This window comes from Pseudophryne corroboree, chromosome 2, assembly GCF_028390025.1.
Source record: "Pseudophryne corroboree isolate aPseCor3 chromosome 2, aPseCor3.hap2, whole genome shotgun sequence".
NCBI classification, from domain to species: domain Eukaryota; kingdom Metazoa; phylum Chordata; class Amphibia; order Anura; family Myobatrachidae; genus Pseudophryne; species Pseudophryne corroboree.
This window is the reverse complement of record NC_086445.1, coordinates 176591102-176663190: the sequence shown is the minus strand read 5'-3', so window position 1 is coordinate 176663190 and position 72089 is coordinate 176591102. Positions and strand designations below refer to the sequence as shown.

The 72089-nt window shown below is 46.2% G+C and overlaps 1 protein-coding gene across 1 annotated transcript; it reads left to right on the top strand.

The window, feature by feature from the left end:
* The first annotated feature begins 11720 nt into the window (after positions 1–11720).
* On the top strand, positions 11721–64923 carry LOC135006668 (aquaporin-2-like). Its single transcript, XM_063952040.1, has 4 exons — positions 11721–12089; positions 27331–27495; positions 31790–31870; positions 64100–64923. Exons 1-4 carry the CDS (start codon positions 11721–11723, stop codon positions 64313–64315), a joined length of 831 nt encoding a protein of 276 aa, XP_063808110.1. The 3' UTR covers positions 64316–64923.
* Positions 64924–72089: the final 7166 nt, after the last annotated feature.

The window sequence follows — 72089 nt, the reverse complement described above, 5'->3', positions numbered from 1 at the left end:
TGGGCGGCGGTATAGCGTTTGCACGGCTGCTAAAAACTGCTAGCGAGCGATCAACTTGGAATGACCCCCACAGTTTGTTGATACTTATTCCACAGTTTTGAAATTCCTCCTTTGGTTATATTGCCACCTACTGTTCTTATAATTTTTATAATTTTAAGTGTTACCTTTTTCATGTAAAGTAATTAATTTGTATCTCCTTTCTTTCTAGGTGACCAGTCAACTCTTTTTACTTTGCATGTCATACTAAATAAGTTACACAGCTTACTTCAGGAAATTAAAGTAAAAAAAAAAAAATATGGCTATCAAAACAGCGATCAACTTAGTGATAATCAAACAAGTAAATAAGATGTTTTACTATCAATTCTGGCAGCAACAAATGTGAGGTTTCTCATGCTAACACCTTACTGGATCCATTTTGTGGCATCGCAACAGCTGATTGGCTCTCAGAACAATCACTCCTACAGTATTGGTCAGTTTTGAGTTAAAGAATTCCCCTCATTACAGATAAAATCTCCCTATCTTTATTTAGCTATAACTTTTTATGTAATAAAGATAATTCTTTGCAGTGAACCGCATTATATTGTGTATAAAATTATCTTTCCAGTGATAGATACCTTCATAGGATTTTCTTTCAAAATAATGCAGTTATATGCAATTAAACCCTAAAAACACACGTTTTACAAAAGGTTTCCACAATTTTGGCCACTACTGTATATCTGCTGATCAATTGATCTGCAGATATATCTAGAGATGAGCGCCTGAAATTTTTCGGGTTTTGTGTTTTGGTTTTGGGTTCGGTTCCGCGGCCGTGTTTTGGGTTCGAACGCGTTTTGGCAAAACCTCACCGAATTTTTTTTGTCGGATTCGGGTGTGTTTTGGATTCGGGTGTTTTTTTCAAAAAACACTAAAAAACAGCTTAAATCATAGAATTTGGGGGTCATTTTGATCCCAAAGTATTATTAACCTCAAAAACCATAATTTACACTCATTTTCAGTCTATTCTGAATACCTCACACCTCACAATATTATTTTTAGTCCTAAAATTTGCACCGAGGTCGCTGTGTGAGTAAGATAAGCGACCCTAGTGGCCGACACAAACACCGGGCCCATCTAGGAGTGGCACTGCAGTGTCACGCAGGATGTCCCTTCCAAAAAACCCTCCCCAAACAGCACATGACGCAAAGAAAAAAAGAGGCGCAATGAGGTAGCTGTGTGAGTAAGATTAGCGACCCTAGTGGCCGACACAAACACCGGGCCCATCTAGGAGTGGCACTGCAGTGTCACGCAGGATGTCCCTTCCAAAAAACCCTCCCCAAACAGCACATGACGCAAAGAAAAAAAGAGGCGCAATGAGGTAGCTGACTGTGTGAGTAAGATTAGCGACCCTAGTGGCCGACACAAACACCGGGCCCATCTAGGAGTGGCACTGCAGTGTCACGCAGGATGTCCCTTCCAAAAAACCCTCCCCAATCAGCACATGATGCAAAGAAAAAGAAAAGAAAAAAGAGGTGCAAGATGGAATTGTCCTTGGGCCCTCCCACCCACCCTTATGTTGTATAAACAAAACAGGACATGCACACTTTAACCAACCCATCATTTCAGTGACAGGGTCTGCCACACGACTGTGACTGATATGACGGGTTGGTTTGGACCCCCCCCAAAAAAGAAGCAATTAATCTCTCCTTGCACAAACTGGCTCTACAGAGGCAAGATGTCCACCTCATCTTCACCCTCCGATATATCACCGTGTACATCCCCCTCCTCACAGATTATCAATTCGTCCCCACTGGAATCCACCATCTCAGCTCCCTGTGTACTTTGTGGAGGCAATTGCTGCTGGTCAATGTCTCCGCGGAGGAATTGATTATAATTCATTTTAATGAACATCATCTTCTCCACATTTTCTGGATGTAACCTCGTACGCCGATTGCTGACAAGGTGAGCGGCGGCACTAAACACTCTTTCGGAGTACACACTTGTGGGAGGGCAACTTAGGTAGAATAAAGCCAGTTTGTGCAAGGGCCTCCAAATTGCCTCTTTTTCCTGCCAGTATAAGTACGGACTGTGTGACGTGCCTACTTGGATGCGGTCACTCATATAATCCTCCACCATTCTATCAATGTTGAGAGAATCATATGCAGTGACAGTAGACGACATGTCCGTAATCGTTGTCAGGTCCTTCAGTCCGGACCAGATGTCAGCATCAGCAGTCGCTCCAGACTGCCCTGCATCACCGCCAGCGGGTGGGCTCGGAATTCTGAGCCTTTTCCTCGCACCCCCAGTTGCGGGAGAATGTGAAGGAGGAGATGTTGACAGGTCGCGTTCCGCTTGACTTGACAATTTTGTCACCAGCAGGTCTTTCAACCCCAGCAGACCTGTGTCTGCCGGAAAGAGAGATCCAAGGTAGGCTTTAAATCTAGGATCGAGCACGGTGGCCAAAATGTAGTGCTCTGATTTCAACAGATTGACCACCCGTGAATCCTTGTTAAGCGAATTAAGGGCTGCATCCACAAGTCCCACATGCCTAGCGGAATCGCTCCCTTTTAGCTCCTTCTTCAATGCCTCCTGCTTCTTCTGCAAAAGCCTGATGAGGGGAATGACCTGACTCAGGCTGGCAGTGTCTGAACTGACTTCACGTGTGGCAAGTTCAAAGGGCATCAGAACCTTGCACAACGTTGAAATCATTCTCCACTGCACTTGAGACAGGTGCATTCCACCTACTATATCGTGCTCAATTGTATAGGCTTGAATGGCCTTTTGCTGCTCCTCCAACCTCTGAAGCATATAGAGGGTTGAATTCCACCTCGTTACCACTTCTTGCTTCAGATGATGGCAGGGCAGGTTCAGTAGTTTTTGGTGGTGCTCCAGTCTTCTGTACGTGGTGCCTGTACGCCGAAAGTGTCCCGCAATTCTTCTGGCCACCGACAGCATCTCTTGCACGCCCCTGTCGTTTTTAAAAAAAATCTGCACCACCAAATTCAAGGTATGTGCAAAACATGGGACGTGCTGGAATTTGCCCATATTTAATGCACACACAATATTGCTGGCGTTGTCCGATGCCACAAATCCACAGGAGAGTCCAATTGGGGTAAGCCATTCCGCGATGATCTTCCTCAGTTGCCGTAAGAGGTTTTCAGCTGTGTGCGTATTCTGGAAACCGGTGATACAAAGCGTAGCCTGCCTAGGAAAGAGTTGGCGTTTGCGAGATGCTGCTACTGGTGCCGCCGCTGCTGTTCTTGCGGCGGGAGTCCATACATCTACCCAGTGGGCTGTCACAGTCATATAGTCCTGACCCTGCCCTGCTCCACTTGTCCACATGTCCGTGGATAAGTGGACATTGGGTACAACTGCATTTTTTAGGACACTGGTGAGTCTTTTTCTGACGTCCGTGTACATTCTCGGTATCGCCTGCCTAGAGAAGTGGAACCTAGATGGTATTTGGTAACGGGGGCACACTGCCTCAATAAATTGTCTAGTTCCCTGTGAACTAACGGCGGATACCGGACGCACGTCTAACACCAACATAGTTGTCAAGGACTCAGTTATCCGCTTTGCAGTAGGATGACTGCTGTGATATTTCATCTTCCTCGCAAAGGACTGTTGAACAGTCAATTGCTTACTGGAAGTAGTACAAGTGGGCTTACGACTTCCCCTCTGGGATGACCATCGACTCCCAGCGGCAACAACAGCAGCGCCAGCAGCAGTAGGCGTTACACGCAAGGATGCATCGGAGGAATCCCAGGCAGGAGAGGACTCGTCAGAATTGCCAGTGACATGGCCTGCAGGACTATTGGCATTCCTGGGGAAGGAGGAAATTGACACTGAGGGAGTTGGTGGGGTGGTTTGCGTGAGCTTGGTTACAAGAGGAAGGGATTTACTGGTCAGTGGACTGCTTCCGCTGTCACCCAAAGTTTTTGAACTTGTCACTGACTTATTATGAATGCGCTGCAGGTGACGTATAAGGGAGGATGTTCCGAGGTGGTTAACGTCCTTACCCCTACTTATTACAGCTTGACAAAGGGAACACACGGCTTGACACCTGTTGTCCGCATTTCTGGTGAAATACCTCCACACCGAAGAGCTGATTTTTTGGGTATTTTCACCTGGCATGTCAACGGCCATATTCCTCCCACGGACAACAGGTGTCTCCCCGGGTGCCTGACTTAAACAAACCACCTCACCATCAGAATCCTCCTGGTCAATTTCCTCCCCAGCGCCAGCAACACCCATATCCTCCTCATCCTGGTGTACTTCAACACTGACATCTTCAATCTGACTATCAGGAACTGGACTGCGGGTGCTCCTTCCAGCACTTGCAGGGGGCGTGCAAATGGTGGAAGGCGCATGCTCTTCACGTCCAGTGTTGGGAAGGTCAGGCATCGCAACCGACACAATTGGACTCTCCTTGTGGATTTGGGATTTCAAAGAACGCACAGTTCTTTGCGGTGCTTTTGCCAGCTTGAGTCTTTTCAGTTTTCTAGCGAGAGGCTGAGTGCTTCCATCCTCATGTGAAGCTGAACCACTAGCCATGAACATAGGCCAGGGCCTCAGCCGTTCCTTGCCACTCCGTGTGGTAAATGGCATATTGGCAAGTTTACGCTTCTCCTCCGACAATTTTATTTTAGGTTTTGGAGTCCTTTTTTTACTGATATTTGGTGTTTTGGTTTTGACATGCTCTGTACTATGCCATTGGGCATCGGCCTTGGCAGACGACGTTGCTGGCATTTCATCGTCTCGGCCATGACTAGCGGCAGCAGCTTCAGCACGAGGTGGAAGTGGATCTTGATCTTTCCCTAATTTTGGAACCTCAACATTTTTGTTCTCCATATTTTAATAGGCACAACTAAAAGGCACCTCAGGTAAACAATGGAGATGGATGGATTGGATACTAGTATACAATTATGGACGGGCTGCCGAGTGCCGACACAGAGGTAGCCACAGCCGTGAACTACCGCACTGTACTGTGTCTGCTGCTAATATATAGACTGGTTGATAAAGAGATAGTATACTCGTAACTAGTATGTATGTATAAAGAAAGAAAAAAAAACCACGGTTAGGTGGTATATACAATTATGGACGGGCTGCCGAGTGCCGACACAGAGGTAGCCACAGCCGTGAACTACCGCACTGTACTGTGTCTGCTGCTAATATATAGACTGGTTGATAAAGAGATAGTATACTCGTAACTAGTATGTATGTATAAAGAAAGAAAAAAAAACCACGGTTAGGTGGTATATACAATTATGGACGGGCTGCCGAGTGCCGACACAGAGGTAGCCACAGCCGTGAACTACCGCACTGTACTGTGTCTGCTGCTAATATATAGACTGGTTGATAAAGAGATAGTATACTCGTAACTAGTATGTATGTATAAAGAAAGAAAAAAAAACCACGGTTAGGTGGTATATACAATTATGGACGGGCTGCCGAGTGCCGACACAGAGGTAGCCACAGCCGTGAACTACCGCACTGTACTGTGTCTGCTGCTAATATATAGACTGGTTGATAAAGAGATAGTATACTCGTAACTAGTATGTATGTATAAAGAAAGAAAAAAAAAACCACGGTTAGGTGGTATATACAATTATGGACGGGCTGCCGAGTGCCGACACAGAGGTAGCCACAGCCGTGAACTACCGCACTGTACTGTGTCTGCTGCTAATATATAGACTGGTTGATAAAGAGATAGTATACTCGTAACTAGTATGTATGTATAAAGAAAGAAAAAAAAACCACGGTTAGGTGGTATATACAATTATGGACGGGCTGCCGAGTGCCGACACAGAGGTAGCCACAGCAGTGAACTACCGCACTGTACTGTGTCTGCTGCTAATATAGACTGGTTGATAAAGAGATAGTATACTCGTAACTAGTATGTATGTATAAAGAAAGAAAAAAAAACCACGGTTAGGTGGTATATACAATTATGGACGGGCTGCCGAGTGCCGACACAGAGGTAGCCACAGCCGTGAACTACCGCACTGTACTGTGTCTGCTGCTAATATAGACTGGTTGATAAAGAGATAGTATACTACTACTAATATTATATATACTGGTGGTCAGGTCACTGGTCACTAGTCACACTGGCAGTGGCACTCCTGCAGCAAAAGTGTGCACTGTTTTAATATAATATTATGTACTCCTGGCTCCTGCTATAACCTATAACTGGCACTGCAGTAGTGCTCCCCAGTCTCCCCCACAATTATAAGCTGTGTGAGCTGAGCAGTCAGACAGATATATAATATATATAGATGATGCAGCACACTGGCCTGAGCCTGAGCAGTGCACACAGATATGGTATGTGACTGACTGAGTCACTGTGTGTATCGCTTTTTTCAGGCAGAGAACGGATATATTAAATAAACTGCACTGTGTGTCTGGTGGTCACTCACTACATAATATATTATGTACTCCTGGCTCCTGCTATAACCTATAACTGGCACTGCAGTAGTGCTCCCCAGTCTCCCCCACAATTATAAGCTGTGTGAGCTGAGCAGTCAGACAGATATATATAATATTATATATAGATAATAGATGATGCAGCACACTGGCCTGAGCCTGAGCAGTGCACACAGATATGGTATGTGACCGAGTCACTGTGTGCTGTGTATCGCTTTTTTCAGGCAGAGAACGGATTATAAATAAAACTGGTGGTCACTATCAGCAAAACTCTGCACTGTACTGAGTACTCCTAATGCTCCCCAAAATTAGTTAATCAAGTGTCTCTCTAATCTATTCTAAACGGAGAGGACGCCAGCCACGTCCTCTCCCTATCAATCTCAATGCACGTGTGAAAATGGCGGCGACGCGCGGCTCCTTATATAGAATCCGAGTCTCGCGATAGAATCCGAGCCTCGCGAGAATCCGACAGCGTCATGATGACGTTCGGGCGCGCTCGGGTTAACCGAGCAAGGCGGGAAGATCCGAGTCGCTCGGACCCGTGAAAAAAAACATGAAGTTCTGGCGGGTTCGGATTCAGAGAAACCGAACCCGCTCATCTCTAATATCTATGAGTGTACCCAGCATAACTGTTTCGTTCCCAATTTTAAAGTGCAATGGAATATGTTTGTACAATACTAATAAATAAATAAAATTAATACAAAGAGAACAATGTATAAAGTGAGCAGATTAAATATGAACAGTATATTGCCATTTTTGATCAGCTCTGTGATACCAGGAAAATTTCCTATGGGTGTATTGGCTTGTTGGCAAACAGCAAGTAAAGGGTAATGCGTAACTTTTGATGGTTAAAAAAGCACTATCACGATGGCCATTCATACTGCAGTCTGCACATGTGCAGTAGCACATCAGGTTGGAGGTAGCACCTTCCTGCAGACTCTGGGTCCTAGCGCATGAAGTATATGCAGCAAAGGAGACAGCGCAAATTGCTGCTCTCCCAACAAGTAGAACCTGACACCCATGTTTGAAAGTGTATGTTGTTGCATGAACCACTGTCAGTCCATTACAGCACTGTAGTGCAGCAAGTATACAGAGTATATTGTGTAACAAGTAACTGTCTACTATAGTGTAGTGACAACAATTATTAAGGAACATGTACCTACGCATTAATGGTGGCAAAGAGCAGGCTTTGATATGCAGCATAGATAACTGAGAACAGTAGAGGAATGCAGCAGAGGCAAACAGCAGCTGGGTAGTGTAGGTACATACATAGGGATGGTATTGGGAGACCACGCAGCAGGCTCGGTGACTCGCTGCGCTTGCCACAGGTTCTATTCCCACTCTGTAGGTGTCATGGACACCCACAAGTGGGAATAGTCCCTGTAAGTGAGCATGCCATCTGTCGGGCTGTCCAACGGTAGGTGATACAGCGTCGGTATAGTGACAGGTGTCGATATAGTGACCGGTGGTCTGCCATGACTGCATCGCTATATATACATACATACATACATACATACATACATACATAAAGTAAGTGGACCACTATCTATGAATCTGCTTCTTTATTATATTTGCAAAGGTGAATGTGGATTGTAAAATATAGAAGGAAATAGCCATGGATATTGGAAATTACTTTATCATAGGTGTAAATGTAGGAGTATATAGGTAGGCTATATGAATTGGCTATGCAAGGCTACATGATTAGCATTTGTGGTTTTTAAAAGGGTTTATACTATAGACAATTATTTATTCAATGGGCGGGATTCAATTCTTTTCACCCCTTTCCACACCCATTCTGTTTCTGCCTTCAGGGGCGTGGTATCATTATTTCAGCTCGCAACCCCCTGAGTAGCGAGGCACCCAACCCTTTACACAGCTAAACCTGATCACTATGCGCGCCATATGCGCAATAATGGAGATCATTTTAGAAAGGAAATTGGGCGTGATATATCATTTGAATCCCACCCTATGTGTAGATTAAATGTGTTCCCCAGGGTAATTTCCCTCCAAGTCACATTAAAATAACCGAATGGCTGAAAGAGAACTTTTTATAGTAAACCACTACACGTGTATTCCCATTTATTGCAGATCAGCTGTAGACTGTAGATGCTACTGTATATTGTACCATGAAAACCAAATTTATAGGAAGTATATTAAGTAGCAGAAATGTGGGGTGGTGGGTGGTGCAGTGATCTTACAAGGTTGCATGGCATGCTGGCATCCATATGCATGTCACATGACTTGTACCATGACAATGTGATTGTGATGCATGGAAGTGCCAGAGTCTACTGTGCCAGCACAGGTCACCGGGAATATAGCACCTGCCCCATGTTCCTGGTGCACATTCTCTGGTATGTAGCACAGATCCTCTTACCATTGAGGACAGACTCAAAAGATTTGAGGAGATGCAGTGCATGCACAGTAGTGCACTAAGAATCCAGGTTGGAGGATGCGGCAGTGATGTGACTTTGGCTGTGTCCATAATGCGATGAAGGGAAACAGTATGGAGTGCTCCCCTTCCTACACCCTGCACCTATTATAGATAAGCCTATGTGCGCAAGGCTTTGGGCTTTTGGGAGTAACATGATTGAAGCCACGGGGCCCTGCCACTGGCCCCCTGACATTATAAGATTCCTTGACATGTGTCCTCTATTCTGTGTGATACCATGATTACTACTCACGTCATTAAAGATAAGCCATAAAACAATCTGAGTCTGACTTATTGTTACAAAATGGAAAAATGTTGGCCCGTTGTTGCAAATCATGCTAAGTAGCATTGCAGGTGTTATCATATATTCTGGTCTGGCAGTCACACTGATGCTAAGCACTCTGTGTATATTGTCATATAATCACAATGTACGATGACTGTCTGCCTCTTGCACCACTAGTGATACAATTTCGCTGAAAACAATAACATTTGCCAACTTCATCACAATGTGTCACCTGCTTCATTCTTCAACAGATGTCACTGCTTCAATTCCTATAACCAGAATCGGGAATATTTGCTCTTCCATCCATGATTCTGCCTTTTGTATATCTTTATAAGCGAGGACTCTTGCACCATGAGCTGTGGAGGGTTTGGTATGGTTTACCGCAGTATAGGATGTCAAATGTCAGTATACTGACATCGGCATCCCAATTGGTGGAATGCCGGCAAGGGGGGTGAGCACAACTAAGCCCCTTGCAGGCTTGCTATGTTTGCTGTGTTCAGGGCCAGTGCACGGCCTCTCTGCACCCTAGGCAAAGCTTCAGTCTAGCACCCCCTAACCTGCAAACACCACCACCACCTCTCATAGGGGAGATGCAGGTGGCCAAGGCGGGATGGGGTGAGTTGCATCATTATACATATACAGAGAAAAGGGACAACACTCAAGGACTTTTAAAGTAAAAAAGCATATTGTAAACAAAGTCATGAAATTTGGTGACTTTGTTCACAATATACCTTTACTTTCAAATTGTTGAGTGATGACCATTCTTTCTGCCTATGTATACATGCTAGCCAACATGTTAGGAATTGTATAGGACTCTGAGGCTGTGGGCACGGCCATGGGGGCTCCCTTTGGGAGCCATAGTTACATCCACCTCCTATGTGCCTTCACATGACTTGATATTACATGTGTCAGCACGGAGGTAGCGCTGAGACACTATGTGGTACACCCTGATAGTGGCGGCTACACCTGATTATGGGGGTAATTCAGAGTTGAAAGCAGCAACAAATTTGTTAGCAGTTGGGCAAAACCAAGTGTACTGCAGGGGGGGCAGATATAACATGTGCAGAGAAAGTTAGATTTGGGTGGGTTATATTGTTTCTGTGCAGGGTAAATACTGGCTGCTTCATTTCTACACTGCAATTTAGATTTCAGTTGGAACACACCCCACCCAAATCTAACTCTCTCTGCACGTTATATCTGCCCCACCTGCAGTGCACATGGTTTTGCCCAACTGCTAACAAATTTGCTGCTGCGATCAACTTTGAATTACCCCCAAGACACGCAGCAGCAGCAGCCAATGCAGTGTATAAGGTGAGGACGCATACAGAGACATCCTTCAGGTTTTTGTTCGATGAATTCAGTGGCGCCCTCCAGGGACCGACGCCCCTAGGCAGTCGCCTAAAGCTGCCTAATGGTAGAGCCGGTCCTGGCTGTGTTCGCCATAGAGGGGGAATCACTTACCTCGCCGATATACCAGCAGCGAAATGGTGCCCCATCGGGATCCTGCGTCTGTATTGTGACCGCTGGGATCCCGACAATCGGTATGCTAACTGCATACCACTGTGGATACTGGTTTTAATTCTGCATACGGTATATTTCTTTTAAAATACCATACCGCATCTTATTATTGGTTATTACACATTTGTTTTGGCTTTGTACCACCAGATCCATTCTTGTTTAATCTGGATGGCATAGTGCTGATTGCTGTCATGGTCAGATCCCATTGCAAGAGGTTCCAAACATTACATTGCTCCTCTAGAGTATTCAATATAGAACAATCTCCAGTGAATCATACTTTCCCCATCTTCCTCTCACCAAATTTCCACATCAAAGATTAGCTGATAATTATTTTGCATCCCTCAATACATCTTTGCAAATAAGTCTGAGTCTAGAGTGGTCTTGTCATGTTAGAGATAGATAAATCGTCTATACACGAAATTACATATATTAACCTGTAACATCAAATTGGTCTAAAACAACAAAACATTAGCATATTTCACTATTTAGTAGTAATGTTGTAGTTACGTAGTCCTCTTCCATTAATTTCCCCATAGTCCTCTTCCATTGATTTTGAGTACATTTTTCAGTAAAAATCAATTAAAAATCTACTTTTCCAGTGTTAATTCACATTGTGATTATGAATGATTAGGATGTAGCTTCATGGAAATGCACACACAGAGTTTATCAAGGTACTGTAATATTCCGGGGGAAGCACATAAAACTGTTATGGTTAATTTAAAACATGATGCTGTACTGATTAAATGATTACTGTACTTTTACGCTTGAGGTAGTAGACAGATATTGCAAGGCTTTGTAGGGATTGGGAAATAGTCCTTACCAATGCTAATGACTACACATTTTAGATATATATCTGATAAGTCTGTACACTCAAAGTGACTGAAAACAGAGGACACAGAATAAGTACCGGTATGTTGGGTTCTTGTGATTTCTGAATAACTCGTCTTTGCTACGTTACTGAGAACCATTTATCTGCGGCTCCTCCCTCCATATCTTTGTCTTGTTACACTATATAAATGGAAACCATTACTTTGCTCTGTTCTTTCTATAACCAGGAGGATCCACTGATCTGTCCCGCACTAGCCACGTGAAATGATCAGAATGTGGGAGCTTCGTTCTGTAGCATTTACAAGGGCAGTTTTTGTGGAATTTTTTGCTACTCTTTTATTTGTCTTGTTTGGTTTAGGATCATCTTTAAACTGGCCAGGGGCAAATCCGAGTGTTCTTCAGGTTGCACTTGCATTCGGTCTCACCATAGGCACTTTAGTTCAGGCTTTTGGCCACGTAAGTGGTGCCCACATTAACCCAGCTGTAACTCTAGCTTTCATGGTGGGCTCTCAGATTTCCTTCTTACGAGCAGTTTTCTATGTGGGCGCCCAGTTGCTGGGAGCTGTATCTGGAGCCGCCATATTGCAAGGCCTTACTCCAATTGAAGCCAGGGGGAACCTATCAATAAATGGGGTAAGTCATTAAATTACTTCTTATGCCTTTATGTTGTGGTTACATAGTGGATCCCATGAATAGGACTAGTGAGATGAGAATGCAGAAGAGACACCTGTTTTGTGTGCAGCAAAAATGGGGAACAGATCAGGCACTAATTACAATGAAATGCATAAATGTAGATTGATTCTGTATTTTCAAGTTATTGTTACAAATTCCCCATTTCTTTATTTAGATTCTTAAATGATAATCATTATGCATACCATAAAAACTGGCCATTTAACTGGTGTCAGTGTTACTATAAAAGATGTAAGAAAGAATATTAGTACAGTATTCATAGAGGAATTATGCGACTCGGTAAAGGCACAATTCCATAAGCCATGTCTGTTTACATAGAATAAAGTGCCTTTAAAAGTCCATAATATTTGACAATGTATAGTAGTAGTATTACATAAGTTTCCTTAAGAAAATTCAAACATCAACCCATTATTTGGCTTATCATACTATCCCTTTAATTTGGGACACTCGTGAATTACACAGGTTCTGTGGCTGGCTGACCTTAAGCCTGCATTTAACCTGGCTTTAAGCAGCTAGAGAATCTGTGTAATTAATGAGTTGACACTAGGCTTACCATACTATCCTTTTAAATGGGGACACTAATGAATTACACAGGTTCTGTGACTGGCTGACTTCAAGTCTGCATTTCACCTGGTTTTAATCAGTCATAGAACCTGTGAAATCCATCAATGTTCCATTACTTTAGTCGGCTTTAGGTGCTTTGCGTGCCTAAACCCGAGTGTTGTAATGGGCGAGATCAGCACGATAGCTGGTGTCATTTGAATATTGCGATAACATTTGAATTCCCCCCTCAGAGTCATGGTGTAAACACAATACATACATACAGTGGCGGAACTTGTGAGTGGTGGGCCCAGGTACAAAAATATTTTTTCACATTATAACACATGGCAATTAGTGACAGGCAGAGGAAAATGGTGACAGCAGAAGGCATGAGGGTGACAGCGGATAACAGGGGGAGGCAGAGCATGACAGAGGAAGGCAGAGGGTGACAGGTACAAGCCCAGTATCCCGTGAGGTGTGGAGAATAGGGGGCATGTACCTAAGAACACTGCACCCTCTGCTCTGCGGCAGGGGCCCCTGCCCATGGTGCTTTCTTCAGTTTGGCACTCAGTCAGGCAGACTCTGACAGTGCCAGTTACACCAGTTGTAAACCTTTAATGCACAGACAGCATTAGAAATAATTATTGTACATTATTATGTATGTATGTACATTATTAGAAATAATGTACATCTATCTGTTAATTAGAGGCATCATGTGGCTGTGATCATCAGCGCTGATAGGTGGCACACACAAGGACAGCCCTGCTTCCCTAACGTAAGGGGCAGGTCCCTGAGGCAATGGGGCCCCCCATGTTCTCTGTACTGGGACATTCATCCGACATTACTCAAAATAGTCTGCAGGGGGGTCAAGGGATAACTCATTGCTGGTCTGGGCAGTAGTGAGCCCCTTATGGGCCCTACACACTTAAAGATTATCTATCCAATCTGGCTGATTGGAAAGAAAATCTGGCAATGGGGGTAATTCCAAGTTGATCGCAGCAAGAAATTTTTTAGCAGTTGGGCAAAACCATGTGCACTGCAGGGGAGGCAGATTTAACATGTGCAGAGAGAGTTAGATTTGGGTGTGGTGTGTTCAATCTGCAATCTAATTTGCAATGTAAAAATAAAGCAGCCAGTATTTACCCTGCACAGAAAAATAAGATTTTACTTACCGATAAATCTATTTCTCGTAGTCCGTAGTGGATGCTGGGACTCCGTAAGGACCATGGGGAATAGCGGCTCCGCAGGAGACAGGGCACAAGAATAAAAGCTTTAGGATCAGGTGGTGTGCACTGGCTCCTCCCCCTATGACCCTCCTCCAAGCCTCAGTTAGGATACTGTGCCCGGACGAGCGTACATAATAAGGAAGGATATTGAATCCCGGGTAAGACTCATACCAGCCACACCAATCACACCGTACAACCTGTGATCTGAACCCAGTTAACAGTATGATAACCACGAAGGAGCCTCTGAAAAGATGGCTCACAACAACAATAACCCGATTTAGTTAACAATAACTATGTACAAGTATTGCAGACAATCCGCACTTGGGATGGGCGCCCAGCATCCACTACGGACTACGAGAAATAGATTTATCGGTAAGTAAAATCTTATTTTCTCTGACGTCCTAGTGGATGCTGGGACTCCGTAAGGACCATGGGGATTATACCAAAGCTCCCAAACGGGCGGGAGAGTGCGGATGACTCTGCAGCACCGAATGAGAGAACTCCAGGTCCTCCTCAGCCAGGGTATCAAATTTGTAGAATTTAGCAAACGTGTTTGCCCCTGACCAAGTAGCTGCTCGGCAAAGTTGTAAAGCCGAGACCCCTCGGGCAGCCGCCCAAGATGAGCCCACTTTCCTTGTGGAATGGGCTTTCACAGATTTTGGCTGTGGCAGGCCTGCCACAGAATGTGCAAGCTGAATTGTACTACAAATCCAACGAGCAATAGTCTGCTTAGAAGCAGGAGCACCCAGCTTGTTGGGTGCATACAGGATAAACAGCGAGTCAGACTTTCTGACTCCCGCCGTCCTGGAAACATATATTTTCAGGGCCCTGACAACGTCAAGTAACTTGGAGTCCTCCAAGTCCCTAGTAGCCGCAGGCACCACAATAGGTTGGTTCATGTGAAAGGCAGAAACCACCTTAGGGAGAAATTGAGGACGAGTCCTCAATTCTGCCCTGTCAGAATGAAAAATTAAGCAAGGGCTTTTATATGATAAAGCCGCCAATTCTGACACACGCCTGGCTGAAGCCAGGGCTAACAGCATCGTCACCTTCCATGTGAGATATTTTAAGTCCACAGTGGTGAGTGGTTCAAACCAATGTGACTTAAGGAACCTCAAAACAACATTGAGATCCCAAGGTGCCACTGGAGGCACAAAAGGAGGTTGTATATGCAGTACCCCTTTTACAAATGTCTGAACTTCAGGTACTGAAGCCAGTTCTTTCTGGAAGAAAATCGACAGGGCCGAAATTTGAACCTTAATGGACCCTAATTTTAGGCCCATAGACAGTCCTGTTTGCAGGAAATGGAGGAAACGACCCAGTTGAAATTCCTCTGTAGGGGCCTTCTTGGCCTCACACCACGCAACATATTTTCGCCAAATGCGGTGATAATGTTTTGCGGTTACATCCTTCCTGGCTTTGACCAGGGTAGGGATGACTTCATCTGGAATGCCTTTTTCCTTCAGGATCCGGCGTTCAACCGCCATGCCGTCAAACGCAGCCGCGGTAAGTCTTGGAACAGACAAGGCCCCTGTTGGAGCAGGTCCTTTCTTAGAGGTAGAGGCCACGGGTCTTCCGTGAGCATCTCTTGAAGTTCCGGGTACCAAGTCCTTCTTGGCCAATCCGGAACCACGAGTATCGTTCTTACTCCTCTCCTTCTTATGATTCTCAGTACTTTTGGTATGAGAGGCAGAGGAGGGAACACATACACTGACTGGTACACCCACGGTGTCACCAGAGCGTCCACCGCTATTGCCTGAGGGTCCCTTGACCTGGCGCAATATCTGTCTAGTTTTTTGTTTAGACGTGACGCCATCATGTCCACCTTTGGTTTTTCCCAACGGTTTACAATCAGGTGGAAGACTTCTGGGTGAAGTCCCCACTCTCCCGGGTGAAGGTCATGTCTGCTGAGGAAGTCTGCTTCCCAGTTGTCCACTCCCGGAATGAACACTGCTGACAGAGCTATCACATGATTTTCCGCCCAGCGAAGAATCCTTGCAGCTTCTGCCATTGCCCTCCTGCTTCTCGTGCCGCCCTGTCTGTTTACGTGGGCGACTGACGTGATGTTGTCCGATTGGATCAATACCGCCTGACCCTGAAGCAGGGGTTTCGCTTGACTTAGGGCATTGTAAATGGCCCTTAGTTCCAGAATGTTTATATGAAGAGATGTTTCCATGCTTGACCACAAGCCCTGGAAATTTTTTCCCTGTGTGACTGCCCCCCAGCCTCTCAGGCTGGCGTCCGTGGTCACCAGGACCCAATCCTGAATGCCAAATCTGCGGCCCTCTAGTAGATGAGCACTCTGCAGCCACCACAGAAGAGACACCCTTGTCCTTGTCGACAGGGTTATCCGCTGATGCATCTGAAGATGCTATCCGGACCATTTGTCCAGTAGATCCCACTGAAACGTTCTTGCATGGAATCTTCCGAATGGAATCGCTTCGTAAGAAGCCACCATTTTTCCCAGGACCCTCGTGCACTGATGCACTGACACCTGGCCTGGTTTTAGGAGGTTCCTGACTAGCTCGGATAACTCCCTGGCCTTCTCCTCCGGGAGAAACACCTTTTTCTGGACTGTGTCCAGAATCATTCCTAGGAACAGTAGACGTGTCGTTGGAATCAGCTGCGATTTTGGAATATTTAGGATCCACCCGTGCTGACGTAACACTACCTGAGATAGTGCTACTCCGACTTCTAACTGTTCCCTGGACCTTGCCCTTATCAGGAGATCGTCCAAGTAAGGGATAATTAAGATGCCTTTTCTTCGAAGAAGAATCATCATTTCGGCCATTACCTTGGTAAAGACCCGAGGTGCCGTGGACAACCCAAACGGCAGCATCTGAAACTGATAATGACAGTTTTGTACTACAAACCTGAGGTACCCTTGGTGAGACGGGTAGATTGGGACGTGGAGATAAGCATCCTTGATGTCCAGAGACACCATATAGTCCCCTTCTTCCAGGTTTGCTATCACCGCTCTGAGTGATTCCATCTTGAATTTGAACCTCTTTATGTAAGTGTTCAGGGATTTTAGATTTAAAATTTGGTCTCACCGAGCCGTCCGGCTTCGGTACCACAAACAGCGTGGAATAATACCCCTTTCCCTGTTGTAGGAGGGGTACCTTGATTATCACCTGCTGGGAATACAGCTTGTGAATGGCTTCCAAAACTGCCTCCCTGTCGGAGGGAGACTTTGGTAGAGCAGACTTCAGGAACCGGCGAGGGGGAAACGCCTCGAATTCCAGTTTGTACCCCTGCGATACCACCTGTAGAATCCAGGGGTCCACTTGCGAGTGAGCCCACTGCGCGTTGAAATTCTTGAGACGGGCCCCCACCATGTCTGAGTCTGCTTGTAAAGCCCCAGCGTCATGCTGAAGACTTGGCAGAAGCAGGGGAAGGCTTCTGCTCCTGGGAAGCGGCTGCATGGTGCAGTCTTTTTCCCCTTCCTCTGCCCCGGGGCAGAAAGGAATGGCCTTTAGCTCGCTTGTACTTATGGGAACGAAAGGACTGAGTTTGAAAAGACGGTGTCTTTTTTTGCTGATGTGAAGTGACCTGGGGTAAAAAGGTGGATTTTCCAGCCGTTGCCGTGGCCACCAGGTCCGATAGACCAGCCCCAAATAACTCCTCCCCTTTATACGGCAATACTTCCATATGTCGTTTGGAATCCGCATCGCCTGACCACTGTCGCGTCCATAACGCTCTTCTGGCAGAAATGGACATAGCACTTACTCTTGATGCCAGGGTGCAAATATCCCTCTGTGCATCACGCATATATAGTAATGCATCCTTCAAATGCTCTATAGTTAACAGTATATTGTCCCTATCCAGGGTATCAATATTTTCAGTCAGGGAATCCGACCACGCGACGCCAGCACTGCACATCCAGGCTGAAGCGATTGCTGGTCGCAGTATAACACCAGTATGTGTGTATATACTTTTAAGAATATTTTCCAGCCTTCTATCTGCTGGTTCTTTGAGGGTGGCCGTATCAGGAGACGGTAACGCTACTTGTTTAGATAAACGTGTGAGCGCCTTATCTACCCTAGGGGGTGTTTCCCAACGTGTCCTAACCTCTAACGGGAAAGGATATAGTGCCAATAATTTTTTAGAAATTAGCAGGTTTTTTGTCGGGGGAAACCCACGCTTTATCACACACCTCATTTAACTCATCTGACTCAGGGAAAACTATTGGTAGTTTTTTCACACCCCACATAATACCCTTCTTTGTGGTACTTGTAGTGTCAGAAATGTTTAATGCTTCCTTCATTGCCGTGATCATGTAACGTGTGGCCCTACTGGACATTACGTTTGTCTCCTCACCGTCGACACTAGACTCAGTATCTGTGTCTGGATCTGTGTTGACCCACTGAGGTAACGGGCGTTTTAGGGCCCCTGACGGTGTCTGAGACGCCTGGACAGGCACTAATTGATTTGCCGGCTGTCTCATGTCATCAACCGTTCTTTGCAAAGTGCTGACATTATCACTTAATTCTTTAAATACGATCATCCAGTCAGGTGTCGACTCCCTAGGGGGTGACATCACTAACCCAGGCAATTGCTCCGCCTCCACATCATTTTCCTCCTCATACATGTCGACACACACGTACCGACACACAGCACACACACCGGGAATGCTCTGATAGAGGACATGACCCCACAAGCCCTTTGGAGAGACAGAGGGAGAGTCTGCCAGCACACACCAAGCGCTATATATATATACAGGGATAACCTTATATAAGTGTTATTCCCTTATAGCTGCTGTTTATATAGTTTTTAGCTGCCAATAGTGCCCCCCCTTCTCTTTTTTACCCTGATTCAGTAGCAAGTCTGCAGGGGAGAGTCAGGGAGCCGTCCTTCCAGCGGAGCTGTGAGGGAAAATGGCGCTTGTGTGCTGAGGAGATAGGCTCCGCCCCTTCACGACGTCCTTATCTCCCGCTTTTTCTGTAAAAAATGGCAGGGGTTAAAATACATCCATATAGCCCCAGAGCTATATGTGATGTATTCTTTAGCCAATCTAAGGTATATCATGTTATATTGCGTCTCAGGGCGCTCCCCCCCAGCGCCCTGCACCCTCAGTGACCGGAGTGTGAAGTGTGCTGAGAGCAATGGCGCACAGCTGCGGTGCTGTGCGCTACCTTAGTCTGAAGACAGGATCGTCTTCTGCCGCCGATTTCACCGGACCTCTTCGCTCTTCTGGCTCTGTAAGGGGGCCGGCGGCGCGGCTCCGGGACCCATCCAGGCTGAACCTGTGATCGTCCCTCTGGAGCTAATGTCCAGTAGCCTAAGAAACCCGATCCACTCTGCACGCAGGTGAGTCCGTTTCTTCTCCCCTTAGTCCCACGATGCAGTGAGCCTGTTGCCAGCAGGACTCACTGAAAATAAAAAACCTAAAATATACTTTTATTCTAAGCAGCTCAGGAGAGCCACCTAGCCTGCACCCTTCTCGTTCGGGCACAAAAATCTAACTGAGGCTTGGAGGAGGGTCATAGGGGGAGGAGCCAGTGCACACCACCTGATCCTAAAGCTTTTATTCTTGTGCCCTGTCTCCTGCGGAGCCGCTATTCCCCATGGTCCTTACGGAGTCCCAGCATCCACTAGGACGTCAGAGAAATAGGATTTTGGTACTTACCAGGTAAATCCTTTTCTTTGAATCCATAGGGGGCACTGGAGTACTCTTGGGATATGGACGGCTTCCGCAGGAACAGGGCACTGAATATTTAAATTTAGAACTCTCTACCCCTCCATATCCCAGAGTACCTCAGTGTTTTTTACTGAGCCGAACAGGAACTATAGAGAGGTTGACAATGGAGAATTACATATAACATAACGGACAACAATAAAGTTGACACCTAACGTTACTGACAACTAAACAGTTGACACCATAACCGATAGAACTTGATAATTTGAACCAGTCGGTGAGAGTGTGTTACCATAAGATTCCCTGAACTTACCACAAACCAGGTAAAACTGCTCTGGGTGGGCGTCCAGTGCCCCCTATGGATTCAAAGAAAAGGATTTACCTGGTAAGTACCAAAATCCTATTTTCTTTTTCATCCACTAGGGGTCACTGGAGTACTCTTGGGACGTACCAAAGCTTCCCCTGTGGGCGGGAGAGCTGTTTGGCACCTGTAACACTAAGCGGCCAAAGCTAGATGCTGATGCCGCAAACGTATCAAACTTGTAAAAGTGCACAAACGTATGCACTGATGACCATGTAGCCGCACGGCAAAGCTGCGTCGTAGAAGCTCCACGACCAGCTGCCCATGAAGTTCCCACAGAACGTGTGGAATGAGCTGTTACTGATGTAGGCGGCTGTAACCTAGCCTGAAGGTAAGCCTGATGTATGGTCAGTTTTATCCATCTGGATAAGGTCTGCTTAGAAGCTGGCCAATCCATCTTGGCAGTATCATAGAGAACAAACAACGTATCCGTGTTACGAACTGTAGACGTTCGGAATACATAAACGCGTAGTGCGCGTACCACATATAAAGTTCCAGAATCTCCTGTTAACACAGGAACTACCATAGGTTGATTGATGTGAAAAGATGACACTACCTTTGGTAAGAAAGCGGGATTCGTTCGAAGTTCCGCTCTGTCATCATGAAACACCAAATACGGTGGCTTGCATGACAAGGCACCCAAATTTGAAACACGCCTTGCCGAAGCTAAGGCTAGGAGAAAAATAGTTTTTTTTTCAAGTGAGATACTTAATATCCACTTGTTGTAAGGGTTCAAAATATGAAGACTGTAAGAAATCTAAAACCAGATTCAAGTCCCATGACGTTGTAGGTGGAATGAATGGAGGCTGTACTCTGAGGACACCTTGCAGAAAGGTGTGTACAGACGGCAATAGAGCCAATCGTCTTTGAAAGTAAATTGACAAAGCAGAGACCTGCACCTTTAGTGTAGTATAAACGCAGTCCTCCATCTAATCCCGTTTGTAGAAATAACAAAAGACGGGAAAACTTAAAAGATGATGTCGGAAACTTCCGAGCTTCACACCAACCTATATAGGCACGCCGAATTCTGTAATAAAGAGCTGCCGTAACTGGCTTCCTAGCTCGTAACATGGTTGGTATAACCAATTCTGGAATGCCCTCTCTTCTTAAGAGGGCGGTCTCAACAGCCACCCCGTCAAACGCAGCCGCGCTAAATGGAGGTAAAGAACCGGACTTTATTGTAATAGGTCTGGACGTAGCGGCCAAGGATCGTCTGAGAGTAGTCTGTGGAGATCCGAGAACCAAGCTCTCTGAGGCCAATGAGGCACCACTAGTATGACTGTGGCGGACTCTCTCTTGATCCGTTTTAGCAACAGAGGGAACAGCGGAAATGGTGGAAACAGATATACGAGGCTGTACGGCCACGCGATTGTGAGAACATCCACTGCCACTGCCTTTGGATCTCGCATTCTGAACACATACTGGGGCGTTTGGTGATTGTGGCGAGATGCCATCAGGTCCACTTGAGGGTAACCCCACCTCTGGACCAACATGTGAAAAACTTCTGGATTTAATGCCCATTCTCCTGGATGAAAATCCCTACGGTTGAGATAATCCGCCTTTTAGTTGTCCACTCCCGGAATGAACACTGCCGACAATATCACTTGGTGATGCTCGGCCCAATTGAGGATTCAAGCTACTTCCCGCATTGCCATGCGGCATCTTGTTCCTCCTTGTTGGTTGATGTACGCGACCGCTGTCGCGTTGTCTGACTGCACCTGGACAGTCTGAGACCGAAGCATATGTACTGCTTGTCGTAGCGCATTGTAAATTGCCCGGAGTTCCAGGACATTTATAGACAGCAATCTTTCGTGATCCACCCAGAGACCCTGGAGCTGACAATTTTGAACTGCAGCTCCCCAACCTCTGAGATTTGCGTCCGTCGTTAGAATTATCCAATTCCAGGCGCCGAACCATTTCCCTGCGGTTAGATTGTGTACTTTGAGCCACCAGAGTAGAGATACCCTGGCCCGTGGCGACACCCTCACCCTGTGGTGAATCTGCAGATGCAAGCCCGACCACTGTGCGAGCACATCCAGTTGAAAAGGACGTGAGTGAAATCTTCCGAACTGAAGCGCTTCGAAAACCGCCAACATTGTGCCTAAGAGGCGAATGCACAAATGTACCGAGACTGTGCGTGACTTGAGCAGTAATTGTACCAGATGACGAATAATCTGTACTTTCTGTTCTGGTAGGTAAATTCTTTGATTTACCGTATCGAGAATCATAACTAGGAATTGAAGTCGTTGAGACGAAATTAGATGTGATTTCTTGAAGTTGACAATCCAACCGTGGTGAACTAGTACATTGTACGTTAGCAACGCATGTTGGAGGAACATCTGTTGAGACGGAGCTTTGATGAGCAGATTGTCCAAGTACGGAACTATTATCACTTTCAGGGATCTGAGATGAGCTATCATCACAGACATCCCTTTGGTGAATACCCGAGGCGCTGACGAGAGGCCAACCGGTAGAGCCTGAAACTGGTAATGGTTCTGCCGTATTGCAAAATGCAAGAACCTCTGATGAGGTGGCCAAATCGGAATGTGTAAGTACGCATCCTTGAGATCTACCGCAATCATGAATTCCTGTGGCTGTAAACCTGCAATTACTGACCGCAGAGATTCCATCTTTAATCTGTAGTAAGTGACGTACTGATTGAGACCCTTTAAGTTTAATATTGGCCTGACGGAGCCATCCGGCTTTGGTCCCCCAAACAGACTGGAATAATAACCCTGACCTTGATGGTGTACAGGGACCGGAATCAAAAACTGCTGAATCCAGCAGAGACTGAATGGCAATTTGCCGAACCGCCCTCTTGTCGTCCGACAGAGGCAGTCCTGTCTTGAAAAACCGCAGTGGCGGGAGACAGCTAATTGTACCAGATGACGAATAATCTGTACTTTCTTTTAACACTAAATTGCGGATCCACCCTTCTGTGGATATCTGGAACCCCGCCAAATGGAACGTCTGAAGGCGTGCTCCCACAATTAGAAAGCCGAGATGGGCTGGGAGCCCGTCATGCCACTGGCTTGTCGGTGACCTTAGCGTCCTGACGACTGGTGTTGGTTTGTTGGAAACCACGTCCTCGATCTCGTCTACCAGGCATGGCTGTTCCTCTACCACGGCCTTGAAAGGGCTGAGGTCTAAAGGATTTGAACGCCGGCCTAGAGTATTTCCATCTAGGTACCGTTGGAGGCAATGGTAGGAAAACAGACTTTCCCCCCGTGGCCTCAGAAATCCATTTGTCCAATTTAGGACCAAACAACTTCTCGCCACCGTATTCTTTTGACCTCTGACTCCACTTGCCAAGAACGCAGCCAGAGTGCTCGTCCTGCTGTAACTAGCGACGATGAAAGGCGAGAAGTGAGCTGACAGCCGGCAGGAGAAGCTGTACATAGATACTTAGCAGCTTCTCAGATTTGATTAGCGAGAAGTATAAGGTGATCGTCATGTAGGGCAGACTTGAGTTCTGTTATCCATACCATTATCGCCTCAGTTACTCAAATGCCCTTCTATTTTACGGTCTGAAGGGTCTTTATAAGTTTTGACACAGACGAATCCACCAATGGCGGATTCTCCCATGTAGATGTCACTGACTGTGGAAACGGGTAACTAGACTTAAATTGGCGAGGTATAGAACCGGTTATCCGGTTCTTCCGTGTTTCTACTAACATCTTATTAAGAGATTCCGAAACAGGAAACCCATTGGAGATCTCTGTCGTTTAGTAAATACGACTTTATCATATGTCAGAGGCTCCTTAGTCTCTGTAAACTTCAGAGACTGACGCACTGGCCTGATGAGATTATCAATGCTTGTGCTGTCAAAATCTGCACTATCTGACTGCTGGTCTAATTCGCCCTCCTCACCCTTATTTTGCGCAGTGAGGTCTGGCATAGAATCTTCAGACTGCAACATACAGTAGCAGAAACTGGTAAATTATAAGACAAATTAAATTTATACCTTGTACCCAAAGTGGACTTGGACCTTTGCAAAGGCTGAGAGCCCTTCGGTAGTTCTGGCGGTCTCACCCGAGACTCAGACCTTGCCGCTTACCGCTCGTGTCGAGCGGCGGCCAATTCTGATTTCAACCCAGTCATTACATTTGCTAACATAGACCATGGAGTGTCCGGGGATGAAATCGGCTTCCGGAGTGGAAACCGACAAAACATACTGTACATGTGGTAGATCCATGGTGGTCATACCGAGTTGATCGCTCGTTATTTTTTTTCGCAACGGAGCGATTAGTCGCTAATGCGCATGCGCAATATCCACAGTGCGACTGCGCCAAGTAAATTTGCTATTAAGTTTGGTATTTTACTCACGACATTACAAGGTTTTTCTTCGTTCTGGTGATCGTAGTGTGATTGACAGGAAGTGGGTGTTTCTGGGCGGAAACTGGCCGTTTTATGGGTGTGTGCGAAAAAACGCTGCCGTTTCTGGGAAAAACGCGGGAGTGGCTGGAGAAACGGGGGAGTGTCTGGGAGAACGCTGGGTGTGTTTGTGACGTCAAACCAGGAACGAAACTGACTGAACTGATCGCAGTGGCAGAGTAAGTCTCGAGCTACTCAGAAACTGCTAAGAACTGTCTATTCGCAAATCTGCTAATCTTTCGTTCGCAAATCTACTATGCTAAGATTCACTCCCAGTAGGCGGCGGCTTAGCGTGTGCAAAGCTGCTAAAAGCAGCTTGCGAGCGAACAACTCGGAATGAGGGCCTATGTACAGACATTGCAGTGAAACTTCTTTTTAGTCTTTGCTGGTGCCTTACTCATTATGCAGACAGACAATACAATATACAAAGACAGACACTTACACGACTCAGTAAAATTGTTACTTAAGGTGTGTAATATATATATATGGCCGCAGTGCAGTGCACGTGGCCAGCACTATATGAAACCTGATCCAAAATTCCCACTAACACCCCTGCGCCATCCGGTGGAGTAGAGATGTAGGACAGGAACGTTCTGGAATCACAAACAGGAAGAAACAGGAAGAATGGTTAAAATGGCCCCCATGCAATGCTTACAGTTATAATCACAGTGCAGGTTACAATACATGACTTTATAACCTGTACCTGACTGTGGATTTAATATAGGCTTACTAGCCTATTAATATAACCTATGCAGCATATATAATATGGCAGCCTGTCATGCAGTCTATTTTTCTCCCTTGCATCAGCGCTGCCTGTGATCAGACTTCTCCCCCCTCCCCCTGTGCTCCGTGTAGCGCTGCGTCTCAGCAGGGAGAGGTTGCCGGGAAGCGGGACCCCGGAATCATTGCAGGGAGGCGGGGAACGCGTTATATGGAGAGCGGCCGTGTTGGAAAGTGTGGCCGGCGTGTGAAAAGGGTGCGGCGGCCCAGAGCGGCGTGTAGCGGCTTTTGGCAGCGCTAGTGTGAGCGGCTGTGCTGCGGCGGTCGCAGCGGCTGGGGCGGGCCTGTGAGCAGACGCTGAGCCCCGTACAGCGCGGACGGAGCGGCTGGGCGGGCGGCCTGTATTAGCGGCGGTGATAAACACGGACCCCACACAGCGGGGCGGCAGCATGCGCTGACCGCCCCGTCCCCCCAGCATACCTTGTCTCCTGTAGGGAGGGCTGCGACGGGGCTTCTTTCTGTAAGCTCCGTCCAGCTGTTGCAGCAGTCAGTGGGCTGCGTGTGGCTGTGAGGGTGCTCTTTGTGAGGACCGACACGCCATGCGCTGCCTTCGCGCAGCGGCACTATCCCGGACCCACGTTTTTAGTATAAACTGGGAAGGGATGTGCTTAAGTTGTAAAAAAAAAGTAAAAATTAAAAATTAAAAGCAAAATAAAAAAATATTCAAAGAAATTGTGGGAGCCCCACACAAGCCTTGTTAGTACTGTGAGCACAGAAAAAAACCCTTAGGTACTCTGGGATATGGAGGGGTGGAGAGTTCTAAATTTAAATATTCAGTGCCCTGTTCCTGCGGAAGCCGTCCATATCACAAGAGTACTCCAGTGACCCCTAGTGGATGAAAAAGAAATAAAATAACCCTCCCAAATCTAACTCTCTCTGCACATGTTATAACTGCCTCCCCTGCAGTGCACATGGTTTTGCCCAACTGCTAAAAAATTATCTGCTGCGATCAACTTGGAATTACCCCCAATGTCTGGGAGAAAATGACAATCAACCATTTGCTCATAAAATCCAGAAAATAGACAAAAACGGTTGTTCAGATAAATTTGTTTAATGAAACAAACTTAACCAATTTGTCTGAAAGTCCATTTTTGTCTGTTTTCCAGTGTTTGAGAGCAAATGGTCAATTGTCATTTGCTCCCATACAATACCAGATTTCTGTTCCAATCAGAAAGATAATCTTTAAGTGGGTAGGGCCCTTTAGTCCTCAGGGGCCCCGATGCAATGCACCTACTGCACTGGTGGTAGTTCCGCCTCTGCCTACATATAAAAATAATATGTGTTGCTTACAATAGTGATGTTAAGCACAACATGTGCTAAAATAAGCACACACATGACAACATATACACCTAGAGAAAAGTGTTATTTTGTAGATTTAAAAAAGCTAATTTATTTAATTAGGCATGCAGCACACTAAACAGCGTTCCCTGCATCACTGTAACACAATCAGCTGCCTGCGATTTTGCAAGTATTAGCTTGACCATCAGAACTTTTGCTGCTGCCATCATCAGTACTGCCACAGTCTGCGTAGGTCTCCAGCTACTCAGTCTGTGCTGTTGAAGCGTTTACAATTTCTGCAATCTATGGGGCAGATGTATTAAGCCTGGAGAAATGATAAAGCAGTGATAAGTGGAAGGTGATAACGCGCCAGCCAATCATTATGGGTTTGAAAAAATGACAGTTAGGAGCTGATTGGCTGGTGTGTTATCACCTTTCACTTGTCACTGCTTTATCACTTCTCCAGGCTTAATACATCAGCTCCTGTTTCACATATATTGTGATTGAAACACCCACGACAAACCCACTACACTCCCCGCATGGCATAAGCGTACCCATCCCACTGACACGCCTCCACCACTCCTTTTATCGTTGCCAAATGGAATTGCTACTGTGTTTGCAGGTACCTAGGTACAATGATGGAAACCATACTTGGCGCGCACGCACTGTCTTCTATTTGGTTGTGTACGCATGCACAGTGTGCCGATAATCGTTCATTGCACAATTTTTCGCATTTGCAACTGATGCTGAATGAGGCCCAGTGAGCTTAACAGATAGGCTACCTGTTATTGCAGCTTCACTGCACTAGACTGTTTAAGCTGGGCATATAAAAGACTTTGTATGTCCAGAAGATGAAGTTACTACAATAACAGATACCTATTTTAGGATGTATCTAATCAATTATAAATTATATGTTATATGGGCATGGGAGAGATACATAATTGTGGGTTTATCCTGTAAAAAAACACTTCTGTTTTTCTTTCACAGTTATTCAACAACACGGAAGCTGGACACGCTTTTACTATTGAATTATTTCTAACTCTTCAACTGGTCTTGTGTATACTCGCCTCCACTGATGATCGAAGGACAGATAACGTGGGTTCTCCAGCTTTGTCTATTGGTCTTTCGGTGGCAGTTGGACACCTTCTCGGTGTAGGTATATGAGCCCTTAACTCCCGAGTTACCATGAGACATGAATGACTGCACATCATCACACACCATAATGAAGTAGAACACACATCAGTACCCACACATCAGCACAAAAGTGATGTCATAAAGATCAACATAACTGATAAAATGGAAACTGCAATAACAAAAGATGATCTTACTTTCATTCCAACTTAGAGACATTTTTAAATGTTTTTCTAAAAATATCTGTACAGAAGCTAAGAATTTTTGGAATATCATAAGAATGCAGCCAGCAGAAACACACACACAAAAAAAAATCTTCATTTTAACTTCTCCAATGTAGATTTCCTAAGCAATAAGGGTGTGAGTGATTCTGCCTTGGTGCTTTCCCTGATCACATATTTTCAATAAATTATTTCTGATAACATGCAAAAAAAGATATAAACATACATAGCATAGCCTGTAATCAATCAAAGACACCTTATTGTTAACGGTAGTGCTAGAAAGTATTGATGTTAGACCCTTCAAGTCTTCAGATTAAGGGCCAAATGTAATGGAGTGGGATTTTGCACAAATGTACGAGTTTGGCGCAAAACTTGCACATTTTGCAAAGGCGACCAATGTAATGGTATGCGGAAACATGCAAAATCGCATGTTTCCTGCAGTCTAAAAAATTGCAATGAGAAAACTCGCATCCAGATGTTTTGCCATTGCAAACATATAACTAGGGCAATGTAATAGGATTCGAGTTTACAACTCGCACCTAAAACATTACCAAAAAATTGCCACTAAATAGACCAGCTTTTGGCTGGCAAGATTGACAGAAGCATGCACAGATCAGTAAGATCCATGCATGCTTCTGTATGGAAAAGTAAAGAAAGAGTTAAAAAGTAAAAAAAGACCTGCAGGTTCCCCCCAAAAGCATAACCAGGCCCAGGCTCTTTGAGGGCGGGATGTACTAAATAAAAAATGCGGTAAAACCCCCGTTTTCAGGGGTTTTACCACATTTTCAAATGTACTATCACCCGACCACCGCATTTTCGCCGATGCGGGTATCGCCATCTCTGGATGGAGATACCCTATAGAATCCTATGGGCTTGTTTTCGCCGGCCGCCGCAGACGCCGAACCCCGCCGCAGACGCTGACTCCCCTCCCTCCCAGCATACCTTCCTCCAGGAAGCCTGGAGCCGGAAGGTAATCTCCTCCTCCTCCTAGCAACGCAGCCGGAGGTCCTTTCCGACTGCAGGGGGGAGGAGGAGGCACCGGGGACAGCCTGCTTCCCGGCAGGGGAGCAGGTGAAGATCCCGGGGAGGTGATCTACCTCACAGGTATCGCGGGGGGGCCTCCATCACCGCATTGCGATATTAATCGCATATGTTAGTACATATGCGATCAACATCGCTGTGATACATCCTGCCCTAAGCCAGTCCTGGTTGCAAAAATACGGGGAAAAAATTGAGTAGGGTCCCCCCCGTATTTAAACAATTAGCACCAGGCTCTTGGACCGGTCCTGGTTTCAAAAATATGGGGGACAAATGAAGTAGGGGGCCCCCCGTATTTTTAAAACCAGCACCGGGCTCCACTAGTCAGGGAGGTAATGCCACAGCCGGGGGACACTTTTATATACGTCCGTGCGGCCGTAGCATCACACCCCCCAACTAGTCATCCCTGGCCGGGGTTCCCTGGGGGAGTGGACTGTGGATGGCGGGCTGATAGCCATAAAAAGTGTTAAAATATATAAATAAATATTGTCTTTTGCTGTGGAACTACAGGTCCCAGCAAGCCTTGACGCATGCTGATACTTGGAGAACCACAAGTACCAGCATGCGGGCTATTAAAGGGCCCTCTGGTACCTGTAGTTCCACAACAAAAGAAATATTCAAATAAACACACACACACACCGTGACAGTATAATTTTATTAAAACACTCTTACACACTCACACATACTTACCTGCATCCCACACCGCCATTCACATCCACTTGTCCTGTAGAATCCACTGGTTATCTGTAAAAAAAAATGTAAACTCACCTAAAATCCTGTGTAGATTGTTCCTCTTCTTTCCAAGTAGGCATTCACAGGGTTAAAAAAAACAAATCGAAAAAACACGAACCACGCAACTAAAGGGGGGTTCCATGTTTACCAATGGATCCCCTTTCCCCGAATGCTGGGACCCCTTGTGACTACTGTCAGTTGGGGAACCGCTTGCCAATCAGAGAGTGCCACGTCATAGCACTCTCCTGGGAGAAATCCCCATTATCGCCTGTGGTGGGAACCTTGCGGTCTGCAGTAGATCGCAAGGTTAATTGAGGTCACCCACAAGAGTGACCTCAATTAACCTTGCGGTCTACCGCAGACCGCAAGGTTCCCACCATAGGCGATAATGGGCATTTCTCTCCCCATTACTGCCTATGCGTTCTGCTTGATTAGCGCTCTCTTGATTGGCTGTGCACTCCTGGCCTGCCAATCAAGCAGAGCGTATAGGCAATAATGGGTAGAGAAATCCCCATTAACGCCTATGGTGGGAACCTTGTGGTCTGCAGTAGACCGCAAGGTTAATTGAGGTCACCCACAAGGTTCCAACCATAGGCGATAAGGTTATTATTATAATTATTATCCTTTATATGGCGCCACATGGGATCCGCAGCTCCCAATTATAGATTAAACAAATATGCAAAACATGAAGTCAGTGACTTATAGTTCAATACAATATAGGACAAGTACAGGGTATATAAACATAGCTGCGTCAGTAAACAGCACTGAAATGAGTATCAGGGTGGCAGAAAACTGAGGGATTTGGTGCCATCAAAGGGATTATTGAAAAGAAGATAGGTTAAGAGATATAAAAGCAGGTATGGTATGCGTGTCCCGGACTCTAAGGGGGCGGGATTCCGGCGTCGGTATTGTGGTTGGCGGTCTCCTGACCGCCGGTCACGTAACTGCCTCCTGTAAAAGCATATGAGGGAAGAGGACCCTGTTTACGAAAGCTTACATTCTTAAGGGGAGGAAGTTTACACAAAACTGCCACACAATGGCGCCACCACCTCACACTTTAAAATAATTCCCAGTGGAGAAGGTACTTTAGTTTGCTTGGTACTGAAACTCAAGAACATAAAAACATAGTGCAATACTGCTTGAATAAAACTCTTGTTTATTATAAGAGACACTCTCACATTTACAATGGTTCAAATAGGCGTATCACAATATGTAGATGTAGATCCCACCCAGGACAATCAGTATCAGGGAAAGAAGTCCACGCGTCAGATGTCTGGTGTGATGGTGTCCCTTGCTTAAAAGCGTTTTCGAACCTCCACAGTCCTTCATCAGAAGCATGGGACACTATCCCAACGGACCATGGGATAGTGTCCAATGCTTCTGATGAAGGACTGTGGAGATCCAAAAACACGTTTTATGTTTTTATCTTCTTGAGTTTCTGTACCAAGCAAATTAAAGTACCTGCTCCACTGGGAATTATTTTAAAGTGTGATATATATTTTTTCATCCCTATTTAATTGCTGGTGGTGCCATTGTGTGACAGTTTTGTGTAAATTTCCTTTGGTATATATATTCTGAGTGTTGGTGAAGGCTCTGTATTTCTGCACCATAGACTGCATCCAGCAAGTTTGCGCAATTTGGATCTATCACTATTGTTTACATTGTTAAGGGGAGGGGCACACAGATAGGGGTGACACAAATGGGGTATAAAGTGAACGTGGGCCACGGAGGTCTTAGGATGAGACGGATGGGTTTGGTGAAGAAGTGTGTCTTGAGAGCCCGTTTGAAGTTTTGTAGAGAGGGGGAGAGGTGAATTCCAGAAAAAGGGAGCAGCACGTGCAAGATCTTGGAGGTAGGAGTGGGAGGAGGTAATCAGTAGGCAGGAGGGACGGCGTGCATTAGCAGAGCGAAGAGGACGGGAGGGAACGTAAGATCAGAGATGTAACTGGGAGAGGAGTGGGTGAGGACTTTGTAAGTGAATGTGAGAAGCTTGAAATGGATTCTGAAGGGGAAGGTTCTCAAATGGTTTATTATATCAAAGCATCTGCGACCGACACTGCGTCTTTGTATGCAGCTGCTAGGATTTGTGATACTGCCTGTGGGCATCGCGATATGTTCCAAGGAGATACATTAACCTATTATCGCACATCTGCTGCATAGGGGGTCGCAGCTGTGAATGCATTAGCATACAACTCAGAACAATAGACTACCCAGTGGATAAGCTACGTATTGCAGTTTGCCAGTGATAGTATGCACTGATCACTATTTTGTGAAGGTTAGACAGAGTTTTTGAACTTGTTAAACTATATATATTTATGTTTTAGATACATTACACTGGCTGTTCCATGAATCCGGCAAGATCCTTTGCACCGGCAGTTTTCACAGGAATCTTCAGTGCCCACTGGGTAAGGTTGCTGCCCATCTGGTCTGATTCTGAGTAGGACGGATCCCTGTTCACAGACGAAAATGTGGACTGTTTGCATACAGCACAAGTGCATATGCAAATTTATGCATCTTTACATATGTTAGGCGCATTTTGATCAAATCAGATAGGGCGGTTAAGCCAATAACTGTGAGTGTCATTTGCTGTGTCAGTAGCTTTGATAGGCAGCAGTACTAATGAATTAATAAACTAGAGGTGCTGCCTATCTGCTGAATCAAGGCCATAACTAGGTGTGTGCCAGCGGTGCCTGGCACACAGCGCATATGCACTGTAGGCGCAGTACCGCCAGCAACACCTGTAGTCTGTCAGCGGTAGTTAGCTGCTGCGTACAGGGATGGAACCGGACGCCAAAACAAATCATGTGCCTGCCTGTCAGCTCCGCCTCTCCCTGCCTTTCCCCCAGGTTACTGTGCAGCCGCGGGAAGTAATGCTCGACCCCGCCCCAACAATCCACCGCCGGAATTTACACTGTAGCCTAACAACCCCCACCCAGGATACACTGAGCCACGGGCAGCAATGCAGTCTGTGTGCATGTATGTCTGTGTCATACTTACCTACTTTATAAATCTCCTCCCTGGGAGTTGCCTGGAGAGGAGAGGCAGGTGGGCGGTGACAAGGGCAGGGCTTAGCAAATCATATCATTAGGCTCCACCCACCTGCAGGGAATATGCCGCTATTGGCTCAGATTTGCATAGGGGCAGGGCTAAAATTACGCAATTATCATATAATCACGTCATTAGGCCATGCCCCCACCAGCAGGTCCGCGGTTTTAATGTATTTATCTTCAAAGTGGGCAGAATGCGGTAGAGATGCCTACTGTTCCGGGGCTGCAGGGGACTATCCAAGAAACTGGGTGCCTCCCACAGAATCCGGGAATGTATGGAATGTGTAGGCCGGGAGGGGGGCAGGGGGGTAGTCTGCAGAAAGTGTGTGTGTGTGTGTGCAGGGCAGGAGGCAGTCTGCTCTCCATGTGTGTTTGTGTAATGTGCTGTCCAAGTGTGTGTGCAGGGGAGGAGGCAGTTTGCAGTCAGTGCGTGTGTTGGGGGGGAGGGGACAGTCTGCACAGGGCCGTAACTAAGTGTGGGTGGATGGTGGTCTGCACACAGCTCATTTGTGCTGTGGACACACAATCCACATCCACCCCGATTTGCCACCGCCAGCTGCAGTGCTGCCTGCTATAACATATAAAAGTAGCATTGCGCCCAGCTCCTCTGCTGGACGTCCAGCTGCTGCCCGCTGATATAGATTATAGCTTTCAGCGCGGCGCAGACTATCTCTGTCTCCCCATCCCGAGTGCTGCAGCTCCGCCCCCCCTCCTCTTTGACTGGTGCAGCAGCGCAGTGTACCTGCACCATACAGGCTGGACTAGAGACGTGCCTCCTCCCGGCAGAGAGCCGCGCAGGGGATGCAGGGAGCCGAGAGGACGTAGTGATGGCAGCACCGTCAGCAGCAGCTCTGATTCCATAGTGTACCACAGCTACAGCCGTCACTAGCACAGGGACATCCCCCCTCCGCAGCCATGGCTGCCTGCACTCCAGCCATCATCAGATAGGTACTACTGTGTGTGTGTCTCTCTCTCCCCCTCCTACCCCTCTCTTTCTGTCTCCTTCTCACCACTCTCTCTGTCTCTCTACCTCCAACTTTCTTTCTTTCTTTCTTTCTTTCTTTCTTTCTTTCTTTCTTTCTTTCTTTCTTTCTTTCTTTCTTTCTTTCTTTCTTTCTCTCCCAACCAACCAACCAACCAACCAAAGAAGCTGGAGAGATTGAAGGAGGAGCTAATACAGAGCGATTCCGCTAGGCATGTGGGACTTGTGGATGGAGCCCTTAATTCGCTTAACCAGGATTCACGGGTGGTCAATCTGTTGAAATCAGAGCACTACATTTTGGCCACCGTGCTCGATCCTAGATTTAAATCCTACGTTGTATCTCTCTTTCCGGCAGACACAAGTCTGCAGAGGTTCAAAGACCTGCTAGTGAGAAAATTGTCAAGTCAAGCGGAACGTGATCCGTCAACAGCTCCTCCTTCACATTCTCCCGCAACTGGGGTTGCGAGGAAAAGGCTAAGAATTCCGAGCCCACCCGCTGGCGGTGATGCAGGGCAGTCTGGAGCGAGTGCTGACATCTGGTCCGGACTGAAGGACCTGCCAACGATTACTGACATGTCGTCTACTGTCACTGCATATGATTCTGTCACCATTGAAAGAATGGTGGAGGATTATATGAGTGACCGCATCCAAGTAGGCACGTCAGACAGTCCGTACGTATACTGGCAGGAAAAAGAGGCAATTTGGAGGCCCTTGCACAAACTGGCTTTATTTTACCTAAGTTGCCCCCCCTCCAGTGTGTACTCGAAAGAGTGTTTAGTGCAGCCACTCACCTTGTCAGCAATCGGCGTACGAGGTTACTTCCAGAAAATGTGGAGAAGATGATGTTCACCAAAATTAATTATAATCAATTCCTCCGTGGAGACTTTCACCAGCAATTGCCTCCAGAAAGTACACAGGGACCTAAGATGGTGGATTCCAGTGGGGACGAATTAATAATCTGTGAGGAGGGGGATGTACACAGTGAAAGGGGTGAGGAATCGGAGGATGAGGAGGAGGTGGACATCTTGCCTCTGTAGAGCCAGTTTGTGCAAGGAGAGATTGATTGCTTCTTTTTTGGTGGGGGCCCAAACCAACCAGTCATTTCAGTCACAGTCGTCTGGCAGACCCTGTCGCTGAAATGATGGGTTTGTTAAAGTGTGTATGTCCTGTTTATACAACATAAGGGTGGGTGGGAGGGCCCAAGGACAATTCTATCTTGCACCTCTTTTTTCTTTCATTTTTCTTTGCATCATGTGCTGTTTGGGGACTATTTTTTGAAGTGCCATCCTGTCTGACACTGCAGTGCCACTCCTAGATGGGCCAGGTGTTTGTGTCGGCCACTTGGGTCGCTTAGCTTAGTCATCCAGTGACCTCGGTGCAAATTTTAGGACTAAAAATAATATTGTGAGGTGTGAGGTGTTCAGAATAGACTGGAAATTAGTGGAAATTATGGTTATTGAGGTAAATAATACTATGGGATCAAAATGACCCCCAAATTTCTAAGATTTAAGCTGTTTTTGAGGAGTTTTTGTAAAAAAACACCCGAATCCAAAACACAACCGAATCCGACAAAAAATTTTCAGGGAGGTTTTGCCAAAACACTTCCGAATCCAAAACACAGCCGTGGAACCGAATCCAAAACCAAAACACAAAACCCGAAAAATGTCCAGTGCACATCACTAACTTCAACACAGGTGATTGCAATCATAAATTAATAAGGAAGTCCAGGTAGAGAGCATGTTGTCCCTTCTGGAATGGGTCATGGTGGGAGGTATAGATTGTGTATATTAAATTTAAACCAACGGTGTATATTAGTTTTAACTAATTGTTTAATAATGCCTGGATACTGTTTATAGCTCCACCTAATTGAAAGACAACTATTTTATAAACTTTTCTTGTAGTGGAACAAAGACAATTTAACCTTAACATACACACAGAAAAAAAAAGAATTTATCTTGTCACATGCAAGAATAGCAGCAGCCTCTGTACTACTTACACACTGGGACAGGAATCAGGAGGACTCCGTGTGTGTCTCAATCTATAGACCCAAATGCTTAAGTTGCATAACTGTTTACACAGGACTCAGACACCGAGGTGGGGAGGAGGAGAAGCTGGGAACCCTGTGTCACTTACAGCTCTCTCCACCCCTCTATCTCTCTTCCGCACAGAAAGCTCTGTCGGTAGCTCATGAAGCATGATATTCCTATGTCTCTGCCTGCACTGCACACTGTCCTGCTCGCATATTGGCTGCTGGTTCTGCTGCTGCTTAAGAGGGAAAGCTAGTGATGTAAGTGTGCTCTGGCCGGGAGGGGGGGGGCTGACAAAGGGGGCCACGGGGTACAGTATGCCATGCATCCCCCTCTTAATCTGGCTATGTCTCTAGTTGATGTAATGTTTAAAAGGGGGCTTGATCTGCTGTAATGTGTGATAGGGGCTCTACCTGGAGTAATGTGTAAAATGGGGCTTTCCCTGGCGTAATGTGTGACATGGGCTCTACCTGGCATAATGTTTGACAGGGGCTCTACCTGGTGTAATGTGTGTAAGTGGCGCTACTGTGTGGCGTAATTTGAATAATGGAAACTACTGTGCAGCATAACATAAATTGGTATTATTTTGTGGCCACGTCCCTTCCCCGTGTAGCCACGTACCTATGGTGCGCACTGGCCCTGGCTCTATTTTACATATGGGGGGGGGGGTGCTTATGCTGTTTCTGGCACACAGTGCTAAAAAGTATAGTTACAGCACTGTGCTGAATATAAATATAACTATTGGAAAGGGGCCAGGGTTATAGCCACACGTATGAGTGACCTCAGCTTACACATGTGCACTGGGAAGACCTGGCACCAGTAAGTGCTGCTACTTCTGTAGCAGTATTACTGATGGTAGGGACAGCTGCTTTTCGGCCTCCAATGATGAATAAGCCCCGAAGTGAGGATTTATCCTTTCATGTACCTGTAACAGGGATTATGGTATCCACAGCTGAAGCTCAGGGAGAGAAAGCTAGCAATAAAGGTTTAGGTTGGGAACCAAAGAGAAGAATAAAAAGTTTTGTAGATGATGATCAGGTAGCCAGCTGGGTCACAGTTAGAAGGAAGAAAAATAGGGGGAGGCTCTACATCTCCGAACTATCAAACCCGAACAAATTTGCCCGACTGGACGAGGAATCGGAGGATGATAGTGAAGAAATGACGGTGACGGAGGAGACTGCTCCCTCTAGCATCCAGAGGAGTGGTCCCTCTGGTGCAGTTGGGATAAAAGATAGTGAGGTACCTAGTCAGATGGTGGTGGTAGGGGATTCTATCATCAGGAAGGCAGATAGGGCAATCTGCTACCGGGACCGTGATCGCCGTACAGTCTGTTGTTTCCCGGGTGCTCGGGTACGGCACATCGCGGACCGGGTAGATAGATTGTTGGGAGGGGCTGGGAAAGACCCAGCGGTCTTGGTGCACGTTGGCACCAATGACAAAGTTAGCGGAAGGTGGGATGTCCTTAAGAAAGACTATAGGGACTTAGGAAAGAAACTTAAGGCAAGGACATCTAAGGTAATATTCTCCGAAATATTACCCATGCCACGCGCTAGTCCAGGGAGGCAGAGGGAGATTAGGGAGGTAAATGTGGAGCTTAGGGATTGGTGCAGGAAAGATGGGTTTGTGTTCATGGAACACTGGGCGGATGTCTCAGTCAGGCACCATCTCTTTTGTCATGACGGATTGCACCTGACTGAGGAGGGGGCAGCGGTGCTGGGGGGAAGGATGGTTAGAAGGTTGGAGGAGATTTTAAACTAGGAGCCTGGGGGAAGTGTTTAGCTAGAAACTACGGGTCATGCAGTGAGAATAGTGGGGATGGCGGTAGTAAACGAAATGGGGGAGTTGTTGGGGGGGGGGGGGTAAGAGCAGACGGTAAGGTTACTAACATGGGTACTAAAAGAGATTTTACCAAAGCACTAACCAATGACGATTACAGGTCATTATTGCTACATAAGGTGAAAGATGTCCCTAACGCAAGGGAAAATACTTATCTAAGTTGTATGTATGTAAACGCTAGAAGCATTACTGGTAAAAAGGGCGAACTAGAAATACTTGCAGCAAGCAAACAGTATGATATTATAGGCATTACTGAAACTTGGTGGGATGAATCTCATGATTGGACAGTCAATCTAGAGGGCTATACACTGTTTAGGAGAGACAGACTAAATAAAAAGGGTGGAGGGGTGTGTCTTTACATAAAGCCGTTTTTAAAACCTGATACACGGGAAGATATTCAGGAGGGGACTGTAGACACTGTCGAGACACTATGGGTAGAAATTGCATGTGGGGAAAAAGGAATAAAAAAGTTATTATTGGGTGTATGCTATAGGCCGCCTGGTATTAAAGTATCTGATGTGGAATTGTTACTAAAGCAAATTGAAAGAGCAGAAGGAGTAGGAGACATAGTAGTGATGGGAGATTTTAACTATTCAGAGATAAACTGGAAAAACGATTCATGTGATACTGCTAGGGGCAGTGGCGTAACTTCATACCAGTTGCCCGGAGGCAAGAAAAATGTTGGTGCCCCTCCCCATGCTGACTCTTCAACTTAGCAATTCAAACTTAACCTGACTTATGGTTAGAGAGAGAAAGAGATAGGGGGATAGAGAGGCCTAGAGGGTGCCAGGGAGAGAGAGCCTAAGATGGGGGGAGAGCGAGAGGGGGGAGCAAGAGAGAGCATGTCAGGGAGAGAAAGAGATAGCATTTTAGAGAGCAGGGTAGAGACAGAGAGAGGGTAGCGAGAGAGAGAAGGCGAGGTGGATCAAATGGAAGAGAGAGAGGGTGAGAGAGAGAGAGAGAGAGAGAGAAGCAAAAGAAAGCGGGATAGAGAGTGTCAGGGACAGAGAGATGAGCAAGAGAAAGATGGAGAGAGAGACACAAGAGTTAGAGAGTGTTGAGAGACTCATAGAAGCAAGAGAGAGGGAGAGCACGTGCGAGTGTCAGAGAGGGAGAGAGGAGCAAGAAAGTGGAGTGTGTCAGAGAGAGAGAAGAGCAAGAGAGAGTGGAGAGTCAGAGAGAGAGAGAGAGGTGGCAAGAGAGAGAGAGAGAGAAGAGCATGATAGAGAGAGTGGAGAGTGTCAGGGAAAAAGAGAGAGAAGGGGGCAAGAGAGGGAGTATAGAATGTCAGAAAGAGAGAGAGGGGATGAGCAAGAGAGTGTCAAATAGAGAGGAGCAAGAGAGAGAGTGGAGAGTGTAAGAGAGAGGGGGTGAGAGAGAGAGTGGAGAGTGTGAGAGAGGGGGCAAGAGAGAGACTGGAGAGTGTGTGAGGAAGAGAGGGGGCAAGTGAGAATGTTTCAGAGACACAGAGTGGAGAGTGTGTGAGAGAGAGAGGGGGGCAAGAGAGAGAGTGCAGAGTGTGAGAGTGGGGGGGCAAGAGAGTGTTTGAGAAAAACAGAGAGAAACATAGGAGCAAGAGAGAGAGTGGAGAGTGTCAGAGAGAGATGTGGGGGAGCGGGCAAAAGAGAGTGTGCCAGAGAGAGGGGAGCGAGTGCATGTGTGAGAGAGTGGAGGGGAGGTGAGGAAGGTCAGGTAGGGGCGAGCAGGAGAGACAATACCTGTTACAGGTGCAGGTCTCTGATGGGACCAGTCCCTTCACGGCATTAGGACACTCCTCCTTCCATGTTCACCCGCTGAATGTAGCTCTGCCTGCCGGGACTCGGTACTCAGACGGCCATGAAGGGGCACAGTGAGTCGGGGCAATGTGTCCATCAGCCCCGCATACAGTGCACTCCAGCCACGAGCCGCATCATCACAGGGTATGGACATACAGCGCTTCCGTAGCCGTGTAGGAGACATCCCAAAAAATTCTTTAAATACATTAATAGCAAGAGATTAAAGAAGGAGAGTATAGGCCCTTTAAAAGACAAGTTGGGAGTCTTAAGCAAAAAATTATAATGACATAGCGGACACAATAAATTAGTTTTTTTCAACAGTATTTACTAGAGAAGACCCAATTCAGGGACTAACACATAATCTCAATAATGAGAATATCCCACTGATAGGTACTTATTTAAGCGAGGAAGTAGTCTGTGACCGATTAAAACATTTAAAGATTAATAAGTCACCAGGTCCCGATGGTATTCACCCAAGGGTTCTAATGGAGCTTCACTCTATACTTGCAAAACCGCTATTTTTGATCTTTAAGGATTCAGTAATATCAGGTATGGTTCCCAAAGACTGGCGTATAGCGGAAGTAGTGCCTATATTCAAAAAGGGGAGTAAAGCTGAACCAGGTAATTATAGACCAGTTAGTCTTACATCTATAGTGGGGAAAGTATTGGAAGGTATTCTAAGAGATAGTATTCAGAAGTTCCTTGAAGTCAATAAGGTCATTAAAAGGAATCAACATGGGTTTATGAAGGACAGATCCTGTCAAACCAACTTACTTGGCTTTTATGAAACAGTAAACCTAGATCAGGGTAAAGAGGTGGATGTAATCTTTTTAGATTTCGCCAAAGCATTCGACACTGTACCACACATGAGACTTATCTACAAGCTACAAGAAACAGGGCTAGGAAGCACAATATGCACTTGGGTCAAAAACTGGTTAGATAATAGGGAGCAGCGCGTTGTGGTTAATGGATCTTTTTCAAATTGGACTGAAGTGCTAAGTGGTGTGCCGCAAAGCTCAGTATTAGGACCGCTATTGTTCAATATTTTCATTAACGACCTAACAGAAGGTCTAGAGAGCATGGTGTCAATTTTTGCAGATGATACCAAATTATGTAAAGTTATAAATGCGGAGGGGGATGCTAAATCGCTTCAGAATGACTTAGTTAAATTAGAAGCTTGGGCAGCGAAAAGGAGAATGCACTTCAATACAGACAAGTGTAAGGTAATGCACTGTGGTAACAAGAACAAAAATAACACCTACCTACTAAATGGGGTAAAATTAGGGGATTCTGTACTGGAAAAGGACTTAGGTGTCCTCATAGATAGCAAACTATGCAGTAGTACCCAAAGTAGGACTGCAGCAAAGAAGGCTAATAAGATATTAGCATGCATAAAACGGGGAATTGATGCTAGGGACGAGAGTATTATACTCCCGTTATATAAATCACTTGTGAGGCCACACCTTGAATACTGTGTACAATTCTGGGCACCATACTACAAAAAGGATATCCTGGAGCTAGAAAAGGTTCAGAGGCGGGCGACCAAACTAATTAAGGGTATGGAGACGCTGGAATACGAGGAAAGGCTTGCAAGACTAGGCATGTTTACACTGGGAAAGAGGAGATTAAGAGGGGACAGGATCAACATTTACAAATATATAAGGGGACAATATACAAATCTTGCGCAGGACCTGTTTTTGGTTAGATCAACACAGAGAACTCGTGGACACTCGCTCTGGTTAGAGGAGAGGAGATTCCGCACAATACGGCGTAAAGGCTTTTTTACGGTAAGGACGATACGTGTTTGGAATTCCCTGCCTGAGGGAGTTGTAATGGCCGACTCAGTCAACACCTTTAAGAATGGGTTAGATAAATTCCTAATGGATAAGTATATCCAGGGTTACAGGGCATAGTCACGCACTATGGTTATTATAAAATAGAGGGGTAAAATGTAACGGCAGTCATCAACATCAGTCAAAATTTTATACAAAATAATCCTGCATAGGAGACCACAAATAGGTTGAACTCGATGGACAATTGTCTTTTTTCAACCTTAGATACTATGTTACTATGTTACGTATACACATAAGAATTGTAACCTCTGCCCAGTCTACTGGTGGTCTACACAGGTGAGCAAGTACACTTCAAGTATCTTATTGACCTTTTTCATCTGTCAATTAGACTATGAGAGGTATGCAGAAGAGTCTAGTTAAGGTCTAATTATTTACTGAAGGTTCTCCAGAAATGTGTAACAATTTATATCCCAAATTCAGAAACAGCTCCTGATTTGTCCCATCTCCATCTGCAGTCATCTCAATCTCCATCTGCAGGCATCCCATCTCTATCTGTAGTCATTCCATCTCCATCTGCAGGCATCCCATTTCCAACTGTAGTTGTCCCATCTCCATCTCCAGGCATCCCATCACCATCTGCAGGCGTCCCATTTACATCTACAGTTGTCCCATATCCATCTGCAGACATCTCTATCTCCATCTGCAGGCATCCCATCTCTATCTGCAGTCATTCCATCTCCATCTGCAGTCATCCCATAACCATCTGCATGCGTCCCATTTCCATCTGCTGTTGTCCCATTTCCATCTGCTGTTGTCCCATCTCCATCTGCAGGCATCCCATCTCCAATTGCAGGCATCCCATCTCCAATTGCAGGCATCCCATCTCCAATTGCAGGCATCCCATCTCCATCTGCAGGTATCCCATCTCTATCTGCAGGCATTCCATCTCATCTGCAGTTGTCCCATTTCCATCTGCAGGCATTCCATCTCCATCTGCATTCATCCCATCTCCATCTGCATTCATCCCATTTCCATCTACAGGCATCTCTATCTCCATCTGCAGCCATCCCATCTCCATCTGCATGCGTCCCATCTCCATCTGCAGATGTCCCATCTCTATCTGCAGTCATCCCATCTCCATCTGCATGCATCCCATTTCCATCTACAGGCATCTCTATCTCCATCTGCAGCCATCCCATCTCCATCTGCAGTCATCCCATCTCCATCTGCATGCGTCCCATCTCCATCTGCAGATGTCCCATCTCCATCTGCAGTCATCCCATCTCCATCTGCAGCCATCCCATCTCCATCTGCAGCCATCCCATCTCCATCTGCATGCGTCCCATCTCCATCTGCAGATGTCCCATCTCCATATGCAGATGTCCCATCTCCATCTGCATGCATCCCTTCTCCATCTGCAATCATCCCATCTCCATCTTCTGCAGGCATCTCTATCTCAATGTCACGGCTGAGATCTGATTCTGACCAGTGGAGGTTTCAGGTGTCGGCGCTGACTGGAATGTACACCTGGGAGCTTTAATTAAGTTCTTAGACATATACCAGGATGTGGCATCACTTGAGCGTAGGCCTGAAGGCGTGACCAGAATGGAGGAGAAGGTATAATTAAAAAAAGTATTTATTCAGCACGCAGGTGATGGTACAAATAGCAGCAGTTGGTAATAGACTTAGTAATCGGTATCACAGAAAATGCAGTAACATACGCATAGAGGGACTAATTCAGGTTGGATCGCAAATTTTTACGATGGCCCCGCGGCCACATGCGCAGCACCCGTCCTGCGCATGCGCCCGCACTTTCTGCGGGGGGGGGGGGGTCATAGAAAAAGCGATTGCCACTGCCTGTCAATCAGGTAGTGGCGGACGCAGGGCGCAGGGGGGCATCAATGCTCCGTTTCCAGGGAGGAGACGGATTGTTGCGGGGTGGCACAAACGGTGGGCGGTGCGGAGCGAACGGGGGCATGTTATGGGCGTGATTGTGGCGGCTGCGTGATATCACATGCAGATGCCGTGATGGGTAAGATGGCGCTGGCTCTCCTGTAGGCGCAGCTAAGCTGCGCCGGCAGGAGGCATCAAGAATTTTTATGATGAAGCAGAAAACGGTCAGTTGCCATCCACAAACGCCCTCTTCCTGTCAATCTCCTTGCGATCGGCTGTGCAAATGTATTCTTTGTTAAATCCATCGCCCAGCTACGATCCGCTTTGTACCTGTACGATGTGCGTGCGCATTGCGGTGCATACGCATATGCAGTAGTAACCTGTTCGCTGCGCTGCGAAAAACGGCAGCGAGCGATCAACTCGGAATGACCCCCAGTGTGCAGGGATTGGCTGGGACAGTCAGCTGGACAGTAGGATGCTCAGGACAGGCTCAGAAGGATCAGGTGACCGAGCCAAACATGGCAGCACCCATGTTTGGTTTAAGAGGGAAACTGTGTTTGAATTACATGTAGCTGCAGCTTAGCAGCAATGGCGGCAGCAAGGAAGCCGTGGGTAGCTGAGACTGTGAGTCAGACATGATGGGCTGATGATGCTGTATAGCTGTGGGGTCAGCAGCACCGGGTGACCTCTGGAACGGATGCAGGTCTGCCACACTGCGCAGTGGACGCAGACAGCGCTGATAGCAACTGGACCTGGAGTGCAGCGACAGCTTTGACAGGCACTTGAGAGGTAAGAATGTCTGTTTTGTTACCCGGACCGTGACACTCAATCTGCAGATATCCCATCTCCATCTGCAGTAGTCCCATCTCCATCTGCAGTTGTCCCATCTCCATCTGCAGGTGTTTCATCTCCATCAGCAGGCGACCCATCTCCATCTGCAGTCATCCCATCTCCATCTGCAGGCATCCCATTTCCATCTGTGTCACGCTAGGCTGATGTTATGGCTCCGATAACTGAGGTTGGACTTGAGAGACAGCAGCCTGAGGAGAAGGAAGGCAAGGAGGCTGGATGTAGGGGGTAATTTTGAGTTGATCGCAGCAGCAAGTTTGTTAGCAATTGGGCAAAACCATATGCACTGCAGGGGGGGGGGGGGGTGGCAGATATAACATATAACGTTTGCAGAGAGAGTTAGATTTGAGTGGGTTATTTTGTTTCTGTGCAGGGTAAATACTGGCTTTATTTTTACACTGCAATTTAGATTTCAGTTTGAACACGCCACACCCAAATCTAACTCTCTCTGCACATGTTATATCTGCCCCTCCTGCAGTGCACATGGTTTTGCCCAACTGCTAACAAATTTGACGCTGCGATCAACTCAGAATTAGGCCCGTAGTTCCTTCTCATGGGATGCAGAACTAATTATGAACCAAAGGAGAGACTGAGGACGATGAAGAAGATATAATTTGATTTAATGAAGTAATGATGATAAAGAAAGACTGAGGTTTTCCGAATGACTAAGCTGAAGAATGTAGTTTATGATTGAAAAACGAGACTGAAGAACTCTGAATGAAGAACTGTGACTGTGGCTTTAAGACGAAGCTGAAGAATGAAGAACTGAAGACTGTGGCTTTAAGACAAGGCTGAAGAATGCCATCCGATGTCCTACCGCTCACACCCCTGGATCCCCTCCATGGCCAGGGACCACGTGGTTACCCTGCGAGTGGAGACGGGCTGTTACCAACAGGACTGCGGCAAGTGGGAGACCACCAGACGGTAGCAAACGAGAACAGAATACCTGGAGTAACCTGGGAGCACAGAGCTGATCACCTTTACCTGGGAAAGTACCTAGAAGTACTGGCCCTGCTGCTCAAAACCAGTCCCCTTTTATAAGGGAAAGCTGCCATGGATTGGCTGAGGCAGCAAGTGAGAATTGCTATTAGACCGACTTTGGTCTCCAACATGGCGGCCTCCAGCACTGAGGACACAACAGGACATAGCACCCAGTGCACTAAGCTCCGGTCCTTGGCCTCTGGCAGCCGGAGATAGTACCAGGACCCAGCACAGCAACGCCTTGCAGCAGCACTCTGTTTGCCTGGACCCCGGCCTCCAGTTCTTGGCAGCTGCACACACAGCCCAGAGGCCCCCCTGCTGCAGTTCCACGTCGCCGCAGCCCCGCCAGCCACCGGGATTGCAAACCTTGTGACCCCACACCGAAGGCAAGACTTTGGAGAGTGACAATCTGCAGGCATCCCATTTCCATCTGCAGGCATCCCATTTCCATCTGCAGTCCTCCCATCTCCATCTGCAGTCATCCCATCTTCATCAGCAGGCGTCCCATCACCATCTGCAGGTGTCCCATCTTCATCTGCAGGAGTCCAATCTCTATCTGCAGTCATCCCATCTCCATTTGCTGGCGTCCCATCTTCATCTGTGGGCATCCCATCTCCATCTGCAGTCATCCCATTTCCATCTGCATTCATCCCATCTCCATCTGCAGTCATCTCATCTCCATCTGCAGGTGTCCCATCTTCATCTGCAGGAGTCCCATCTCCATCTGCAGGAGTCCCATCTCCATCTGCAGGTGTCCCATCTCCATCTGCTGGTGTCCCATCTTCATCTGCGGGCATCCCATCTTCATCTGCGGGCATTCCATTTCCATCTACATTCATTCCATCTCCATTTTAACACAGCAAACAAGCATGAAAAATTGGCTTCAAACTCTCGACACTCCCATGACCATTAGAAAAGGAAGAATTGGAGAAGTAGGAGCTTGTTGTAATAATTGCAAGTTGCCCTCAAAAAGTAAAAGTTCAAGTTCACAAATTTACACTTCTTGCATTTTTCAGTTTGAGTAGATGTCTGATTAGAGATATAGTATTTGACAAGAAATGATACACAGTAAAACAAGATCCTTGCAGAGAGGAGTAGGAATCCTTAGAGGGCAGCGTACAGCCTTGAAGATTCCTGTTGAATCTACGTCTGATCTTGTCAGTTCTAAAACTTGAGTTTGTTGGGGCGTTGTGCTGTAAAATGTTATGATTCCCATCAGAGCTTATCATTATTCTGCTAGTCTCACTAAGGTTCAGTGCTGAAAGTAGGGTGGTACGCGGTGGTACGGAGTACAATTAAGAAATATGGTGGTGGTACTTAGTACCACCAGACCACCACTGGGGCATAATTTATAGGGGGCATTTTTGTGTGTGGGACATAAAATGATGTCAGTGGCATAACTGTGTGTGGCATAATATGTAATTGGCATTACGGTGTGTGGTATAATATGTAAGGCATTACAGTGTGTGGCATAATGTGTAATGGGTATTACGGTGTGTGGCATAATGTGTAATGGGTGTTATGGTGTCTGGCATAATGTGTAATGGTCATTATGGTGTGTGGCATAATGTGTAATAAGCATTACGGTGTGTGGCATAACATGTAATGGGCATTACGGTGTCTGGCATAATGCTTAATGGGCATTATGGTGTGTGGCATAATGTGCAACAAGCATTACGGTGTGTGGCATAATGTGTAATAAGCATTACGGTGTGTGGCATAATGTGTAATGGACATTACATTGTTTAAGATAATGTGTAAGGGGCATTACGGTGTGTGGCATAATGTGGCCATGCCCCTATTGTCATGTAGCCACTCCCCTAGTTTTCTGAGACCACACCCCTCATGCCACCTGACCATGCCCATTTTTACTATCAGTCTGCCGTAATGTGTAAAAAAGGGGGCACTGTCTGCCGTAATGTGTAAAAAGGGGGACGCAGTCTGCCGTAATGTGTAAAAAGGGGGACGCAGTCTGCCGTAATGTGTAAAAAGGGGATGCAGTCTGCCGTAATGTGTAAAAAGGGTACGCTGTCTGCCGTAATGTGTAAAAACAGGACGCTGTCTGCCATAATGTGTAAAAAGGGGGACGCAGTCTGCCATAATGTGTAAAAAGGGGACGCTGTCTGCCGTAATGTGTAAAAAGGGGATGCTGTCTTCCATAATGTGTAAAAAGGGGGACGCAGTCTGCCATAATGTGTAAAAAGGGGATGCTGTCTGCCGTAATGTGTAAAAAGTAGAGATGTGCACTTGAAATTTTTCGGGTTTTGTGTTTTGGTTTTGGGTTCGGTTCCGCGGCCGTGTTTTGGGTTCGACCGCGTTTTGGCAAAACCTCACCGAATTTTTTTTGTCGGATTCGGGTGTGTTTTGGATTCGGGTGTTTTTTTTAAAAAACACTAAAAAACAGCTTAAATCATAGAATTTGGGGGTCATTTTGATCCCAAAGTATTATTAACCTCAAAAACCATAATTTCCACTCATTTTCAGTCTATTCTGAATACCTCACACCTCACAATATTATTTTTAGTCCTAAAATTTGCACCTAGGTCGCTGGATGACTAAGCTAAGCGACCCTAGTGGCCGACACAAACACCGTGCCCATCTAGGAGTGGCACTGCAGTGTCACGCAGGATGGCCCTTCCAAAAAACCCTCCCCAAACAGCACATGACGCAAAGAAAAAATAAGAATTTACTTACCGATAATTCTATTTCTCGTAGTCCGTAGTGGATGCTGGGGACTCCGTCAGGACCATGGGGAATAGCGGGCTCCGCAGGAGACAGGGCACATCTAAAAAGCTTTTTAGGTCACATGGTGTGTACTGGCTCCTCCCCCTATGACCCTCCTCCAAGCCTCAGTTAGGTACTGTGCCCGGACGAGCGTACACAATAAGGAAGGATCTTGAATCCCGGGTAAGACTCATACCAGCCACACCAATCACACCGTACAACTTGTGATCTGAACCCAGTTAACAGTATGATAACAAAACGAAGTAGCCTCCGAAAAGATGGCTCACAACAATAGTAATAACCCGATTTTTGTAACAATAACTATGTACAAGCATTGCAGACAATCCGCACTTGGGATGGGCGCCCAGCATCCACTACGGACTACGAGAAATAGAATTATCGGTAAGTAAATTCTTATTTTCTCTAACGTCCTAGTGGATGCTGGGGACTCCGTCAGGACCATGGGGATTATACCAAAGCTCCCAAACGGGCGGGAGAGTGCGGATGACTCTGCAGCACCGAATGAGAGAACTCCAGGTCCTCCTTAGCCAGAGTATCAAAATTTGTAAAATTTTACAAACGTGTTCTCCCCTGACCACGTAGCTGCTCGGCAAAGTTGTAATGCCGAGACTCCTCGGGCAGCCGCCCAGGATGAGCCCACCTTCCTTGTGGAATGGGCATCTACATATTTTGTCTGTGGCAGGCCTGCCACAGAATGTGCAAGCTGAATTGTACTACAAATCCAGCGTGCAATAGACTGCTTAGAAGCATGAGCACCCAGCTTGTTGGGTGTATACAGTATAAACAGCAAGTCAGACTTTCTGACTCCAGCCGTCCTAACTATATATATATATATATATTTTTAGGGCCCTGACCACGTCTAGTAACTTGGAGTCCTCCAAGTCCCTAGTAGCCGCAGGCACCACAAGAGGTTGTTTCAGGTGAAAACGCTGACACCCCTTCATGAAGAAACTGGAGACGAGTCCCAGTTCTGTCCTGTTCAAATGGAAAATTTTAATATGGGCTTTTGTAAGACAAAGCCGCCCATTCTGACAATCGCCTGGCCGAGGCCAGGGCTAACAACATGGTCACTTCCCATGTGAGATATTTGTCAACAGCATGGTCACTTTCCATGTGAGATATTTCAAATCCACAGATTTGAGCGGTTCAAACCAATATGATTTTAAGAAATCCCAACACTATGTTGAGATCTCACGGTGCCCCTAGGGGCACAAAAAAGCTGTATATGCAATACATCCTTTACAATCTGGACTTCAGGAACTGAAGTCAATTCTTTCTGGAAGAAATCTACAGGGCCGAAATTTAAATGTTAATGAACCCCAATTTGAGGTCCAAAACACTCCTGTTTTCAGGAAGTGTAGAAATCGACCTAGTTGAATTTCCGTCGTGGAGCCTTCCTGGCCTCACCCACGCAACATATTTTCACCACATGTGGTGATGACGTTGTGCGGTCACCTCCTTCCTGGCTTTGACCAGGGTAGGTATGACCTCTTATGGAATGCCTTTTCCCCTCAGGATCCGGCATTCAACCGCCATGCCGTCAAACGCAGCCGCGGTAAGTCTTGGAATAGACATGGTACTTGCTGAATCAAGTCCCTTCTTAGCTCCCCAGGCCCTTAGTCCTCTGTGAGCATTTCTTGAAGTTCTGGGTACCAAGTCCATCTTGGCCCATCCGGAGCCACTAGTATAGTTCATACTCCTCTATGTCTTATAATTCTCAATACCCTGGTTATGAGAAACAGAGGAGGGAACACATACACAGACTGGTACACCCACGGTGTTACCAGAACATCCACAGCTATCGCCTGAAGGTCTCATGACCTGGCGGAATACCTGTCCCGTTTTTGTTCGGGCGGGACGCCATCATGTCCACCTTTGGTCTTTGCCAACGGTCCACAATCATGTTGAAAAACTTCCCTATGAAGTTTCCACTCTCCCGGGTGGAGGTCATGCCTGCTGAGGAAGTCTGCTTCCCAGTCGTCCACTCCCGGAAAGAACACTGCTGACAGTGCTATCACATGATTTTCCGCCTAGCGAAAAATCCTTGCAGTTTTCACTGCCCTCCTGCTTCTTGTGCCGCCCTTCTGTTTACGTGGGCGACTGCCGTGATGTTATCCCACTGGATCAATACCGGCTGACCTTGAAGCAGAGGTCTAGCTAAGTTTAGAGCATTATAAATTTGTTCTAAGCTTATTTATGCGGAGAGAATTCTCCAGACTTAATCACACTTCCCTGGAAATTTTTTCCCTGTGTGACTGTTCCCCAGCCTCTCAGGCTGGCCTCCGTGGTCACCGGCATCCAATCCTGAATGCCGAATCTGCGGCCCTCTAGAAGATGAGCACTCTGTAATCACCACAGGAGAGACACCCTTTTCCTTGGATATAGGGTTATCCGCTGATGCATCTGAGGATGCGATCCGGACCATTTGTCCAGCAGATCCCACTGAAGAGTTCTTGCGGGAAATCTGCCGAATGGAATTGCTTCGTAATAAGCCACCATTTTTACCAGGACTCTTGTGCAATGATGCACTGACACTTTTCCTGGTTTTAGGAGGATCCCGATTAGCTCGGATAACTCCCTGGTTTTCTCCACTGGGAGAAACACGTTTTTCTGGACTGTGTCCAGAATCTTCCCTAGGAACAGTAGACGTGTCGTCGGAAAAAGCTGCGATTTTGGAATATTTAGAATCCACTCGTGCTGTCGTAGAACTACTTAAGATAGTGCTACTCCGACCTCCAACTGTTCTCTGGACCTTGCCCTTATCAGGAAAGCGTCCATGTTTCTTTTAAGAAAAATCATCATTCCGGCCATTACCTTGGTAAAGACCCGGGGCGCCGTGGACCATCCAAACGGCAGCGTCTGAACTGATAGTGACAGTTCTGTACCAGGAACCTGAAGTACCCTTGGTGAGAAGGGCAAATTTGGACCTGTAGGTAAACGTCCCTGATATCCAGTGACATCATATCGTCCCCTTCTTCCTGGTTCGCTATCACTGCTCCGAGTGACTCCATCTTGATTTGAACGCTTGTATGTAAGTGTTCAAATATTTCAGATCTCACCGAGCCGGTTGGCTTCAGTACCACAATATAGTGTGGAATACTACCCCCTTCCTTGTTGTAAGAAGGGTACTTTGATTATCACCTGCTGGGAATACAGCCTGTGAATTGTGTGAGGGGGAGACGTCTCGAATTTCCAATGTACACCTGGGATATTACATGTAGGATCCCGGAGTTCCCTTGCGAGTGTTGCTGAAACTCTTGAGATGACCCCCTACCGCACCTGAGTCCGCTTGTACGGCCCCAGCGTTATGCTGCGGACTTGGCAGAAGCCGTGAGGAGCTTCTGTTCCTGGGAATGATCTGCTTGCTGCAGTCTTCTTCCCTTTCCTCTCCCCCTGGGCAGATATGACTGGCCTTCGCCCGCCTGCCCGTATGGGGACGAAAGGACTGAGACTGAAAAGACTGTGTCCTTTTCTGCCAATATGTGACTCGGGGTAACAAAAGGTGGATTTTTCAGCTGTTGCCATGGCCACCAGGTCCAATGGACCGCCCCTTTATACGGCAATACTTCCATATGCCGTCTGGAATCTGCCTCACCTGACCACTGTCGTGTCTTCGTCTGGCAGATATGTACATCACATTTACTCTTTGATGCCAGAATGCAAATATGCCTCTGCGCATCACACATATATAGAAATGCATCCCTAAAATGCTCTATAGACAATAAAATCCTGTCCCTGTCAAGGGTATCAAAATTTTCAGTCAGGAAATCCGACCAAGCCCCCTCAGCGCTGCACATCCAGGCTGAGGCGATTGCTGGTCGTAGTATAACACCAGTATGTGTGTATATACTGTTATGATATTTTTCAGCTTCCTATCAGCTGGCTCCTTGAGGGCGGCCGTATCTGGAAACGGTAACTTTATATGCGTGTGAGCGCCTTGTCCACCCTAAGGTGTGTTTTCCAACTCGCCCTTACTACTGGCGGGAAAAAGGGTATACCGCCCATAACTTTCTGTCGGAGGAACCCCACGTATCATCACACACTTCATTTAATTTATCTGATTCAGGCAAAACTACAGGTAGTTTATTCCCACCCTACAAAATACCCTTATTTGTGGTACTTGTGGTATCAGAAATACGTAACACCTCCTTCATTGCCCTTAACATGTAACTTGTGGCCCTAAAAGAAAAATACGTTTGTTTCTTCACCGTCGACACTGGGGTCAGTGTCCGTGTCAGTGTCTGTCGACCGACTGAGGTAAATGGGCGTTTTTACAAGCCCCTGACGGTGTCTGAGACGCCTGGACCGATACTAATTTGTCCGCCGGCTGTCTCATGTCGTCAACCGGCTTGCAGCGTGTTGACATTATCACGTAATTCCATAAGTAAGCCATCCATTCTGGTGTCGACTCCCTAGAGAGTGACATCACCATTACAGGCAATTTTCTCCGTCTCCTCACCAACATTTTCCTCATACATGTCGACACACACGTACCGACCTACAGCACACACATACAGGGAATGCTCTGATAGAGGACAGGACCCACTAGCCCTTTGGGGAGACAGAGGGAGAGTTTGCCAGCACACACCAAAAGCGCCATAATGTATATAACAACCCTAGAAGGTGTTGTTTCTATATATGGGCTCTTAATATATAATTATATCGCCAATTTATGCCCCCCTTCTCTTTAACCCTGTTTCTGTAGTGCAGGGGAGAGTGGGAGCCTTCCTCACCAGCGGAGCTGGTCAGGAAAATGGCGCTGAGTGCTGAGGAGAATAAGCTCCGCCCCTTTCACGGCGGGCTTTTCTCCCGGTTATTAGGAAAACTGGCCTGGGTTAAATACATACATACAGATGTAGCCACCTTTACCTTGACTGTTTCTCCGCCGAGACGGGCGTTTAGCCACGCTAAGGCGATAGCTGAGTTTCATCACAGGCAGGCGCGTTGAGACGATCTAGATACTCATCATGCATTACACATCTCCACCACTGTGTCGCTAATGCTCCACTAATCCAGTACTTTCGATCGTACAGTATAGCGGCGGATTGATCTACAGCTCTGGCAATACTGTAGGCGTAACGGGAGGCGGTGGAAAAAGTATGGAGTACTGTACAGTATGTGTATGGAGACGCAACTACAGTAATTGTGTAAAAGGAAGAATGTACAGTACAATGTATAAACACCGTGCTTTTAAAATATATGAGCGTCTGAGTTCGCTAATGCATAATGGGAATGGAGGACTAGCAAATGCGAGCGTCCGAGTCCTCTAAGGCATAAACCAACAGCAATGGGGCGGGGGCCGGGCGCTGTTTGCAGTACTTTCACACATGAAATTGGAAATCTCTCATGAGGCGTCGTGGGCTAGGGGTGAAGGCTCCCACCTCCCTCGCTGGGAGTCCAGGGTTCGAGACCTGATGTGCTTTCTTTCTTTTTTTTTTTTTTTTCTGTAATAATGCACTGTATTATTTTATTTACATTGTAAGACAGTCAATGGAAGGATGCACACAGGTTTCACATAAATCAAAGTACATCTGCAGGAGCGATTCTTTACGCTAAATGCACCTAAACAGCGGGAATGAAATGAGTGTATTCTGACGCTACCAACTGAGCAAAACAGTACTGTAGATCTTCAGCGTTTGTGTATTGCACAGGACCTGAATTTCCTCCCTGTGCAGGCCCCCAGGGGGGAAGGGCGATGGGGGTAGGGGGGAGACGATGGAAAATACTGTGCCTTTGAAATGCAATTACATGAGCGTCCGAGTACACTACGGCATACTGTAAACCAACACCAATGGGAAGGAAGTGCCAACCTTATTTTTAATGTGTTCCCGTGACATTCACTTTAAAAAAAAAAAAATTCTCTCCAATACAGTACATCCAATGGAAGGATGCACACAGGTTTCACATACTGTAAATCAAAGTACATCTGCAGGAGCGATTCTTTACGCTAAATGCAACCTACAGTACGGTACTGTAAGTGAGCAAAATAGTACTACAGTGGGCGTTTGTGTATTGCACATGACCTGCATTCCCTCCCTGTCTACTGCATGATCTGTGCAGGCTCCCATGGGGGAAGGGCAACAGGCTAGCAGGAGGCGGAGGAAAACACCGTGCTTTACAAATGCGAGCGTCCGAGTCCTCTAAGGCATAAACCAACAGCAATGGGGCGGGGGCCGGGCGCTGTTTGCAGTACTTTCACACATGAAATTGGAAATCTCTCATGAGGCGTCGTGGGCTAGGGGTGAAGGCTCCCACCTCCCTCGCTGGGAGTCCAGGGTTCGAGACCTGATGTGCTTTCTTTCTTTTTTTTTTTTTTTTCTGTAATAATGCACTGTATTATTTTATTTACATTGTAAGACAGTCAATGGAAGGATGCACACAGGTTTCACATAAATCAAAGTACATCTGCAGGAGCGATTCTTTACGCTAAATGCACCTAAACAGCGGGAATGAAATGAGTGTATTCTGACGCTACCAACTGAGCAAAACAGTACTGTAGATCTTCAGCGTTTGTGTATTGCACAGGACCTGAATTTCCTCCCTGTGCAGGCCCCCAGGGGGGAAGGGCGATGGGGGTAGGGGGGAGACGATGGAAAATACTGTGCCTTTGAAATGCAATTACATGAGCGTCCGAGTACACTACGGCATACTGTAAACCAACACCAATGGGAAGGAAGTGCCAACCTTATTTTTAATGTGTTCCCGTGACATTCACTTTAAAAAAAAAAAAATTCTCTCCAATACAGTACATCCAATGGAAGGATGCACACAGGTTTCACATACTGTAAATCAAAGTACATCTGCAGGAGCGATTCTTTACGCTAAATGCACCTAAACAGCGGGAATGAAATGAGTGTATTCTGACGCTACCAACTGAGCAAAACAGTACTGTAGATCTTCAGCGTTTGTGTATTGCACAGGACCTGAATTTCCTCCCTGTGCAGGCCCCCAGGGGGGAAGGGCGATGGGGGTAGGGGGGAGACGATGGAAAATACTGTGCCTTTGAAATGCAATTACATGAGCGTCCGAGTACACTACGGCATACTGTAAACCAACACCAATGGGAAGGAAGTGCCAACCTTATTTTTAATGTGTTCCCGTGACATTCACTTTAAAAAAAAAAAAATTCTCTCCAATACAGTACATCCAATGGAAGGATGCACACAGGTTTCACATACTGTAAATCAAAGTACATCTGCAGGAGCGATTCTTTACGCTAAATGCAACCTACAGTACAGTACTGTAAGTGAGCAAAATAGTACTACAGTGGGCGTTTGTGTATTGCACATGACCTGCATTCCCTCCCTGTCTACTGCATGATCTGTGCAGGCTCCCATGGGGGAAGGGCAACAGGCTAGCAGGAGGCGGAGGAAAACACCGTGCTTTACAAATGCGAGCGTCCGAGTCCTCTAAGGCATAAACCAACAGCAATGGGGCGGGGGCCGGGCGCTGTTTGCAGTACTTTCACACATGAAATTGGAAATCTCTCATGAGGCGTCGTGGGCTAGGGGTGAAGGCTCCCACCTCCCTCGCTGGGAGTCCAGGGTTCGAGACCTGATGTGCTTTCTTTCTTTTTTTTTTTTTTTTCTGTAATAATGCACTGTATTATTTTATTTACATTGTAAGACAGTCAATGGAAGGATGCACACAGGTTTCACATAAATCAAAGTACATCTGCAGGAGCGATTCTTTACGCTAAATGCACCTAAACAGCGGGAATGAAATGAGTGTATTCTGACGGACTGTGCATCTTCGGTATTTGTGTATTGCATAAGACCTGTGAAGGCTCCCAGGAGGGAAGGGCGTAGGGCAAGACAGTGGAAAATACTGTGGTCAAAGAAAGGGCATATTTAAAACTAAGGGAAACTGTCACAAAGTACAGTAACTACAGTACTGTACGTTGAATGCCTGGACCGCACGACGTCTGAGACGCACGACGTCTGAGGCGCACGACGTCTGAGACGCTCATTGAGCATAAGGACGGTTATGGCTGCTGCACGGGACCGTCCCTATGCTCTTGGTGAGCTGCGTCTCCTCGTTCGCTGGCGGGACAGAACTCTCGCCAGCAACGAGGAGAAAGTGAGGGCATACCGGAGGGCCAGCAGGGACATCCTCCGGAAGTATAACAGGAGGAGAACGGTGAGGTCTCTCCAGAGGAGGTGGAGTGACCTCGTGAGGCGGACCCCACGACGCCCCGTACCCTGCACAAAGTGGTCGTTTTGACAGTGTGCTATGCGATTGAGTCCGGTGTACCGTAATACTGTATGCAATCCTACAGTAGCTTATCCCTCCCCTGTGTATTTTGGCTAGGGGATTGTGACGCTCCTTCAGCATTGCCCCATAACCTGCACAAGGGTTCAGGGGCGGCGGCCATTTTGCCAGTGTGCTACAGTATGTCATCGAGTCCGGTGTACCATAATATGCATACTGTGTATTTTAGCTAGGGGATTGTGACGCTCCTTCAGCATTGCCCCATAGTCTGTACAATCTGGACTATTACGTGCTCCGTAGCCTAGGGCCTCTGTGGTCGTCCATGCCGCTGACTTCGTCCAGTCCGCTGCGGTCCTCCAGGCCTCCTCTGCGGTCCTCCAGGCCTCGGTCGTCCAGGCCGCTGACTTGAACCGCTTGGTGGTGTGTTGCAATGATGGTGCGGCAAACTCCAACTTGCCATTCTTCCCTCGTTTGTTCAATGACTTTCTTCATGGCTTCTACCATCTGTTCCTTTATGCCTTCTTTAAGGCCAGCCACATCGGTCTGCAGCTGATTGACCTGTCCACCAACTTCTGACTCCATATTGGTCACCTTACTGAGTAGCTCCTTTAGTAAAACAGGACAGGTACACTGGCAGTCCTGCACTTTGGTGTTCACATCTGTGAAATGCAACCTTCTTCGTGGTGAATGTGTCATGTCTTCTTGTCCAGGGGTGGCTACATGGTCCAAAAAAGAAGCTTCCTGATGCAGCGTGTTTGTCACGTCCTCTAGCACCGGTATTTCCAGATTCATTGGCTGAACACTGTGATCTGCAGGAGATGGAACAATTACATCATTTGCCACACCACATATCAGCTCCAACGTATTATTCTTTGCCTTGGCATTTTTTCGTGGTTTCACCACATTTTCTTTCTGAGCCGCCTTGGCAGTTTTCTTCTTCTTTTGTGGGACTACTGCAGCAAGTTTCTGTGCCACTGATGGGTGGGTTTTGGCACTCCCGTAAAATCTGGTAGTCTGCATTCTTTGTCTTTTGTCTAAAAATATAAAAACCACAATAAGAAAACATGTAAAGCACAGCATGCTAAAAATAGCAAACAACTGTACATTTTCAAATAAAGTGCACAACAGTAAAGTGCAAATACAGTACTGTACAGTATTTGCCTTTTTTCCCTGTGCCTCCCAACAAGAACCTCTGCAGGAGGGACAGAATGCTCTGTTACGGACTTCAGTTTAAATATACAGTATGATTACCATCACCTGTGCGAACAACTATACTGTACAGTAGTTACTGTATTTGATAAGATAGGTGTTTCACCACAAGTGATAGCAATCATTCAGTACTACTGCACATACCTGTAGTACACCGGGATAAGCAAGGTCTATGTACATTACGTTATACCGAGCTGGATCGCTTAGCAACCTGACAAAATGGCCACCGACCGTGAACTCCCAGCACGTGGCAGCGCTTGGATATGGAGTGAGATACAGTATGGTACAGTCCAGGGGCAATGCTGAAGGAGCGTCACAATCCCCTAGCTCAATTACTAGAGCCATCTTAACAGCAGTGTGGGCCCCTGGACACAGCAATGCACTGGGGCCCCTACCCACTCACCAGCGGAAGGGGTGGGGGGAGCTATCAGCGGCAGCTTTGATGCTCCGCGGGGGATAGGGGGGGTTCTATCTTTCGCTCAGTATGTACAGTAGGACCTGGAGAAATAATTTCTGCTAATTATTCCTTTACTGCACAGATGGGGCAGGAAGGAGAACACTAAACTGTAGAAGGGGGCATTGTGCTGAATGAAGGGGCCCTGGTACATGACTTCCAGGGTGGTAGGGGGTGTTTAATACACAGGGGAGGAGTGGATAATGGAGTGGGCTTAATATTAGTGTTATGGACTGCAATTAGTTTCCTGTATGAAACAGATACAGTACAGTAAATAACCCTCCTTGGAAGTGCATGGGCCCTGTGAGACTTACAGTAGTGTACAGCATAAGGGTCGACTGACATGATGTACAAGCATTACATACAGTACATGTCAGTACTGTATGTAAATTCTTCAATTATTGCCTAACAACAATGCTGCTTACTGTATATTAAATACTGTAGGCCTAGAAATGTGCATCTCAATATAGTAGTTAAAAACACAGGGGCCTATGTGGATAAGCGAGTTCTATGCACACTAAAAATGGCCACCGACCGTGAACCCCCAGCACGTGGCAGCGCTCGGATATGTAGTGAGATACAGTATGGCATACATTTCACAGTTCAGGGGGCAATGCTGAAGGAGCGTCACAATCCCCTAGCTCAATTACATTGGGATAAGCGAGGTCTATGCACATTACGGTATACCGAGCTGGATCGCTTAGCAACCTGACAAAATGGCCGCCGACCGTGAACTCCCAGCACGTGGCAGCGCTCGGATATGTAGTGAGATACAATATGGCATACATTTCACAGTTCAGGGGGCAATGCTGAAGGAGCGTCACAATCCCCTAGCCAAAATACACAGGGGAGGGATAAGCTACTGTAGGATTGCATACAGTATTACGGTACACCGGACTCAATCGCATAGCACACTGTCAAAACGACCACTACCCATGAACCCCCACCTCCTGAACCCCCACCTCGTGGCAGGCAGCAGTTGGGTATGGAATGAGAAATGGCATAAGCTGTGCAGGCTACGGGGCGATGCTGAAGGAGCGTCACAATCCCCTAGCTCAATTACATTGGGATAAGCGAGGTCTATGCACATTACGGTATACCGAGCTGGATCGCTTAGCAACCTGACAACATGGCCGCCGACCGTGAACTCCCAGCACGTGGCAGCGCTCGGATATGGAGTGAGATACAATATGGCATACTGTACATTTCACAGTTCAGGGGGCAATGCTGAAGGAGCGTCACAATCCCCTAGCTCAATACAGTATCTCACGCTTACAGTATCTTACAGTATACGCTTACAGTATCTCTGTGTATTTTGGCTAGGGGATTGTGACGCTCCTTCAGCATCGCCCCGTAGCCTGCACAGCTTATGCCATTTCTCATTCCATACCCAACTGCTGCCTGCCACGAGGTGGGGGTGAATAAAAAAAATAATAAAGTGTCTGAAAAAAACTACAGTAACATGCATTAGTACTTAAGGAATCGAACCCTGGACTCTGAGTATAGGAAGCGAAACACTTCACCACTTCGCCGCAGACAAATGTATAAATCCGTTGGTTTTGATTATGCTGTAATGGCTACGGGATTAAGACGATAACATACTGTAGAAAATTCCTAATCTTGAGAGGCAATAGTGAACTTGTAACACACATCCATTTGCGACAGTGTACACTACTGGTTTTACAGTAGTGTTTTGTCTGCGGGACTCGGACGCTCACATACAGTATTCATAAAGTATTGTAGATGGATCATATACTGTATGCTGTACTACTGTATTTGCGTCGGTGTCGTACTGTATATACTGTACAGTACTGTATTAAATAATGCAGCGTAATGAGTACAGTATTTGCTGTATGCAGCGTAATGAGACGCCTTAGTAAAGTAGTCCTTATTATGTATGTCAGTATTGTATTTTACGGGAGACCACACGCATGCGCAGTGGTGATTGTAAAAAGCGACATCTGGTGGCTGATCGCAGGTATTACACGTAAAGGTAACGCCAAACGTCAAATGTCTGTCTCCGTGCGATTAGATAGCCTCTCTGTGGCTAGGCGCGCCTCGCTACGCCACAGTACGCTGCGTATGGTCGAACGGGCCAACCGCCGCGGCCACTCAAGATAAAGGTGGCTACATCTGTATAGCCTTAATGGCTATATGTGATGTATTTATTTGCCAAATAGGTATTTATATTGCTGCCCAGGGCGCCCCCAGCAGCGCCCTGCACCCTCCGTGACCGTGTCAGTGAGCCGTGTAGCAACAATGGCGCACAGCTGCAGTGCTGTGCGCTACCTCTCTGAAGACTGTGAAGTCTTCTGCCGCCTGTTTCCGGACCTCCGTTCCGCCGTCTTTCTTCAGCGTCTGTAAGGGGGATCGGCGGCGCGGCTCCGGGACGAACCCCAGGCTGACCTGTGTTCCGACTCCCTCTGGAGCTCAGTGTCCAGTAGCCTAAAACTTCAATCCTCCTGCACGCAGGTGAGTTTCAAGTCTCTCCCCTAAGTCCCTCGTTGCAGTGATCCTGTCGCCAGCAGGAATCACTGATTAGAAACCTAAAAAAAACTTTACTAAACAGCTCCTTAAGAGAGCCATCCAGTTTGCACCCTTCTCGGACGGGCACAAAAACCTAACTGAGGCTTGGAGGAGGGTCATAGGGGGAGGAGCCAGTACACACCATGTGACCTAAAAAGCTTTTTAGATGTGCCCTGTCTCCTGCGGAGCCCGCTATTCCCCATGGTCCTGACGGAGTCCCCAGCATCCACTAGGACGTTAGAGAAAAAGAGGCGCAATGAGGTAGCTGTGTGAGTAAGATAAGCGACCCTAGTGGCCGACGCAAACACCGTGCCCATCTAGGAGTGGCACTGCAGTGTCACGCAGGATGGCCCTTCCAAAAAACCCTCCCCAAACAGCACATGACGCAAAGAAAAAAAGAGGCGCAATGAGGTAGCTGTGTGAGTAAGATAAGCGACCCTAGTGGCCGACACAAACACCGTGCCCATCTAGGAGTGGCACTGCAGTGTCACGCAGGATGGCCCTTCCAAAAAACCCTCCCCAAACAGCACATGACGCAAAGAAAAAAAGAGGCGCAATGAGGTAGCTGTGTGAGTAAGATAAGCGACCCTAGTGGCCGACACAAACACCGGGCCCATCTAGGAGTGGCACTGCAGTGTCACGCAGGATGGCCCTTCCAAAAAACCCTCCCCAAACAGCACATGACGCAAAGAAAAAAAGAGGCGCAATGAGGTAGCTGTGTGAGTAAGATAAACGACCCTAGTGGCCGACACAAACACCGGGCCCATCTAGGAGTGGCACTGCAGTGTCACGCAGGATGGCCCTTCCAAAAAACATTCCACAAACAGCACATGACGCAAAGAAAAATTAAAGAAAAAAGAGGTGCAAGATGGAATTGTCCTTGGGCCCTCCCACCCACCCTTATGTTGTATAAACAGGACATGCACACTTTAACCAACCCATCATTTCAGTGACAGGGTCTGCCACACGACTGTGACTGAAATGACGGGTTGGTTTGGACCCCCACCAAAAAAGAAGCAATTAATCTCTCCTTGCACAAACTGGCTCTACAGAGGCAAGATGTCCACCTCATCATCATCCTCCGATATATCACCGTGTACATCCCCCTCCTCACAGATTATCAATTCGTCCCCACTGGAATCCACCATCTCAGCTCCCTGTGTACTTTGTGGAGGCAATTGCTGCTGGTCAATGTCTCCACGGAGGAATTGATTATAATTCATTTTAATGAACATCATCTTCTCCACATTTTCTGGATGTAACCTCGTACGCCGATTGCTGACAAGGTGAGCGGCGGCACTAAACACTCTTTCGGAGTACACACTTGTGGGAGGGCAACTTAGGTAGAATAAAGCCAGTTTGTGCAAGGGCCTCCAAATTGCCTCTTTTTCCTGCCAGTATAAGTACGGACTGTGTGACGTGCCTACTTGGATGCGGTATAGTAAGCTACTATACTCTATAGTAGTATGTACAAAGAAGAAAGAAAAAAAAAAAACCACGGGTAGGTGGTATACAATTATGGATGGACTGCCGAGTGCCGACACAGAGGTAGCTACAGCCGTGGACTAACGTACTGTGTCTGCTGCTAATATAGACTGGATGATTGATAATGAGATGAAATCAATATATATATGTATGTATATATAATATCACTAGTACTGCAGCCGGACAGGTAGATAATATATTTATTAGGTACTGATGACGGACCTGCTGGACACTGTCAGCTCAGCAGCACCGCAGACTGCTACAGTAAGCTACTATACTATAGTAGTATGTACAAAGAAGAAAGAAAAAAAAAAACCACGGGTAGGTGGTATACAATTATGGATGGACTGCCGAGTGCCGACACAGAGGTAGCTACAGCCGTGGACTAACGTACTGTGTCTGCTGCTAATATAGACTGGATGATTGATAATGAGATGAAATCAATATATATATGTATGTATATATAATATCACTAATACTGCAGCCGGACAGGTAGATAATATATTTATTAGGTACTGATGACGGACCTGCTGGACACTGTCAGCTCAGCAGCACCGCAGACTGCTACAGTAAGCTACTATACTCTATAGTAGTATGTACAAAGAAGAAAGAAAAAAAAAAACCACGGGTAGGTGGTATACAATTATGGATGGACTGCCGAGTGCCGACACAGAGGTAGCTACAGCCGTGGACTAACGTACTGTGTCTGCTGCTAATATAGACTGGATGATTGATAATGAGATGAAATCAATATATATATGTATGTATATATAATATCACTAGTACTGCAGCCGGACAGGTAGATAATATATTTATTAGGTAATGATGACTGATGACGGACCTGCTGGACACTGTCAGCTCAGCAGCACCGCAGACTGCTACAGTAAGCTACTATACTCTATAGTAGTATGTACAAAGAAGAAAGAAAAAAAAAAACCACGGGTAGGTGGTATACAATTATGGATGGACTGCCGAGTGCCGACACAGAGGTAGCTACAGCCGTGGACTAACGTACTGTGTCTGCTGCTAATATAGACTGGATGATTGATAATGAGATGAAATCAATATATATATGTATGTATATATAATATCACTAGTACTGCAGCCGGACAGGTAGATAATATATTTATTAGGTAATGATGACGGACCTGCTGGACACTGTCAGCTCAGCAGCACCGCAGACTGCTACAGTAAGCTACTATACTCTATAGTAGTATGTACAAAGAAGAAAGAGAAAAAAAAAACCACGGGTAGGTGGTATACAATTATGGATGGACTGCCGAGTGCCGACACAGAGGTAGCTACAGCCGTGGACTAACGTACTGTGTCTGCTGCTAATATACTGTAGAGTCTAGACTGGATGATAAATTATTGATAATGAGATGAAATCAATATAATATCACTAGTACTGCAGCCGGACAGGTACTATATATATTTATTATGTAATGACTGATGACGGACCTGCTGGACACTGTCAGGTCAGCACAGCACCGCAGACTGCTACAGTAAGCTACTATAGTAGTATGTATAAAGAAGAATGAAAAAAAAAAACCCACGGGTAGGTGGTATACAATATTATATATATATATATATTATATACAATTATATATATATATATATTAAACTGGTGGTGATTGATTATTAAACTGGTGGTCACTTCAGGTCACGTTGCAACTTGCAACTAGTACTCCGAGGCCTAAGCAGACAATCACAAAATATATTATTATACTGGTGGTCAGTGTGGTCACAACAATGGCAGTGTGGCACTGACTCTGGCAGCAAAAGTGTGCACTGTACGTTATATGTACTCCTGAGTCCTGCTCTCAGACTCTAACTGCTCCCCACTGTCAGTGTCTCCCCCACAAGTCAGATAATACACTTACAGTCACACTATCTATTATCTAATCTATAAATATCACTTCAGCAAGTAGTATAGTAGTATACAGTATAGTAGTACTCCTCCTAATAATGCTCCCCAAAATACTGTGTCTCTCTCTTCTCTAAACGGAGAGGACGCCAGCCACGTCCTCTCCCTATGACTCTCAATGCACGTGTGAAAATGGCGGCGACGCGCGGCTCCTTATATAGAATCCGAGTCTCGCGATAGAATCCGAGCCTCGCGAGAATCCGACAGCGTGATGATGACGTTCGGGCGCGCTCGGGTTAGCCGAGCAAGGCGGGAAGATCCGAGCCTGCTCGGACCCGTGTAAAAAACCTGAAGTTCGGGCGGGTTCGGATTCAGAGGAACCGAACCCGCTCATCTCTAGTAAAAAGGGGAAGCTGTCTGCCGTAATGTGTAAAAGGGGACGCTGTCTGCCGTAATGTGTAAAAAGGGGACGCTGTCTGCCGTAATGTGTAAAAAGGGGAATCTGTCCGCCGTAATGTGTAAGAGGTGTACCTGGTGTAGTGGCGCTACTGTGCGGCGTAATTTGAATAATGGAGACTACTATAATATGTAATATGAATTGGTATTATTTTGTGACCACACCTCTTCCCCATGAAGCCATGCCCCTATATATTTTTGCGCGGGCCTACAGCACGCACTGACCCTTTTTTACATGGGGTGGGGCGCCAATCCCCTATCTTGCACACAGCGCTTAAATGTCTGGTTACGGCACTGAGAATGGTCAATAATGTCAGTCCAACTATGAACAAATTAAATAGGAAATAGTTTGCCGTAAATAAAGAATTAATACATGAAAAGACCTCCAAGAAACCTTGTGGAGATAATAACAGTATTGCTATCCATGCAAATATCATGCATTTATTTTAAATGTGCCAACAGAATGATTGATCATGTCACTGATACATTTTTCTACAGGTCTTCTGGTTAGGACCGATGCTTGGTGCTACCTTAGGATCTCTAATTTATCACTATATTCTAATTCCAAACACCAAGACCCTGTCGGAGAGGATGGCAATCCTGCAAGGGGAACTGGAGCTTGAAAAAGACTGGGATGAGAGGGAAGTACGGAGAAGACAATCAGTAGAGTTGCACTCCCCGCAGACAAGACATGGGATGACAGAGAAAGTCTGACGCAAAGTACAATGAAGAGGATGGAAATAACGATTCTGCATGATGGGCACTTGACATGAGTCCTGAACAGCTTAATCTGTTTTAAACTTGTTAACTTTTGCAGTATTCGGTTGTTATGACTAATAACCCGGAAACAATTAATATGATTGGCTGATGACCGGCGACATGCAACTGCATAGGTCAACTTCAATTTCCAGCACTGATTATCTAAACCTAATTGCTCCTGTTTAGATTTTGGGCAATTTGGGTAAAAACGTCTAAAATGACTGACAAAATGACCTTTGTCTGAGCAGCTTGTCTTTATGTTTTCTCTCACACCTAGGAATAGAGAGACATATATTTTAAGACTTTTCTGCCTTATTAAAGGTTTATAATACACCACACTTCACATAAATGCAGTTCCATTTATTAAAAAAAAAAAAAAATCACAAATGCTGAATGGACTGCTAAAAACGTTTCACAAATATATTAACTTCAATGAAGGCAAATGGTGGGATTCACTCTCAGAAACTCTATAGGGGCAGATGCACTAAGCCTTGGAGAGAGATAATTGGAGAGAGAAAAGCTTCCAACAAATCAGCTCCTAACTGATTTTACAACAGGGAGATGTAAGCAGTGAAAAGTGTGGAGACGTGAGCCAATGGAGAAGTTGCCCATGGCAACCAATCAGCTGCTTTGTATAATTTTTTAGTATGCAAATTATAAATGTTACTTCCATGCTGATTGGTTGTCATGGGCAATTTCTCCACTGGCTCACTTCTCCACTTTTCCACACTGCTTAGTACATCTCCCTCACAGCCTGTAACATGGTAGTGAGGATCTGATTGGCTTTATCTCTCTCCACTTTATAACTCTCCACTAGTTTATAACTTAGTAAATCTTCCCCACTAGGTGACTTTGCATTTCATATAGATAGATGAAGTTAGCATGGTATAACTATAGTAGGTTCAGGGGGTGTTGCTGCTATGGGGCCTGTTTCTCCCCCTGTGTCCAGTCACGCTGCCAGCAGGTGGACACTCATCTTATGAGCCCCGTGGGTGGCTTTTCATTTATTAGCAGTGTTCTGTTGCTGTGTGGTACATCAGCTGTCCTGTCTGGCTCTACATCGGTCTCTCCTCACATATGCTGGGTGGAGGTATGGCCATGCTGAGGCTGCTGGGACACGGACATGCCTCCTTCCAGCATCAGTGAGGAGAGATGGAAGTGGAGCCGGCCAAGGCAGCAGATGTGCCGCTTTGCAGCAGCACACTGTAAACCTGGGTACATACTAGATGATATGTCGTCCGATCCGGCGGCTCAGACTGACATATCAGGTACATCGTCAAGTACGCACTCGCTATGTCGCTGACAATGCATGCTCCCATGGGTCGTCAGCAACATCCTCCGTCGACACTACATGCAGAACCGGCGGAAGACATTGCTAGCGAGGGCCATGCTACCAAATGCAGCATGAACCCCACCGTCACTCCATCACTGCAGGCAAGTGTATGCACTTGCCAAAGTCGCCCCCCTTGTTGGGTCCAGTTGACAGCGGTGTCACTGGGTACACACATCGTGTAGTGTGCACCCAGCTTAAGAAAAAGAAAGAGTTTTCCACATGGCCCACTCTAAGTAGTGCACGTTGGGGGATGGGGCATGCAACTATTGCTGTGGGGTACCCATAGTTATAGCTACGACCCTGGAAGGGAGATGAAATATTTTTGTTGGGAGTTATTGCTTAATACCCGTAGTTGTGAAGGGCAAATTAAAATATTGAAATATTTGTGTTGGGGAAAACTTAAAATAGGAAATAAAAAAGCTGTAATATTTGAAATGAAATCTAACTCCATATTCATTAATGTTATCTTGCTTTGAAGAAAATATATAAATGGAATGGTTTTTGGCTGTTGGAATAATCTTATGCATTAAGGCACAGGTTCTCAAACTCAGTCCTCAGGACCCCACACAGTGCATGTTTTCCAGGTCTCCTCTCACAATCACTAATACATAATTAGCTCCACCTGTGCATCTTTTAAAATGGGTCAGTGAGTAATGACTACACCTGTGCACCTGCTAGGTAATCTGGAAAACATGAACTGTGTGGGGTCCTGAGGACCGAGTTTGAGAACCACTGCATTAAGGTAATAACAATGGGGGATTAGCCATTATAGGCTCTACAGCAGTGGTTCCCAAACTCAGTCCTCAAGTACCCACAACAGTTCATGTTTTCCAGGTCACCTAGCAGCTGAACAGGTGTATTCATTACTCACTGACAAATTTTAAAAGACCCACAGGTGGAACAAACTATTTCACTCGCAATCCTGTGAGGAGACCTGGAAAACATGAACTGTTGGGGGTACTTGAGGATTGAGTTTGGGAACCACTGCTCTACAGGATCAACTTTCTAGAACATCCGCTACACCTGGAGTGCCCCCTTCCAAACATTACACAGACAGCCAGTGTACTTAATCAGGGCTCATTCAAAATAGCATTTTAGCATGCTCTAGCTTACTATTTTCTAGCTACTACACAACCGCTGTGTCAATGTGATACCCCCATAACCTTATTACTCAGCTTACCGTACTAGGAAGCTGCATGTTTTTTTGCTATACTAATATAAAAATAAAAACCTAAATAAAACCATAGACGCATGGAACTCTCCCAGTACAAGTTATATGAAAGATTACAGACACTTATTTGCTCTTACTATTCAATTAAAAGCAAGACCAGGGCTTAAAGTGGTCCTGGAGAGGTGGTGGAACTCATTTCCACCACCACCTCCCCCCCTCCCCGCCCCACACACCTCCCATTGGGCAGAGACAGGGTATTCAGCATCCCCCTGCAAACTATACATTTGTGCATTATCTCTTATACTTTATAAAGGGACAGTGGTCACACAATAATGCCCACAAATCTAATTACACCACACAGTATACCACAGTCTTGTTCCTATTACGCTGCATGTAGTGCCCTAATAACACCGCATGTAGTGCCCTGATTCATATTACACCCCATAGTAGTGCCCCTTATTCACGTTACCACACACAGCAGTGCCCTTTATTCACATTACGTCACTCAGTAGTACCCTTTATTCACGTCATGATACACAGTGGTACTGCTTATAACAATATGGAATTACAGTGCAAGGCCGCCAAGAAGGTGGAACTTTTCCGCCTACAATTACAGGTGGTGGAACTTAGTTCCACCTCGTCTCCCCCCCCCCCCCCCTTTCCTTTAACTCCTACCCAAGACCTATCTAATGTCTACTTTTTAGCATAATGGGCCTGATTCAGAGGTGGCACAATGTCGATGTTGAATGTAGTAGAGCGATATTTTTGGTACTGCGCATGTATCACTGCGCACATGCACCGATTGATTAGCAACAGTGGACACAGGAGCTCATTCAGTGTTGGCCGCAATAGCGTCCCGCAGCGCAGTTTGCCAGCACCAGCAAACTAAGCATGCACAACGGCCGCATCACGCCTGTGCGATCTTACACATTGTGGTCACATTCAGAAGAATGCGGCTGCAGTGTGACTGACAGCGGCAGGCATTCGCGGAGCGGCAACGCGGCATTGGGGGGCATGGCGGGCCAAACGGGGGTTTCCTGGGAGCGTTTTCGGGGCAGGTGAGTGACGTCCAATGAAAAAAATGGGCCACCTGTTGCGCTACCAGGGGTCAACCTTATATTGATGCATACGTGAGACAGCGCTACACATGCTGGGCAGTTTTGCCCTGCGCTAGGCACCCCCAGCATGTGAGGAAATGGCTGTGTATGCAGCGATCTGAGTCCATCTCTGAATAAGGTCCACAGTGAGGATGTATTCATAAAGTAAATGGCAGGTAGTGACCATTTGGAGGAGGTGACAGGGGATGACTTAAAAAATGCAGGAGCACTGGGACCATTTTCTGGGCATATCCTAGTCAACAACTGCAAATTCGTACAATGGTGCAACTGATATTGCGTCATTTGTATGCAAGTATCTAAACACAAGACAACGGCTGAGTCATTAGCAGGGGCGTAGCAAGAACTTTATGGGCCCCATAGCAAAATTTTGAAGGGCCCCCTAATACTTATTCAGACATACCCCTCTCCACAATGGTCCACCATGCCACTACATCACTGTCTCCTCTATACCAGCCATTACATTATGGACACCTCTATGTATATCAGTATACACAGGTACACTACATACATACAGACAGAAATAAATAAATATGGACACATATACACAGGGATATATACAGTATATATATATATATATATATATATATATATTTAGAGATGTGCACTGGAAATTTTTCGGGTTTTGTGGTTTGGTTTTGGATTTGGTTCCGCGGCCGTGTTTTGGATTCGGACACGTTTTGACAAAAACTCCCTGAAATTTTTTTGCCGGATTCGGGTGTTTTTTTTTCAAAAACCCCTCAAAAACAGCTTAAATCATAGAATTTGGGGGTAATTTTGATCCTATAGTATTATTAACCTCAATAACCACAATTTCCACTCATTTCCAGTCTATTCTGAACACCTCACACCTCACAATACTATTTTTAGTCCTAAAATTTGCACCGAGGTTGCTGGATGACTAAGCAAAGCGACCCAAGAGGGCGGCACAAACACCTGCTCATCTAGGAGTGGCACTGCAGTGTCAGACAGGATGGCACTTAAAAAAATTGGCCCCAAACAGCACATGATGCAAAGAAAAGAGAAAAAGAGATGCACTGGGGTCGCTGGACGGCTAAGCTAAGCGACACAAACACCTCAATATCACAGTAATTATTTGTTCTAATCAATGGTATTATAGGTCCAAATCACTGGAAGAAAATGACAAAATCACTGGAATTATTCGTTCTAATCAATGGTATTATTGGTCCAAATCACTGGAAGAAAATGACAAAATCACTGGAATTATTCGTAAACAATTGTAGAAAGTCGCTGCTTTCTGATTACAGAAATGCTCAGATATTCCTGTGAATCCACAATCCCTTCCCAGAGGAAAAAGAAATTGAGAAACCGTTGTTTGAGAACGTTTGTTCTCTTTCCCTTACAAAGGAACAAACCACTTTCCAAGAAGACTGACGTTTTTGGGATTATGGAGACATAATGTTTTTGAATATAAATCCTAAAGCAGGTGGTGTATTAGAGCAAAAGAGTGCAAAAGACCAGCCATGCAGATTCTGAAATATTATGACAAAATGTTACTGTATTTCATAAGCACTCATTCCTAACTCTGCTAAGTACTGTTTGGTATACTGTATCTAGCTTCCATGAGGTAGTTGTCCATTATTTCAGCTTCCATTGACCTTTTTGAAAGCGGTAGAAGTTATCGATTCTTTTTTTTTTTTTTTTTCCTATTTTTAATTTTCTCCTGCATAGCCCAGTAAAATGTTGCAATGTTAAGTATTGACTTGTGCCTTCTGGGGGTCCACTTCTTCACCAAACCCAGCCAAATCTCATCCTAACCCTCTGTTCCACATTCTCTATGTACCCCATCTGTGTCACCCATGTCTGTCTACCCCTCCCCTTTAGATTGTAAACTCTCACAAGCAGGGCCCTCTTCCCTCATGTGCTTATCCTTTGTCTTACTTTAATAATCTTCAACTGTACCACATCCAGCAGTCTTCTGACACCTGATACTTATTCCAGTGTCATCTGCTAATGTAACTATGTTTATTTACCCTGTACTTGTCCTATACTGTCATCAACTGAAATTTACTGTTTTCCTGTTTGATTATTTATGTACTCTGTAATTGGGTGCTGCGGAACCCTTGTGGCACCATATAAATAAAGGATAATAATAATAATATAGGGTGTATAATCCCCAGGTGTATCTCACACATCACAGAGTACAGATTACAGGATGTATAATCACCAGGTGTATAACACACGTTGCACAGTACAGTATACAGGGTGTATAATGAATTACCAGGTGTATCACACACATCGCACAGTACAGTATATAGGGTGTATAATCCCCAGGTGTATCTCACACATCACACAGTACAGTATATAGGGTGTACAATCCCCAGGTGTATCTCACACATCACACAGTACATTATATAGGGTGTATTATCCCAAGGTGTATCTCACACATCGCTCAGTACAGTATACAGGGTGTATAATCACCAGGTGTATCACAAACGTTGCACAGTACAGTATACAGGGTGTATAATCGGGATGCGGTCAAGATGCCGCCGGCCGAAATCCCGGCGGTCGAAATACCGACGCCGGAATCCCGACCGCCACAATCCCGACATATTCTCCCTCCATGGGTGTCCATGACACCCATAGAGGGAGAATATAATAGTGTGCCGAGCGCAGCGAGGCACCGTGCCTGCAGCGTGGCGAGCGAAGCGAGCCCGCAAGGGGCTGCATTCCGCTCGCCACCCCTGTCGGGATTGTGTGGTCGGGATTCCGGCGTCGGTATTTCGACCGCCGGGATTCCGGCCGGCGGCATTTAGTACTGATCCCGTATAATCCCCAGGTGTATCTCACACATCGCTCAGTACAGATTAAAGGATGTATAAAATCACCAGGTGTATAACACACGTCGCACAGTACAGTATACATACTGGTCACAACAATGCAGCAGATATTGAGCACTGATCAGGATACTAGAAGTGACAGAGCTGCAAGATACAGCAATGGCCTAATGTACTGTACTATATGTATACTGCTGGTCACCAAAATGCTGCACTGTCCTACTATATACTGCTCACAATAATGCAGCACAGAGATAGTATACTTGACACAGAGCTGCAAGATACAGCAATGGCCTACTGTACTGTACTATGGGGGTAATTCCAAGTTGATCGCAGCAGGATTTTTGATAGCAATTGGGCAAAACCATGTGCACTGCAGGGGAGGCAGATATAACATGTGCAGAAAGAGTTAGATTTGGGTGGGTTATTTTATTTATGTGAAGGGTAAATACTGGCTGCTTTATTTTTACACTGCAAATTAGATTGCACATTGAACACACCCCACCCAAATCTAACTCTCTCTGCACATGTTATATCTGCCTCCCCTGCAGTGCACATGGTTTTGCCCAATTGCTAACAAAAATCCTGCTGCGATCAACTTGGAATTACCCTCATTATGTATACTGCTGTTCACCAAAATGCTGCACTATCCTACTATATACTGCTCACAATAATGCAGCACAGAGATATTATACTTGACACAGAGCTGCAAGATACAGCAATGGCCTACTGTACTGTACTATGGGGGTCATTCCGAGTTGTTCGCTCGGTAAAAATCTTCGCATCGCAGCAATTTTCCGCTTAATGCGCATGCGCAATGTCCGCACTGCGACTGCGCCAAGTAAATTTGCTATGCACTTAGGAATTTTACTCACGGCATTTTCATCGTTCTGGCGATCGTAATGTGATTGACCGGAAATGGGTGTTACTGGGCGGAAACAGGCCGTTTTATGGGCGTGTGGGAAAAAACGCTACCATTTCCGGAAAAAACGCAGGAGTGGCTGGAGAAACGGGGAAGTGTCTGGGCGAACGCTGGGTGTGTTTGTGACGTCAAACCAGGAACGACAAGCAGTGAAATGATCGCAGATGCCGAGTAAGTCTGAAGCTACTCAGAAACTGCTACGAGGTGTGTAATCGCAATATTGCGAATACATCGTTCGCAATTTTAAGATGCTAAGATTCACTCCCAGTAGGCGGCGGCTTAGCATGAGCAAATCTGCTAAAATTCACTTGCGAGCGAACAACTCGGAATGACCCCCAATATGTATACTGCTGGTCACCAAAATGCTGCACTGTCCTACTATATACTGCT

What these genes read in the sequence shown, in the direction of transcription:
- LOC135006668 (XM_063952040.1), top strand. Translation starts at nt 11,721, where the DNA reads ATGATCAGAATGTGGGAGCTTCGTTCTGTAGCATTTACAAGGGCAGTT. An exon ending in GGAACCTATCAATAAATGGG is followed by an intron (nt 12,090 to 27,330) that starts GTAAGTCATTAA and finishes TTTCTTTCACAG; the next exon opens with TTATTCAACAACACGGAAGC. An exon ending in GAATCTTCAGTGCCCACTGG is followed by an intron (nt 31,871 to 64,099) that starts GTAAGGTTGCTG and finishes ATTTTTCTACAG; the next exon opens with GTCTTCTGGTTAGGACCGAT.